A 72,089-nucleotide genomic window follows, 5' to 3' on the forward strand; every position below is an offset into this window, starting at 1 on the left:
CATACAAACGGGTCAACTTACCCAAAGAGTCGGTGTTATTTACAGGCAGAAAATGGGCGCTCTTCGTTAACCGGTCCACGATCACCCAAACAGAATTCTTCCCACTAGGCGTTCTCGGCAAACCCACCACGAAGTCCATCGTGATGTCATCCCACTTCCACTCAGGAATAGGGAGGGGTTGGAGCATGCCTGCAGGTCTCTGATGCTCGGCCTTTACCTGACGACACGTGTGACATTTCTCCACATATAAGGCAACGTCCTTCTTCATTCCATCCCACCAGTAATTTTTCTTCAAGTCTCGATACATCTTTGTACTGCCGGGATGAACTGAATACGGGGCCGCATGAGCTTCCGCCATGATCCGTTCTTTGAAATCTGAGTCCTTTGGGACCACTCTGCGATCTCGGAACCGAAGTATCCCATCACTATCCATGCTATAGTGCAACGGCCCTCGAGATTTTCGGACTCTTTTCCTGATGTTCAGCAGCTTCGGATCCTTTCTTTGGAGAGCTTTCAATTCTTCAAAATCTGTTACCCGAATATCAAGAACTGAAGACAAAATCTCTACTTGCTGCGAACTCTCTATAAGGAGCCTTCTCATCCCATAAAGTAACGAATCCAATTCTGACGACTCTGCTTCATCTTCCAAATGAGACTTCCAGCTCAAAGCATCAGCAACTATATTAGCCTTCCCCGGGTGGTACTTGATCTCACACTGATAGTCACTGATTAACTCCAGCCAACGCCTCTGCCTCATATTCAGATTTTTCTGGAAAAACAAATGCTTCAAACTCTTATGGTCGGTAAATACCTCGCAAGCTTCCCCATACAAGAAATGCTGCCAGATCTTGAGTGCAAAAACAATCGCAGCCAATTCTAGATCATGCGTCGGATAATTCTTTTCATGGTCCTTAAGCTGACGAGATGCATAGGCTACAACCCGTCCTTCCTGCATAAGGACACAACTCAAACCAAACTTAGACGCATCACTGAAGACCACAAATGGCTTATGCGGTTCTGGGAGTGCTAACACTGGTGCCGTTGTCAACCTGTTCTTCAATTCCTGGAAGCTTCTCTCACATTTCTCTGACCACACAAATTCTGTATTCTTCCGAGTCAAAGCTGTGAGAGGTCCGGATAGGCGAGCAAAACCCTCTACAAATCTTCGGTAGTAACCGGCGAGCCCCAAGAAACTCCTGATCTCGCGTACTGTAGTTGGGCGTGGCCATGACAAAATGGCTTCTACCTTACTAGGATCAACTGCCACTCCGCCCCGGGAAATTACATGCCCAAGAAATTTAACTTCCAACCAGAACTCACACTTGCTGAGCTTGGCGTATAGCTGGTGTTCTCTCAATCTCTCTAGTACCAGGCTAAGATGATACACATGCTCTTCAACATCTCGGGAATAAATCAGTATATCATCAATAAATACTACCACAAAGGAATCCAGGTAAGGTTGAAACACCCTATTCATCAAATCCATGAACGCTGCAGGGGCATTAGCTAACCCAAACGGCATCACCTTAAATTCATAATGCCCATACCTCGACCTGAAAGCAGTTTTAGGCACATCCTGGTCTCTGATTCTCAGCTGGTAGTATCCCGACCTCAGATCAATCTTAGAGAACATGGCTGCTCCTTGAAGTTGGTCAAACAAATCATCAATCCGCGGGAGAGGGTATTTATTTTTGATGGTCACCTTGTTCAATTCCCGATAGTCAATGCACATACGGAGGGTTCCATCTTTCTTCTTAACAAATAAAACTGGTGCACCCCACGGCGACGTACTAGGCTGAATAAATCCCTTCTCTACCAGTTCTTGCAACTGAGTCTTCAACTCTTTCAATTCAGCCGGTGCCATGCGATAAGGAGCTTTATGCACAGGAGCCGCTCCAGGTTCCAAATCTATGACAAACTCCATCTCCCGAACAGGGGGTAGTCCGGGCAAGTCATCCACAAACACATCGGGGAACTCTTCCACAACTGGAATGTCTGCCAAAGACTTCTTCTCAGACGGCGTGGACACCATCTGCACCAAGAATGCATCCGCTCCCCATGCAATCTCTCGTCTTGCCTGAATCGCCGATATAATTATCGGTTTCTCTTTTAACCTACTCCCCACAAATTCCAGACAATCACAATCTGGAAGCTGAAAGCTAATTATCCGACTTCTGCAATTAATACTCGCAGAATATCGGTATAGCCAATCCATTCCGAGGATAATATCAAAACCCAACAGCTTGAACACTACCAAATCAGCATCCAAGAATCTTCCCTCAAAATTTAACGGGCATCCCAAAGCAACCTTGGAACACCACACCATCTCGCCATCGGGTAGAGCCACTACCATGGCCTTCGGCAACGGTTCCGTGACCAAATTACACACCCGAGCAAACGTGGAAGACACAAACGATCGAGAAGCACCGGAATCAAACAAAGTACAAGTATAAAACTCATACAAACGGACTCTTCCTGAACCAAACACACAACCCATGAAATCCAAAAAAAACAACGAAGAAACCAAATGCACCAAAAATTAAATCCAACTTAAACATTAAATTGATCCATACCTGTGATTACTCTAGCATCATGGGTCGCTGGTGCCTCATCATCCACCTCTCCGGGTGTGACAGCATAAACCCGGGCTTGCACTGCTTGTCTCGGGTTGGTTCTTCCACCGTGTCTACCTCCACGGCTTCCTTGAACTCTAACGGGGCAATCCCGAGCAATATGTCCCACTTGGCCGCACCGATAACACTGGGGTCCACTACTCGTCCGACACTCGCCCTCATGAGCTCTATTACAAACTCCACAAACAGGCATACGTCCTCCCATGCGAACACTTGAGGATGTTTGAGATCGGGTTCCAGTCCGCTGAACAAACTTCTGAGGCGAACCCGAGCTGCTTCCTTCACCAGAAAAACTCCGCCTTTTTTGCCCTGAAGGGGAGCCCATACTCAGATTATTTTCCCTCTCTATAAGGGTGGCCACATCCACTAACTCCTGAAAAGTGGATATCCGATGGCTGACCACCATACGGCGTATGTCATGACGCAGCCCCTCCTGGAAACGATCTGCTCGCATCTCCTCAGTGGCGACAAGATGAGGAGCAAACCGCTCAAGTTCTATGAATCTCCGGGCGTACAACTCCACTGTCGCGCCCCCTTGGACCAGATTGGAGAACTCTCTTGCCTTTTGCTTCCTTATCGATGCGGGAAAGAAGCGGTCATTGAACTCCTTCTTGAAACGCTGCCAGGTCACTGCAGCGAAAGATCCCAGTTCAGATTCCAACAGCACCCTCTTGGTATCCCACCAATCAGAAGCAGTGCCTTGCAAGAGGTAACTGGCGTAAAGTACTTGCTGTGCCTTAGTGCACCCACACACCTCAAAAGTCTTCTCCAGATCCTTGATCCATTTTCCAGCCTGAATTGGATCCTCATTTCCAGTGAAGTGTGGAGTCCGATGCGCTAGGAAGCGCTCATAGGTGCATCCGGCTTGCACCATGCTGTTGGACCCTCCTGGATACATCCAAGGCCCTCCCTGATATGGCCAAGGACCTCCTGGTTGTGGCCAATACCCTCCTTGTTGCGGACAAGGTTCTCCTGACGGTGGATAAGGCCCTCCTGATGGTGGACAAGGCCCTCCTGATGGTGGCCAAGGACCCCCTTGTGGTGGCCAAGGTCCTTGTGGTGGCCAAGGCCCTGCCTGTTGGGACCTCGCACTCTGTTGCATAAACTCCGTCATCTGCCGAATTGCTTCGGCTATGGAGTCATCTCTGGAGGTATTTTCTTGCGGTTCCTGAGTATTTTTCCTTGGTCTCCCTGGTCTCCCCATACTCCTGTCACAACACTACTCTTGACCCTCCTTTAAGAAAACAAATAAAACCATCATAAAACCAACAAAAACAAAAAAACAGCACTACACAGCAAGAAACAAAAGAAACCAGCATGCCAAAACATAACTAAATAAATAAAAACAAACAAACAAGCTCACACAAATAAAACAAATAAAACAACTATACTTAACATAATTTTCAAAACACAACTTAAAAAAACATTCTGGTACTACCTACGGGACATGTGGTTTTACCCAGAGCCAAACCGCTCTGATACCACCTGTGACGCCCCCAAAATCCCCACGCCCGAACACGGGGAAATTGAGACGTCAGGATGGTGACAACCCGGGTCACCATCCCATCGACGGGTGCCGAGTGTGTGCAAGGCAACAGATGTGTACAGAGAAACACGCAGCGGATAACGAAAGTCATAACTAAGTACCAGAATTTTTCTTAACGTAATACAAGCTGTTTAAAACGTACATAGATAAATATTACAAAACACAAATACAGTTTTGAACAAATAAAAAGATAGCATCAGCAACCCGGCGGAGCCGCATCCTCGGGCTCAGCCTCCTCCTCTTCGTCCTCTAACTCTGCACCAAAAGCTACGGAACCACGAATGGTACCGCAGGTAAGTAAAACCCAAACACTACCAGATAAAAACACATAAAACTCAAACAAGATGCATGAACCATGCCCAATGCCCAAAGCCCAAAAACACAAGTTTTCCACACACGCCAAAAACCCTTTTGGCCCAAAAACACATCCTTTCCGAAAAACACGCCAAAAGTCACATTTGGCCGCCAAAAGTCCATTTGGCCCAATATCTCGCCAGAAGTCCATCTGGCCCACGCCAAAAGTCCCATTTGGCCTCATAAACCATTATCCAATTTTTACCATATGCACCATGACCTCCCCCAGGGGTCATCCGCACACCCTGGCTCCAGTGTCACACCGTAGAGTACCACCACGCATGTGACACCTAACGAGCGATGCCCAGTTCCGCGCCCCGCGCGTGCGTAGCCAAGCATCCTCTAGCCTTCGCCAGCGAAGGGCCACGGAGTCGGTGAGTAGGGCGATGCCCGGTTCCGCGCCCGGCGCGTTGTTAGCCAAGCATCCCCTAGCCCCGCTCCCGTCATCTCTCTCGACAACTCAGGGGACATCACTCAGTTTATTCCGCTCCCGAGTGACCAGAGGAGCTCCACCGAGATAATAACCCATCCCGGCTTGGGCTCGTGATACACACGCACCCGTAATACACTTACGCCAATACACAGGCTTTTCACACATGAACAAAAACACACGTGCATGTACCATGAAATGCCATATCAATGCATAATAAAATAACCAACCAACATAAATCAATTAAACAGACAACTCCGTCCTCCATCCATCCGACCCCCGAAACTCCTCGGACTCAGTCCGGAATTAACAACCAACAACAGTAAATAATTGAATGAGCAATATATATTAAAATCTGAAAATAGGGTTTGGAAAATACTTACAGCGCTATACGGCAATTTTAGAAAACAAGCGGCGTTGCAAACGGCGAAAAAACAGCAACGTCACAGTGAAAATTCACTGTGGCCGTGGGTTTGAAAAACCCACTTTTGAACGGGGACAAACTAGGACACGAGATTGATAGGGAATGGCCAGAAATGGCCTGATTACCCAAAACGGAAACTAAGCTCGTAGGAGTTGTTCCAGTGGTCGTTGGAGGCCGGAAATGGGTGGGTTAGGACGGCAAGGAGTCGGTGATGAAGTGGTGAAGAAATGGTGGCCGGAGGTGGAGCGACGGCGGCGGATCGGAGCAAAATCCGTGCGCCCTTCTTGGAGCTTTTCCGGCCAAACGGTCGGCCGGTTGGGGGTGGGTTTTGGAGGGGTGGTGCACCGGAGGGAGAGGAAGAGAATGGAACCGGTGGGAGGCCGAACGGTGGCCGGACGGCGGCGGTAGAGTAGAGAGAAGGTGACGCCGGCGTGAGGGAGAGGGAGGAGAGAGAGAGAGAGCACGGGGGGGGTTCGGTCGAGCGGGAGAGGAAAAGAAAGAAAAAAAAGAAAAAGAAGAAAAAAAAAGAAAAAGAAAGGAAAAAGAAAAGAAGGGAAAAAGAAAAAGAAAAAAGAGGAAAAGGAAAAAGATGTGAAAAGAGATGAGGTCCAATCCTCACTCCGGGAAAACGAAACAAACCGCCGAAAAAGATTAAAACCACAAAACAACTTAAAGAAATAAAACACAACATCAAATAAATTAAATTAAATTAAAACCCAATTTTTAAAACGCAAATAAATTAAAATAAAATAACTGATATATTAAATAAAATAAAAATAATTATTTCAGCGAAAATACACTTAAAAGCGGGTCATCACATCCATCTTCCTGGTAGGCCTCTACATTCGGAGTGTCATATTGATCTCCACTATTATCGTAATCTGCACTCGTTCCTACTTCATATATATTTCGAGGGACAAATGTTTGTATAACTCGCCAAGTTATCTCTCCACTATCTTCATCAGCACTTTTCATTTGATCAATCAAGTAATAGATTTGAGTAGCTTGACAAGCCAATATGAATGGATCATCTTCGTACCATTTAGATGCAGTATTGACAATCGTAAAATGATTATCCCTAGATATCGAAACCCGACCACCACCTAGATCCCACCAATCACATTTAAAGACATATGTTATAGACCCACCCAGATATTTCAATCCGATGATATCACGAATGACACCATAATAATCAATATCATTTGTTCCATGACTTCCCTTGACCAACACACCACAGTTTTGAGTCTTTCTACTTCGTTCACAGTCCAGAGTATGGAATCTATAACGTCGAACCGTGCATGCAATGCATACAATTCAAAAGAGACTAATCTGGGATCACGAGCACGTTGTTCCAAAATCTAACAATTGAAATAATGTTATATATTAAATATTACCTAGAGTTAAAACTTTCATAATCTAAGATATTATATAGAGTTTAGTTCATACACGTTGTTCAAACCATCCAGAAAATTCTTCCTTGTGTCTTGCCACTATATTCTCTACGCCTTCCGTCTTAAGTTTGTCCATGTGCTCACTGTATATGAGTGCAAAATCATATTATTTTACGTAACAAAAGTTATAGTTAACCTCCTTGAAACTAGAATTATTTTAACCTTTTACAACGACATACCTGAGATAGTGATCAATCTCCCGACAATTATTTAGCACGTACCACCGAACTTTACCCAACTCTATATTAAGTAAATCGTAACCCGTTTGTGCACCCAAGGGTCGTACATTCTGAGAAAACATTGATAGCTCACAAGGAGGCAGAGCAGCAAGATCAGCATTTCATTCTTGATGATTAAATCGTGTCTCAACACCACGAAAATATAAAGAGCAAAATGTTAACCATTTATCGTGTATATAGGCCTCTGCTATTGAACCCTCAGCTCTGGCTTTATTCCTAACAGTGTGCTTCAGTCAACCCAAATATATTTCAATTGGATACATACAACAGAACTGTACCAGTCCACCCAACATTATCTCCCGAGGTAAATGTATTGCTAAATGGATCATGACATCAAAAAATGATGGTGGAAAGATCTGCTTAAATCTACATAGTATAGTAGCAATGTCTTCTTCCAGTTTCCGCAGCATATCTCGATTTACTACCCGAGCACACAAATCCTTAAGAAACATACACAGTTCGGTTATGGCGACACGTATGGCAGATGTTAGCTTCCCACGAATTCCCACTGGTAATAACTTCTGCAAAAATACGTGACAGTCATGACTTTTCAATCCACCAATTTTCCAGTCATCAGGGCTTACGCATCTACTAATATTTGAAGCATAACCATCTAACAGCTTCACACCTTGCAATCATTTGCAAAAGTCCATCCTCTCCTCCCTTGTTATTGTAAATACAATTATGTTTAATTTACATTCTCTCAAAATCTTTCATCGTCTTAATTGTATCTTTCGTCTTTTTATTAATGCTCATCAATGTACCCTGTATATTATCACAAATATTTTTCTCTATGTACAGTACATCCAAACTATGTCGCAACATGCAAGACGATCAATACGGCAAGTCAAAAAAAAAAAATACTACGCTTTGTCCAATTCAATTATGCTACGCCTTGTTTTCTCTTGTTCTTTCCCTGACCTTTGCCAAAATTGTTCGCTGCCACATGTACCAATTGTTCCAGTATCTCTTCTCTAGACAACTCATTTGGCACAATTCTATCCTCTACTTGCCCATCAAACTTAGCGAATTCTGTTCTCCATGCATGATTTGTTGGTAGATAACGTCGATGACCCATGAAACACAACTTTTGAGAATATTTTAACCACTCACTAGTAGTTTCTTTATTATACATCGAACACACTAACTTCTCTTTAGTACAATAGCCGGAAAGATTTCCATATGCCAGAAAGTCATTTATCGTTCACATTATTGCAACATGCATCTAAAAAGTTGTCGACATGGATGCATCATAGGTTCTAATTCCTGTTTCCCATAATTGTTTCAGCTCTTCAATCAACGGCTACATATATACGTCAATGTCATTCCCAGCTGATCTCAGGCCAGGGATAAGTAAAGTTAACAAAAAGTTGGGCGCCTTCATGCACCTCCATGGTGGAAGATTGTACAGAATCAACACTACAGGCCAAGTGCTATAACTTGTACTCATATTTCCAAAAGGGTTGAATCTATCGGATGTGAGTCCCAGGCACAAGTTCTGAGCTTCTATCCCAAACTCTGGATACTAATTATCGAAAGATTGCCACGCAAGTGAGTCAGCTGGGTGCCTCATAAATCCGTCATTATTAACTCTTTTCTCTTTGTGCCACTTCATATCGTAAGCTATTTTCTTACACATATAATCTTTTCAACCTAGGTCTCAATGGGAAATATCGCAAGACTTCAACCGGCACGCTTTTCTTACCCTTCCACCTCAACTCTCCGCATACAGGACATACTTGTTTCTCCTCGTTCTCCTTCCAAAATAAAACACAATCATTCTTACATGCATGTATGGACTTATACTCAAACCCTAATCCCTTTCTCAATTGTTTCACTTCATAAAAGTTCTTCGGCAATGTAGACCCTTTGGGAAGCACTTCGTTAAATAAGTCTAATACAATGTTTATTGCTTTGGTTGACATCCCACACAATGACTTAATGTGAAACAACTGCACAATAAACGATATTTTGGAATGTTCTATATAGCCTAGATAAAGCTCATCCAACCGATGGAATGATCCTGAAAATTTTGCATCTTCCCACATTGCAGGAAAATTTTCAAAATCATTCCATCGGCCACTTGAGTCATTGTTGTCAACCTCATCCATAAACATCCCAGCTCCAATGTCACTCAACATTTCCTCCATCTCATCTCGCTCATGATCATCATCCACGTGCCGCAAATAATTGGGATGACCGAATAATCCATCCGTTGATTTGCATACGGCTCACCATGCAGTACCCATCAAGTATACCCCAAATCCATACCGTTCACAAATATATGACTTTTAGCTTTATCCAACCCCATCGCACACAAATTTTTACAACCTCGACATGGACACTTAATGTAACCCCGACTATCAGCAGAGGCCCTTGTAAAATCAATGAAGGTTCTTACTCCACGCGCATAGGGTATGTAATTCTTTTTAAATCTATTTGATTGAGCTGAATTATTGCATTTTTAATGCTTTTGGAACCAATATATATTAATTCTTTCCTTACTTTATCATTGGTTTTATATGGAAAAATGAATAAATCAAAATTGTAATTTTAATTGATTAAAAGCATGAATTTCTGCTTTAATTTTATCAACTGTTGATTACTATGGATTATTACAAAAAGCTACCGCTTGAGTGAATTCAGGCAAATTCAAACGCTTGACTTCCACTCGACAGTGGGCTCGAGCGGGTGTGCGGAAAAGGAGATCGCTCGAGCGGAGGCATTTGGCCGCTTGAGCGAGGTCAGGCAGAGTGGAACGCTCGATGTTCACTCGACCCTCCGCTCGAGCGAATTTAGGCAGAGTCGAACGCTCAATGTTCGCTCGACACTCCGCTTGAGTGAATATCGCATTTTACAGATTAGTGTTTATTCCGCCGTCAGAGTATATAAATGATTTTTTACATCTTATGGCCGACTTTTGGCCTAGAAAACTCTGTTTTGATTAGAGAAACACTTAGAATTTATTTTTCCTTTGATTTTCGTTCAGATTCGGAGAGGAGGACTCATACAATTGATCATTCACACAGCTACACAATTTCTACTGGATCATTCACGCACACTGCAGCAGATTGAAGAACTCCTTGAGGGGTCCAATTGCCACTGCAGCTCAGCCTCCTCCACTGCTTCAAATCTTCATCTCCATTCAATTGGCTTGATCTTTTCAATTCCCTACTTGCTATTTCATTTCAGTTTTAAGTTTCTGAATTATTTTGGAGAATTTTGATTTAAACGTTTGAGTAATTTATTTGTTATTCATTTAATTCATGTTATTTATTTTTATCATTTCGTTAAGATTTCATTTTAATAGTGATTACAATTACGGTGGTTTAATTTGAGAATTTGTGATTTGAATACAATGATGAACCCTAGAACAATGATTTTGGGGCTTTTCAATTTTCAATGCATGTTTTGTCAATTACTTTCTAATTTAGTTTAATTCTTAATTTAGTTTTATTAATTTCTAAGTTTAATCTATTAGTCCTTTACATTCCAATCCGACAATCAAAATCTAAAAACATGAATCTAGTCTATGACTAGTACCCTTTTCCATCCATTGCATATACCATCATTTTATTTTCTCTTTATGAAGTTTTTCACCTTTTTCAATGAGTTTGATTTTTAAGTAACTTTCCCTGAGGAGACGATCTAGGAATTTATTCCTAATTATTACACAATATCCTCCTGCACTTGAGATAGCTTTAGTGCTACTCATTTTTGAGTGAGTCAAGTTTTTGGTGCCATTGCCAGGGAAAGTATTTTAACTTAAATTTAAACTCGTTATTTTTGTTATGTTCTTTAAACTGATGTTTCATGTCATGGGTGAGGGACAGTTCAAATAGTTGCTTAGAGTCACATCGAGTGTTGAGAGTAGTATACACAGTTTGGAGATAGATAGCTCTTCTGTCTTTTCTATTAGTGAGTCAGGTGAGGAAATTGAAATTGAACCAGAAAACATGGCTGCACCTGCACCACACACTCTTAAGGATTATTTGCAACCCACTCGCACCACTACACCTTCATGCATAGTTTTACCTGAAAATGCATCTAATTTCTCTATTAAGCATGGCATGATGTCAGTGATACCTCAGTTCCACGGGTTGGATTCTGAGAGTCCTTACAGCACTTGATAAATTTTGAGTTGGCTTGCACTACTTTTATCACTAGGGCTGTTACTGATGAATTCATTAGACTTCGTTTATTTCCTTTCTCTTTAAAGGATAAAGCGAAGATTTGGTTTAATTCTTTGAGGCCTAATTCTATTTCTAGTTGGTCTGATATGCAGCGTGAATTCTTACAAAAATTTTTTCCTTTTCAGAGAACTCAGTTTTTGCAAGAGCAAATCAGCCAGTTCAATCAGAGACCTGATGAGACATTTCAGGCTAGTTGGGAAAAATTTAAAGATTTGGTGAACATTTGTCCACATCATGGTTTTGAATCTTGGAGGTTGGTGAGCTATTTTTACACTGGTCTCACTCCAAAATGCAAGCAGTTTGTTCAGATAATGTGCAATGGGGAGTTCTTTAGCAAGGAACCTAATGAAGCACTATTATTTTTTGACTACCTTGCTGAGAGCGCACAACAGTGGAACACTCGTACTGATCGAGTTCCATTAGCAGCACAGCCACTGAGGGCTATTTCTGGGGGGGTAGATATGAGCTTAAAGAAGACATTGATGTTCAAACCCGAATAGTTGCATTGACTAGAAGACTAGAGGTAATGGAAATGGAAAAAGTGAAGGCTGTGAAAGTAGTAGAGGCATGTTCTATATGTGCTGATTCAAACTATAAGACCCAAGACTGCACGATTATGCCAGTATTTCAAGAAGGTGGGTCTGAGCAGATGCAATCAGCTAACTGGGTTAATAGAGCACAGAATCAGCCTTTCTCCAACACATATAATCTGGGGTGGAGGAATCACCCAAATTTCTCATGGAGAAATGATCAGCCTGGTCGGTCCCCACCACCTCAGCAGCAGCCATTTAATCAGGGTGCTCCTCAGCACCAGTATCCGCCATATTAGAATCCTCAGAGCTATCCTTATGTAGCTCCTCCTGGATTTCAGCCTCATGTAACTGCACAGAGTTCTTAGCCTTCATCATCTGCAAAGAAGACTCTAGATGACAGTATGGCTCAGATGGCCAATACACTTCAGCAATTCATGCAGATTCAGGCCACCACAAATAATCAGAACACTCAGGCCATAAATGAGTTGCGAGGCACTATTAATAAGATGAGCACAACCTTGAGCACCCTAGAGAAAGGGAAATTTCCAGCACAACCTCAGCCTAATCCTCAAGTATACAGGCAGCAACAACAGCAAGTGCATAATGTCTCAGGGGATGTTATTGAGACAGCGAAGGCAGTTCTTACTTTGAGAAGTGGGAAGGAAGTTCCCCAACCAAAGATGCCTATAGACACACAGGTAGTTGGTCCTACACCTAAAGATGTAACAGAGACTGATAAAGTTGAGAAAGAATCAGAGATAGTGAGACCAGAGCTGAAGAAGCCTGTGAGTGTAGATGTTGAGACTAGTAAGGGATACCAACCTGTGGTTCCCTATCCTCAGAGATTGGCAGCTGGCCAAAAGAACAAGTATCACACGGAGATTCAAGATATTTTCAAGCAAGTGAAGATCAATATTCCACTCTTGGATGTCATACAACAAGTGCCTTCATATGCAAAATTTTTGAAGGACTTGTGCACAGTGAAGAGGAAGCTGAATGTGAAGAAGAAATCTTTCCTAACGGAGCAAGTTAGTGCATTGATATTGAGCGAGACTCCTCATAAGTTTGGAGATTCTGGCTCTCCCAACATTTTCATTATGATTGGTGAATCACGCATTGGGAGAGCTTTACTTGATTTGGGGAGTAGTGTGAACTTGCTACCATTCTCAGTATATAAGCAGTTGGGATTGGGTGAGCTGAAAAAGACCTCCATCATGCTACAGCTGGCTGACAGATCAGTTAAGGTACCGAGGGGTATTGTAGAGGACGTGTTGGTCCGGGTGGACAAATTCTATTACCCAGTGGATTTTGTGGTTCTTAACATGCAGCAGCCGGTCTCCACTATTTACCAAGCTCCTGTCATCCTAGGAAGACCATTTCTAGCTACATCAAATGCATTGATCAATTGCAAAAGTGGATTTTTGAAGCTTACCTTTGGGAACATGGTACTTGAGTTGAACGTTTTCAACGCTTGCAAGATGCTAGCACATTTTGATGACAGAAGTGATTTGAATGCTGTGGAAAGTTTGACACTAACAGATTTTATTTGCTCAACTTCTCCCTTATCTGATGATGATTATATTTTTCAGACACCTGAATTTTTACTTGATGAGAAAATTGATCATATCAATGAAGATGACTTTGATTTTTTTGATTGTTTTGCAGATTCTTCTTTACCACTTGAAGTACAATTTGCGGGAGCAAGATGGAAACCCCAGTTTGAAGCTCTACCACCACCAGACATGCTTAAATCTTCAGAGGAAGAAGTTCCCCAGTTGGAGCTGAAACCACTTCCTCAAGATTTAAAGTATGTGTTTCTTGGTCCTGAAGAAGGCACTTTTCTAGTGGTGATTTCCTCAAAGCTAAATTAGAAGGATGAAACCCAGTTGATTGAAGTATTAAGGAAGTATCGAGGCGCAATTGGTTGGACAATAGCTGACATCAAAGGCATTGATGCCGTTGTATGTATCCATAGAATCCATCTTGAAGATGATGCTAGATCGGTTCATGATGCTCAACATAGGCTCCATCCTACCATGAAGGAAGTTGTGAAAGAGGAGGTGCTTAAGCTACTCGCAGTGGGTATCATTTATCCCATCTCAGACAGTAAGTGGGTAAGTCCAACTCAAGTGGTACCAAAAAAATCTGGTTTGACTGTCATAAAAAATGATAAAAATGAGTTGATTCCAACTAGAATGCTTACTGGCTGGAGAATGTGCATTGACTATAGAAAACTTAATTCAGCCAGTAGGAAGGATCATTTTTCTTTACCATTCTTGGATCAAATTTTGGAAAGAGTATCTGGTAATGCATATTATTGTTTCTTGGATGGCTACTCTGGTTATTATCAAATTGCTGTAGCGCTTGAGGATCAGGAGAAAACCACTTTCACCTGTCCTTTTGGCACTTTTGCTTTTACTAGAATGCCTTTTGGTTTGTGTAATGCTCCAGCTACTTTTCAGTGATGCATGATGAGTATTTTTTCTGACATGATTGATGATATTTGTGAAATATTCATTGACGATTTTTCTGTTTTTGGAAAATCCTTTGAGAGTTGTTTGCATAATTTGGCACGTATTCTCCGGAGATGTGAGGAAGAAAATCTTTTACTTAATTGTGAGAAATGCCAATTTATGGTTACTCAGGGCATTGTATTGGGGCATATTGTTTCTTTTGAGGGTATAAAGGTTAACAAGGCAAAAATTGAATTAATATCTAAACTTCCTATCCCTAGGCCAGTTAGGGATATTCGTTCTTTTCTTGGTCATGCTGGCTTTTATAGGCGGTTTATTAAAGGGTTTAGTTCTATTGCAAAACCATTGTGCACTCTTTTACAAAATGATATTAAATTTGTTTGGACTGCTGAGTGCCAAAAAGCTTTTGATACTCTGAAAAAGTCGCTTACCACTGCCCCTATTGTGCAACCTCCGCAGTGGGACCTTCCCTTTGAGATTATGATAGATGCTAGTGACTATGCCTTAGGAGCTGTTTTGGGGCAGCGGGTGGATAATAGGCCATTTGTGATTTATTATGCTAGTAGAACCTTGAATGATGCCCAGAAAAATTATACCACTACTGAAAAATAATTGCTTGCAGTGGTTTTTGCACTTGATAAATTTTGGACTTATATTCTTGGTTCTCCTGTTACTATTTTCACTGACCACTCTGCTCTTAAGTATTTGTTGGCTAAGAAAGATACAAAACCACACTTGATTCGCTGGATTCTATTACCTCAAGAGTTCAACATCAACATTAAGGATAAGAAAGGAGTTGAAAACGTGGTAGCTGACCACCTCTCTAGATTGTCATCATCTCCTTCTTCAAATGTCAACCTTCCTCTTGATGATAGTTTCCCGGATGAGCAGCTGTTTGTAGTTGATAAAGCTCCCTGGTATGCTGACATAGTCAATTATCTGGTGACTGAGCTAATGCCTTCTAAATGGTCCACCCAAGATAAGCGTCGGTTTCTCTCTGAGGTACGACACTTTTATTTTGATGATCCATATCTTTTTAAATATTGTTCGGACCAATTGATTCGAAGATGCATTCCTGATGATGAGTTTTCTTCGGTTTTGAGATTTTGTCATATGGGTGCATGTGGTGGTCATTTTTCAGCAAAGAAAACAGTTTCAAAAATTTTGCAAAGCGGTTTTTACTGGCCTTCCATGTTTAAAGATGCTTATAATTTTTGCAAGGCTTGTGAGCCTTGTCAAAAATCACAAGCCTTGCAAAAATTGAGATCCATTAGCAAAAGAGACATGATGCCTCATTCCCTAATTCTTACTTTAGAAATTTTTGATTGTTGGGGAATAGACTTCATGGGACCTTTTCCAGTTTCTTTTGGAAACACATATATTTTATTGGCTGTGGATTATGTTTCAAAATGGGTGGAGGCCATTGCTTGTAAAACAAATGACCATCATGTTGTCCTGAAATTTTTGCAATCTTTGTTTGCTCGTTTTGGCATGCCAAAAGTTATTATAAGTGATGGGGGTTCTCATTTTTGCAATAAACCATTTTCTACACTTGTGAAGAAATATGGTATCACACACAGAGTTTCTACCCCTTATCAGCTTCAAACAAATGGACAAGCTGAATTGACAAACAGAGAGATAAAAATTATTTTAGAGAAAACCATCAAGCCTAATAGGAAAGATTGGTCGGTTAAAATTTTTGATGCTTTGTGGGCTTATAGGATAGCTTTTAAAACAAATCTAGGGATGTCTCCTTAACGATTAGTTTATGGTAAAGCTTGTCATGTACCTGTTGATATTTAGCATCGAGGTCTTTGGGCCATAAAACATGTTAACATGTCACTTGATGAAGCTTCAGGGTTGAGAAAATTGTAGATCAATGAATTGGATGAATCTCGTCAGAATGCTTATGACAACGCTCAGCTTGCAAAGGAACGCATGAAAATTTTGCATGATCAGAAAATTCATCCAAAGCAATTCACACTTGGCCATGAAGTCCTCTTTTACAATTCTCGCTTGAACATTTTTCCTGGAAAGTTGAAATCCCGATGGAGTGGGCCGTACATTGTAAAGACCGTTCATCCTCATGGTGCAGTAGACATTGTCAATCCAAAGAATGGTAATAGCTTCACTGTCAATGGACAACGTCTAAAGTCATTTCTGAAGGTCTTTGATCCACATGAAGAGATCTTGCTTGTGCAATACCCCAGGGACGTGTTTTGATTCACTTCTCATTCTTTACAGTTTTCTTTACTTGCTTTGTTTTTATTTGTTCTTTTGCTTTGATTTTATATTTCATGTTGTTTGTTTGTTTTGCTTATTTTTTCTGTGCACTTTGTTTTCTTTCGTTCGACTCATTGAGGACTATGTCTCTCACTAGTTGGGGGTAGCAAGTGTGCACAGTTTAAATATATATATATAAAATAAAAAAATAAGATTTGTGAAATTTGAGCATCTTGGTGGAGTAATTGAGTGGGATCATTTGTGAAGATTTATTTTCAAGCTTAAACATAGAGCATGATTTTTGATGCATCATATTTTGTTGATATGTGGCTTGAAACACCGGGATGTTATGCTTATTAAGATGAAACTTGATAAAATTTTTGTAGAACGAAAGGCAAATTTTGAAGGACATTTTGCACATGCTTACGCTTGTAGTGTTCCTTATTTACCATTCATTGATTTAACACTGGAGAAGTAAACTGCAGGACTACCAAGCCATGCCAAAAAGAAAAAAAAAAGAAAAAAGGATTTGAAAAGAAAAGAAGAAAAGAAAAAAAAAAGGAATAAATGCAACTTAGTGAACTTTCCTAAGTAAAAAGGGCTAGAAACAATTACCCAATATTTTAGGGGTTGAGTATCCAACCTTTAAAAACAAAGCTGGCGTGAAAACTGCTAGACCCTTGGGCTTTGAGGTAGTTAGAATCAGCAATGATTCATCTTAAGGTTGAAAAATCCTATGGCAAATCATGGCTAGTAATGAGGAACACACAACCGGTTTAGCTCCACACACACATTTGAGTTCTGAGACATTTGCCTTAATTCTATGTGAAAGATTGTTGAGATAGTCTTGGTGGCCGGGTATAACCCTTGGGGGTTGAGTAGTAACGTGTCACTTTTGTGAGAATTCAGAATTGTATTTGATTGTTTTTGTTTGAATTTCGATCTTTATGCAATATTCATCTCAATTATTTTTCACTATTTTGCTCTAGGATTAGCAAAATGCTAGTTGGGGGGTGTGATTGAGCTGAATTATTGCATTTTTAATACTTTTGGAACCAATATATATTAATTCTTTCATTACTTTATCATTGGTTTTATATGAAAAAATGAATAAATCAAAGTTGTAATTTTAATTGATTAAAAGCATAAATTTCTACTTTAATTTTATCAACTGTTGATTACTATGGATTATGGTACATATCGCTCGAGGTGCGGCTTTTTGCCGCTTGAGCGAATTCAGGCAGATTCAAACGCTCGAGTTCTGCTCGACAGTGAGCTCGAGCAGGTGTGCGGTAAAGGAGATCGCTCGAGCGGAGGCATTTGGCTGCTCAAGCGAAGTCATGCAGAGTGGAACGCTCGATGTTCACTCGACCCTCCACTCGAGCGAATTTAGGCAGAGTCGAATGCTCGATATTCGTTTGACACTCCGCTCGAGCGAATATCGCATTTTACAGATTAGTGTTTATTCCACCGTCAGAGTATATAAATGATTTTTTACATCTTATGGCCGACTTTTGGCCTGGAAAACTCTGTTTTGATTAGAGAAACACTTAGAATTTATTTTTCCTTTGATTTTCGTTCAGATTCGGAGAGGAGGATTCATACAATCGATCATTCACACAGCTACACAATTTCCACTGGATCATTCACTCACACTGCAGCAGATTGAAGAACTCCTTGAGGGGTCCAATTGCCACTGCAGCTCAGCCTCCTCCACTGCTTCAAATCTTCATCTCCATTCAATTGGCTTGATCTTTTCAATTCCCTACTTGCTATTTCGTTTCAGTTTTAAGTTTCTAAATTATTTTGGAGAATTTTGATTTAGACGTTTGAGTAATTTATTTGTTATTCATTTAATTCATGTTATTTATTTTTATCGTTTCGTTAAGTTTTCATTTTAATAGTGATTACAATTACGGTGGTTTAATTTGAGAATTTGTGATTTGAATACAATGATGAACCCTAGAACAATGATTGTGGGGCTTTTCAATTTTCAGTGCATGTTTTGTCAATTACTTTCTAATTTAGTTTAATTCTTAATTTAGTTTTATTAATTTCTGAGTTTAATCTATTAGTCCTTTACATTCTAATCCGACAATCAAAATCTAAAAACATGAATATAATCTATGACTAGTACCCTTTTCCATCCATTGCACATACCATCATTTTATTTTCTCTTTGTGAAGTTTTTCACATTTTTCAACGAGTTTGATTTTTAAGTAACTTTCCCTGAGGAGACGATCTAGGAATTTATTCCTAATTATTACACGACATCCTCCTGCACTTGGGATAGCTTTAGTGTTACTCATTTTTGAGTGAGTCACTATTGCCTAGACGCATCCAACTTTTATCCATTTCTAAAAACATTTAATTATTGGTAACACGTAGTATACTATAATACACATGCATGTCATGCTCCAATTCAAACTACTATTTCTCAAGGTAGTTGGTCCTATCCCATTCGAGATTATATTATCCATATTGTACAAGTTCCGCCACTCTACTACTTCCCACATCAGTAGAAATTTCGGCAACATTTTCCCATAGTTCTCCAAGTATACATGTTCACATAGAGGGATTGTGTGATGACCCGTTTTTGAGTGTATTTTCGCTGAAATAGTTGTTTTTATTTTAATTAATATATTAGTTATTTATTTTAATTTGTTTGTGTTTTAAAATTAGTTTTTAATTTATTTGATGTTGTGTTTTATTTCTTTTAGTTGTTTTGTGGTTTTAATCTTTTTCGGCGTTTAGTTTAGTTTTCCCGGAATGAGGATTAGATCTCCTCTTTTCCCTACATCTCTTTTCCTTTATCCTTTCTTTTTCTTTTTCCTTCTTCTTTTCTTTTTTCCTTTCTTTTTTCTTTTTTCTTTTTTTTCTTTTTTCTCTCTTCTCTCTCCCCGATCGTCCCCCCCCGGCCTCTCTCTCTCCTCCCTCTCCCTCAGGCCGAACCCCTTCTCTCTACCGGCCCACCGCCGTCCAGCCACCACTCGACCCACCACCGGTTCCAAAAGTTTCCCCTCCCTCCGGCGCACCACCCCACCCAAGCTCACCCCCAACCGGCCGGCCATTTGGCCGGAAAAAGCCCAACAAAGCCGCACGGTTTTGGCTCCGATCCGCCGCCGTCGCTCCACCTCCGGCCACCATTTCTTCACCACTTCATCACCGGTCCCTTGCCGTCCTAACCCACCCATTTCCGGCCTCCAACGACCACCGGAGCAGCTCCTACGAGCTTGCTTTCCGATTTGGGTATTTCGGCCATTTTCCGGCGATTCCGCCGCCACCCACGGCCGTTCATCACTTCCAATAGCTTCACAACCATCCCTAGACCATTCCCTATCAATTTCGTGTCCTAGTTTGTCCCCGTTCAAAAGTGGGTTTTTCACAACCCACGGCCACAGTGAATTTTCACTGTGACGTTGCTGTTTTTCCGCCGTTTGCAACGCCGGGTGTTTTCTAAAATTACCGTATAGCGCTGTAAGTATTTTCCAAACCCTATTTTCAGATTTTAATATATATTGCTCATTCAATTATTTACTGTTGTTAGTTGTTGATTCCGGACTGAGTCCGAGGAGTTTCGGGGGTCGGATGGATGGAGGACGGAGTTGCCTGTTTATTTGATTTATGATTGTTGGATTATTTTATTATGCATTGTTATGGCATTACATGGTGCATGCACGTGTGTTTGTGGAATTGTGTGAAAAGCCTGTGTGATGGCGTGAGTGGTTTTACGGGTGCGTGTGTATCACGAGCCCAAGCCGGGATGGGTTATTATCTCGGTGGAGCTCCTCTGGTCACTCGGGAGCGGAATAAACTGAGTGATGTCCCCTGAGTTGTCGCTAGACGACGGGAGCGGGGGCTAGGGGTTGCTTGGCTACGAACGCGCCGGGCGCGGAACCGGGCATCGCCCTACGCACCGACTCCGTGGCCCTTTGCTGGTGAGGGCTAGAGGATGCTTGGCTACGAACGTGCGGGGCACGGAACTGGGCATCGCTCGTTAGGTGTCACATGCGTGGTGGTACTCTGCGGTGTGGCACTGGAGCCAGGGTGTGCGGATGACCCCTAGGGGAGGTCATGGTGCACGCGGTTAAAATTGGATAATGGTTTGAGAGGCCAAATGGGTTTTTGGCGTGTGTGGAAAACGGGTGTTTTATGGGCTTTGTGCATTGGGCATGTTTCATGCATCTTGTTTGAGTTTTATGTGTTTTTATCTGGTAGTGTTTGGGTTTTACTTACCTGCGGTACCATTTTGGTTCCGTAGCTTTTGGTGCAGAGTTAGAGGACGAAAAGGAGGAGGCTGAGCCCGAGGATGCGGCTCCGCCGGGTTGCTGATGCTGTGTTTTTTATTTGTATAAAACTGTATTTGTGTTTTGTAATAGTTTATCTATGTACGTTTTAAACAGCTTGCATTACGTTAAGAAAAAAATTCTGGTACTTAGTTATGACTTTCGTTATCCGCTGCGTGTTCTTTCGTGCACATTTGTTGCCTTTGCACACACTCGGCACCCGTCGATAAGATGGTGACCGGGGTTGTCACCATCCGGACGTCTCGATTTCCCCGTGTTCGGGCGTGGGGATTTGGGGACGTCACAGATTGTGAGCCTTTGAACAGTATACCCGGAGAACAAGAAAGGAAGATACCGAAACAAATACTAAACGTGTTCAGTAGGAATAACAAGAATGTACAATACAAATAATATAATCTCAAACTGTCCACACTGAACAATTTAGGAATTAGTGTACACCTAAATGTACACTAATTTCCAAATGGGTCTAAGGTTATTTATACAATGTCATACAATATCTTACAAAAAACTATACAAACAAATATTCACATGTGTTATATTGTTAAATAAAAGGTTAGATAGAAGAATATACTCACACACTACCTTTCTTGTAAAGAATGGTTGAGAATTACCTTAAAGAACATGTCTAACAAGAATGTCCAATTACTTAACTGTCAGAAATTAACCGACCTTGACAACTCAAGTAACTTGACAGACATTTCTTCAAGATAATTCTGAACCATTCTCTACAAGACGGGAAGCTTGTGAGCATATTTACAATATCTCTCTCTAGTTTAATAAAATAACATAACTATTTGCTCACTATAGAGCATTTCGTGTAAAAACTATATATTTTTGTTAATATAATTAGGGATTGATAACGCTTAAATTTTAATTGTTATTATATAATAATTATTATAATTAATACTTATTTATTTCTTATTTAATATAATCCACCAATATTATATTATAATTACTATTAGGGATTGATACTAATATAATATACTATATATTATTAGTAATTTTAATTGTTATTATTTGTAAATTATATTTTTAGTTGTTATTTTTTTTATAAATAACAATATTATTAATTGTTATTATACAATTTAGATACTTATTTATTGATAATTTTGTAAATTTTAATTGTTACTATATAATTATTATTATAATTGACACTTAGTATATATTATTTTTTATATAAGTTATTGTATAATTTCCATATTATTATTTGTAAATAATATTATAACTTATAATAACTGTTATTATTCAAATATAATAAATATATTACATATAGTCCTCCCATTATATAATATCTACTATGCACAACAAATAATCACATTTTATATATACTATAATATATATATATATTCTTTAATCACAACATATTACACAAATAAACACGTAAATTCACAAATAATATGCTTCAAAAAAACATATTAATTTTAAAAATAAACATGCAAATAACAACAATTTTTCATTTTAATTCATGGAACACCACAATCCATATCACAAATAAAATTCACAATAAAATGTAAAAATAGAGTTTAGTATATATACCTTGTGCTCACAATATCCTCCTATTACAGATCACAAGTTTTCAATAAGCCACAACAAACAATCCTTTAAAAAATTCACAATACTAGCTAGTTAAATACATATAAAAAAACATTGACAAATATCATGTAAATTGTAAATACATTTATAGAAAAATATTTTACCTTACTTTCCTTTGGGAGAAAAAAAATATACACAAAATCTCTCCCCCTAACTCAATCTAACCCTCTCTCACTCTAACTCTCTCTCACTCTAACACTCTATCTAACCCTCTCTCACTCTAACCCTTACTCTTGTTCCTCTCTCTCTCTAAAACTCTTTCTCCCTCTCTCTCTTTCATGCACGAGATGAAAGCAGAATGAATATGCTTTCCCGTGTGTGAAAGTTTTATATCCTGCTTGTAATACATTAAACGTTCAGACATTCATTAATTTACGTTTGAACGTTTAATTCTCCCGCTAACGTAAATAATTTAACATTCGAACACTAAGTTATCCCGCCCAAATTTTCTACAATACGTTCGAATATATAATTATCCCGCCCACGGAATTAATATCACATTCGAACGTAAGCACAAAACGTTCGAACGTTTTAGTGTTACAAAGATTAAGCGGGAAAAATCCTGCTTATTTTTTTTAACACGTTCGAACGTATTGGAGAAAAAAATAATATTTTTATATATGATATTATATAACTTCATGTAAACTTCATATATACTATATATTATATGAAAAAATAATCAATATTAATAGTATATCATCTATTATAGTATATATATAGTTGAAATATTTATTATATAATATAATATATAATATTATATATATATATATTATAGTAGTAGACTATAATAACTATAATTTACAATATAGTTTATTATACTATACATAATAATATACTATACTATATAGTATATATATTATATAATATATAATATATATTATTATAGTAGTCTAATATAATATACTACTATAGTCTATATATAGTATATATACTATAGTATATATATATATTTGAAAAACTGATCTCATTAATCATGGTAATACAATCAACACTACACTCTATGACACAACAAGCATAGAGAGAAGAAAACACAACAACTCTGAAGCCACAACGGACTTAATACATTGAGGACACATTTCAATGTCATAGACATCTTCAGACTCTTCAAAAGCAGGCTTTGCTAGCTGGTGGGCAGCCTTATTTGCTTCCCTCTTGACATGAGAAGCTATCCACTTGATGCTTGAGTTTAGTACTTGCCTTGCATCCTCAACCAGGCAGCCTCCCAGGCTCCAGTCCACATCCTTGCTTAACAACAGGTTCACTACATGCTTAGAGTCACCCTCAAGACAGACATGTTCCAAACTAAGTTCCTTGCAAAAAACTGCAGCCACAAGTAGACCATAAGCTTCAGCATCCGATGAACAGCCTTTGAGAGACCTCTGGGGACAGAGAGTACCTATAATTCGTCCTTGGGAGTCTCTGACCACTGCACCTATGACAATATGCCCCTCCTTTTCTCTAACTGCTGCATCCCAATTAAGTTTAAACCAGTTCTTCTCAGGTTTCTTCCACCTCTAGATGACTACTGGAGCTCTCTCATGGACTCCTCCTGATGATGTGAAAGATTCTCTGTAAGCATTGACCTCCTCTACTACCTTCTGGAACACTCTTGTGGGGTGCAAGAAACCTTTTCCATGGAGGACTTCATTTCTCCTGATCTAGATTCCTTTCAAGATGACAACACATTGTTCCAGCCCAGTAGTACCTAAAGACTCTGCAAGGAGTGACCACACATCAAAGATGAGATCACTCTGTCATGCCATCTTTTGGATCTTCTTGCTGCTTTGGTTCCAAACATCCTGTGTAGTAGAACAACTCCACAAGGAATGGCTCGAAGTCTCAGGTGCTTGTTTACAAATAAAACACAAGCCATCACCCACAATCTTCCTTCTCTTTAGGTTTGCCATGGTTGGTAATGCTTCACTACACGCTCTCCACACAAACATCTTGACACTTGGCGGGATTCTCATCTTCCAAATGCTCTTCCAAACTTGCTTGTCCCGAGCTCTACTTGATGGCTCTCCTTCCAATTCATCCTCCAACTGTTGATGGAAATGGTATCCACTCTTCACTGAGTACTGTCCATTAGTAGTATACGGCCATACCATCTTGTCTTCTCTCCCTCCTATGCTTATTGGAATGACTTTGATTGCTTCAACCTCCCTTGCTGAGAATAGCTGTTGTAGGAGTGGGTCCTTCCAGGTTTTTAATTGTGCATCAATGAGATCACTTACCTGTTCACACCAGCACTCAGCTGGTCGATGTGATACTATCTGGTAGGCAGGGAGGGAAGGGACCCAACTATCATTCCATATGTGCACCTTGCTTCCATTCCCTACCCTCCACATGAGGCCTTTTTTCAGAATTTCCAAACCTGCATGGATTCCCCTCCATGCAAAAGATGGTCTTGACCCCAAATGTGCTTCCAACAGATTAGTCTTACTAAAATACTTTTGCTTGAGTACCCTTGCAGCTAGAGATGTTGGATTTGAGAGTAAAGCTAAATTGAAACTCCTGAAATCTTTAAAACCAAGCCCTCCACTCTCTTTGCTATGACTAATCTGCTTCCACTTGACCCATTGAATCTTTGAGGTTTCCTCATTGTAGCCCCACCAGAACTTCCTGAGTAGTTGATTTAGCTTTCTTGTTATTGAGCTTGGAAGCAGAAAAATCCCCATGGAATAGGTAGGAATGGCTTGCAATACTGCTTTGAGAAGGACTTCTTTACTTGCTGCAGATAGGAACTTAGCTTTCCAATTAGTAACACGAGCCCATGTTCTGTCCACAAGGTTATGGAATTCTGCAACTTTTCTTCTGCCCACAAGTGCAGGTAAGCCCATGTACCTTTCAAAATTGCTAAAGAGTTGACCCCTACCAGCTTCAGAACTTGGTCCTTAACACCTTGTTTGGTATTCTTGCTAAAGAAAATACTAGACTTTTCTTTATTGAGCACCTGGCCTGAGGCTTTCTCATAAGTTGTAAGGATGTTAAGCACAGTAAGGAGCTCTTGAGGGGTAGACTGACAGAAAAGAAGGCTATCATCCGTGAAAAATGGATGGTGGACTGAGATAGGGCCTCTTCCTATTGGTGCAGGTGTTATCAGGCCAGAATATTCTGAATTATTCAATAAGGCAATGAGAGCTTCAGCACGCATAATGAAGATGTAAGGGGACACGGGATCACCTTGTCTAAGGCCTCTAGAGGGTCTAAACTTCCTTTATGCTTCCCCATTAACCAGGATCGAGTATGAAACTGAGTTGAGGCAGGATTGGATGAGATTAATCCAGTGAAAGGGGAATTCCATCTTTACCATGACTGCTTTGACAAAACTCCACTCTACTCTATCATATGCCTTACTCATGTCTAGTTTTAAGTCCATACACCCTTTGTTCCCTAACATCCTTGACTTCATAGAGTATAAAGCTTCATACGCAACTAGAACATTATCTGATATGAGTCTATTAGGCACAAATGCACTTTGATTCAAGGAGATGAGTCTAGGCAGTATTCCTTTCAACCTATTGGCAATGGTTTTAGAAACAATCTTGTAGACAACATTACAAAGGCTAATTGGTCTGTATTCACCAACTTTCTTAGGACTTGCAACTTTTGGAATGAGTGCTATATAAGTGTCATTAACTTCCTGAAGAGACCCATCATGATTGAGGACCTGCAAAGCAAACTGACAGACTTCATTACCCACCACCTCCCAATGTTTCTAAAAAAAATGGGCAGGGAACCCATCAGGACCTGGAGAACCTAGAGGGTTCATTTGAAAAGCTGATTCTCTTACCTCTTCCTTGGTGAAAGGATTTTTGAGCCACTGTTTCATCTCATCACTCATTTTAGATTTCATTACCCCCAAATACTCTTCAAAACCAGATGGGCTAGATGTACTAAAGAGGGAAGAAAAGTAACATGTGAATACCTCCCCTACTTCCTCCTGCTCAGCAACTGTCCTCCTTTGAGGGTCCTACACACTTTTGATAGTGTTTGTCCTTCTTCTTTGAGATGCATGTAGGTGAAAATAGCGTGTGTTTCTATCCCCAAACTGTAACCAGTGCTGCTTGCCTCTCTGACGCCACTTTAGCTCCTATAGTGTTTGTCCTTCTTCTTTGAGATGCATGTAGGTGAAAATAGCGTGTGTTTCTATCCCCAAACTGTAACCAGTGCTGCTTGCCTCTCTGACGCCACTTTAGCTCCTCAGCAGCCATTGAATTTTCTACTTTTTTCTGTAATTGAATCATGGAAGGGATATGTGATCCAGTACCAGTTTGTTGGATGTGTCTAATTTGGTCTAAAGCTTGTTTGGTGGCCTTGTGGTTGGCTAGCTTATTTCCTTGCTGCCACTTCTGTAGACCCTTTTGGCATGACTCTAGCTTATGTCTCATAATACCAGCACCATTCCCACCAAAGTTAAGGCTCTTCCATCCCTCTGCAACAACTCTTTGGCATTCTTCACTTAAATACCAGGCTGCTTCATACCTAAAGCAATACCCCTTCCTCTTCCTACCACTGCTTGGCTTCTGTTTTGTAACATGTAATGGGGAGTGATCTAACTTTACTGCTGCTAGTACACTATAGGTTGCATTACTGAACATCAGGTTCCACTCTTTGTTTGCCATTGCTCTGTCTATGCATTCTTTTGTGAAATCCCTCCCACTTCTGTTGTTTGACCAAGTAAATTGAGGACCCTAAGAGTGGATGTCACTAAGATCACATGTTTCTACTGCTTTTCTGAAATCTTCTATCTGGTTGTAAGGTCTTCTAGCTCCACCTTCCTTTTCCTTTTGGTCTAATATTTCATTAAAGTCTCCAGCACAAAGCCAGGCAGTAGGAGGGGAAGGTTTTAGCATTTCAAGTAGAGTCCAGCTGCTCTTCCTTTTTGCAGTTATAGGATGTCCATAAAAGCCCGTGAATTGCCATGTATGGCCTGATTCTACCTCATTTACCAACGCACTTATGTGCCATTTTGTGTAACTAATGACACTGACTTGCCATTCCTCCTTCCACAGAAGAGCAATTCCTTCACTTAGGTTAACACTATTGACTGCAAAACACCCATCCATCTTCAACAGCAGCCTCACTTCCTCAAGTTTTTGTTTCCTGCTCTTTGTTTCCATCAAGAAAACTAAGAGTGGGCTCTTTTCCTTAGTAAGATTCCTAAGGATTCTAACTGACCGAGGGTTCCCAAGCCCTCAGCAGTTCCACGTTAAGAAACTCATGGATTATGGCAAGGCTGGGTACCAGCCACTGCCATTGGTTGATTGTTTTCAATTTGTTCCACCATTCTCCTTTGTTTCTTCCTCTCATGTTCTTGCTCATCAATGTGTCTTTTGAGACTGCCTCTAGTACAAATCTTTATGGGATTATTAGAGATTTCTGTTAAGGCTTTCCTATTGTTCTGGTAAGTGCTGGTAGCCCTCTCTCTTGCAAAGCCTTTTCCATTTCCTACCCATAGTGCTCTCATCCTTCCTGATAGATTCCTTACATCAACCAGCATTATGTTTGATAGCACCTAGTCCCTTCCAAATGCCTAGTTCTGTTTAAACTCCCTTAGGTTTTGTATCTTTTTTCTGTGTTGCTTGCTACTCTGTTGTTTTAATTTTTACTACACCATGTTGAAAATTACTTTTGTCAGGGTCCAAATCCATACCTTTTGCTTGTGTATGGGCTTGGTCTTTAGAATCAGCTTCCAGGCTAGCTGTCTCCTACAGGTACGACCCTAGCTGCACGATTGGGACTGGACTTGCAAGTCTCTCTTCACTGGGAAAGTCAAATTTAATAGCTGTAAAGTCCACATTGGTTGACTGTATCCTTACTTCCTTCTGTGTCTTACCTACTCAAGGGTCATGTTCCAACTTTCCCGCTTCTGTCAAGTCAAGCATGTCCGAATCCTGTTCATGCATAGCCTTCTGGTTTCCCAACTTGGGTTCTCCCCTTGTGCCTGTTCCACTCCCTTCTTGTTGCCTTTGGTGGTGGCTGCCACCATGAGAGCCACCATACTTGCGACTATCGAAGATGTTGGAATGCATTGGTTGAGCTCTAAGCCAAGAGCCAAACTGTTGTGGATGACTCTCTCCTTCATGTTGCTCATACCTCTGTCTCATGTAGTTTTTTCCTCTATGGTAGAGAATCCCACATTGGAAACAAAAACTTTGTAGCCTCTCGTATTTGAATGAAATCCAATGTTGTTGGTTATTAACCATCATCCATTTACCTCTCAGCAATGGTTTGTGAAGATCTATAGCCACTCTAACCCTCATGCATCGACCTCATGCACGCCCATCTGACTCAGTTTCCAGTCTAATAACATGACCGATAGATGCCGCTAACTCAGTGCCGATATCTTCTGTCATTGTTGCTAGTGGTAGGTTGTGCATTTGTACCCAAAAGGGCTCAGAGCGAAGATTAAGGTTGTTAATGGACACTGAGCCATCCAGCTCTTGCAGCGTTAACAGGCTACGATCAAAGAACCAGGGTCTCCCACTTAACACCTTATCTTTGTCCTTCAGATATTGGAACTCAATCAAGAAGCACTGGTCTCCTAGTTCCTTGTATCTTACCCAACCCACCAACCGCCATATTTGGGACATGGTAGTTCTGAAAGCCTCACTGTTGACACTCTTCTCCGTTAGAGCTCTCCCAACTATGCAATGTTTCCCTTTCACATCTCCCTGTTCGATCCCCTCCTGCTTAACATGGAAGCAGGCGCTTTCTTCAGTTGAGAGATTTAACCTCTCCCAAAGTTTTCCTAAATCCTCCTCCTCCATTTCTACAGTTACTGCTTGACAAATGAAACTAAACTCACAAGATGTGAGATCAAAACCTCCACGGGAATTCAAGGAAGGTACTGAAGCCTTACTCTGTCTCTAGAGAGTAGAGAAGACTCGTGGCCACTCCTCTTGAAATCTATGTCGCCCCTTTTAATATCTTAATTCCATACTATAGTATATATAGTTATTATACTATAGTAGTATATATACTATATATACTAGATTATATATTATATATATAATATATTATAGTTATTATATATTAATACTACTATAGTAGTATATAGTAGTATTAATATATATATATATATAGAATATACTACTATATATAATATATATATATTTTTAAATAAGTCCTACATACATTCCCTTATCCGCAGTCCTCGAGGACTCTTTTGACGTGTCCCTTGTCCACATTATTTTATGTTCAAGATAAAATGCCCTAGCAAAACCCCTTGCTAGGGCATTTTCCAACAAAATTGCTTGTTTTGATCTTGCTATTCAGGTTCCGCCAAAGTCCTTTGGTGCTCTACATGTACACCCACTGCACCACCTTTGTCCATCGGCGTCGAAATGGTTGTCACTGATCATCTCCTTGACCACAGTTAGCCAGTAAGCAACCATTTTGAGTTCACTTTTATAGTGCTCTCATTACATCTCTCATGCTCCCCAAATCAAACCTCTGTAGCCACACCACCCACCACGACATCATCGTAGGTCCTTTTCATTTCCTCTAACGCTCTGCCTTTCATCACAGCACTGTTCCTCTCAAGATTAAAGCTATACTCGTGCACCACCCACCATGACACCATCTTAAACCGACAATGCCTGCAGCTACTAGGTAACCAATTACAGCTTTAACCCTTTATTTCTCTCGTATATCCAAAGTACAATCTCTTTCCCTTTATCAAGTTTATGTACCCTATGCCTCTAATGTGATGGTTTGGGTTGAAATGTGAGATGATTATGTTGGTGAATATGGGGTGCTTGAATCTGCGGCTTGCAACACAGAGGGTTTCGAGGGTTTACTATTCCTTATTTGTGGGTTATTCATGCCCAAAAGAAACAACCATGACTCTAGCTCACTTTACTATACCCTTGGATTTGGGTAGTGTTTTGGTTAAATTGAGAGTTTTTAATTGAGTCATGTTAATTATTCTATGTCTCGTGTATATATGTCAACCAACTTAATTAGATATGTTAATGTGTCAGTAATTGTATTCGATGCAAATATAGGTTCCATATACCTTGGCAGATAATATTATTTTGAGATGAGATTATGCCTTATTGTGGGATTGATGTGAAGATATTAATTTTTTCACTTTGAACACATCTATTTTTGGTGTACAAGTTGATGGGAAAAGGGGAAGGCAACACATCTTCAAGGATTACCAATATTGCTGCATCCACTCAAGTATTATTATACTATCCGAAAGTCATGTTATCGGTTTGAAATAATTTTTTTTATAATTAATTAGTCGATATTATTTTATGAAATATCAAAACCATTATATCTAAATTGGTCAACATATAGCTATATACATGGTTACCATGGAAGTATGTTGTAACACCCTGCCCCTCAACGATTTGTTAAGGTAAAGAAACTGAAATGGCACTAATCTTAATCGTACATTCTTTGCATTAGGTGTAAAAGATTTTGTATCTTTTATAAAGCAAAATTGAGTACTTCATTAAAAAAAATAAATAAAAATAAAAAATCTCAAAACTAACATTGTTAAGAGGTACTTGGTAAAATAGTAAAATGTTTTGTATTACAATTTCATTAAAGATGAAATAATGAAATAGAAATTTCTTGCTAGCACTTTTAGCTTCGATGTCATTGTCATTCCCTGGAACAATTCTTGCTTGCTGCATCCTTATAGGACTCCTCAATAGGGTGGAAAAATATAAAAATAACTAAAATAAGTCGAATACCCAGTAAAACCATATTATGCAATAAACATAATATAAACATATGGTTTTAGTTAACATTAATATTCCTAAGAAATATAACCTTTAAGCATATATAAAATGTTTACCTAAGATTATTTAGTGAAAAACATTCATTTCCTCAACTTCAAAACATTAATCATTCATTACCTGAAGCCCATCCTTTAATGGCTATTACACATTGTTAATCTATGCGTATCAGGGATAGTGACATTCATGATCAATAGTTCTTCTCATAATTAGTTGATAAGAACCGGATCTCAGGATTAGGTCACCACTTGGTGCATCGCCAGTGATGCATTTTGACGTTGTTATTCATCCCAGGGACAATCTCATGGTACCATTCTTGTCCTCATAATCATATGGCCCATTCATTATCCTCATCCAACACATACAGTTATACCATTTCATTTTTTTTTTCTTTATTTTTAACCTTACTTTACCTAGTCTTTCATCCCATAAAAATATATAGTCATACTAAACAATATTCAGTCACAGCATCATTCATGCAAATTCTAAAATCACTAACAATTACTTTCATAGTAATTAGGATTCTTGAAACAAGACCATCAACGAAGGCTCATACATACATACTCATATATTTCTTTGTAAACATTTACTATATATATACACAGTTGTAAAGAAGATATTACATTTTACCATAAACTGATGTGTATAAGAACATGATCATAGTCACTTACGTTGATCCTGGTATAAATTACACTAATAGTGCATGCCTCCAAGATTACAACGGAATCTATAATAGTTAGGTAGTACCATAAGCATTCTCAATTATCATACGTTATGTGTAATGTGTTTCATGTGGGTCTTAGGATACCTAAGTTCCTTGGTCATTACACTTTCCTAACCTAGCTCACATTGCTCGTTTAATAATCTTACCTCTTATTCGTCCAAGTATTTCCTAGCCTAGCTCTTGCACCTTTTCATCTTGTTTCACCCTCTTCTTGACATTAAACCCTAGATCTCAATATATGTCTAAGGGTCTATATGCAAAGGGAAAAATATATAAATCTGATAACAAAACTTACAATGATAGTACGAGTGGTCACGAGGTAAAGATACAAATAACTTTCTTCCCCTATTTCCCTTATTCTGTGTCTGAATGTTGATTAGCAACTCTTAACTACACAATTGTGGTGGCTCAATACTGTAGGGGTACGTCATGACAACTCTTGTCCTTCTCTGTTTTTGGTTAACAAAATAGAAAATGCATAACATGATCTCTGTGTGTTAAGCATGATTGATGTGTGGTATTGTGACATAGAGGATTTTATTAGTCCATGGATGATGTACGGACAAGGTCTTAGCAGGGTATGAACATGACAACTTCACAATAAACACAACTCTCATACTTTGCAACATTCCTCTTCTTGCAAGGTTGAGCTGAGATTTCCATATAAAATCTCAACAACACAATGATGAGAGGGAAGGGAGAAGAAGAATGTGAACAATTGAAAACTGTGAGAACTAGTTTGTGAAAGAGACAGAAAGGTATTTGTAGGATGGTAAGTTAGCTGGATATGCAAGCTGATTTGGTTGAAATGCATGGATGTGAGAGCTCCAAAAGCTATCATAACTAACTAGGATACATTCAACACAGATACTGTTTGTGGCACATTATGCAAAAATTACTAGAGAGGTTGGGTTCCCATTCTAAATACAATTGTGGTTTTAAAAAGTATATTGCAAAAATGTGTTTATAATTGTTAGACTTCTAACAAGTTTGAGATGTCTTGGAATGTATTTTGAATTTGCACGATCACATATTTCTTCAAAATTTATATAGTGAGTGAATGTTTTGAGTTCTTGTACATCTAAAATATATATTCTGGACTGAGATGAGCATAACTCATAGGAGTGAGAGCATAAATGCATTTTTTGATGGTTTTGCGTATTTAAGGACTATGTTAAAAGAATTTCTTGATCAATTTGACAACGCACTATGGAAGAGAGTAGAAAATGAGATGGCAGCAGACTTCCACTCATTCAATTGCACAATCCCATGTATATTCCATTTATCCATGGAGAAGAAATTTTAGGAATTGTATATTAATTCTAAGTTTAATGAAGTACAATTTGAAGTAACAAAGATTATCTATTGTTATTGTATTCTTCTCAAAATGGATGTGGCTATTTCAACATATTAAGTTAATGATCAATTGCGAGTCGATGAGTACATCAAATGACTTACATATCAAGTATACTTCAATGAAGATGAGTGCAAGATGAAATACATGTGCGGATTATTTGAGATGGGAGGAATCTTATATAGATACATTCTTGCAATTTTCTCAACCAAAGATGTCAGATCGTTGCCTTTAATGTACATTATGAATCATTATAGGTGGAGGAAGGACATTAAATGTAGATATGCTCTCACTTGAAGTAGTTACGATAATTTAAGTGGTAAACTAGTTGGTAGATACTCTAATTTGATAAAGATATGCTATGAAGTTGCCATAAAAGCACATCAAGCGAAAATAATTACGTAGATATGGTATGAATTTGATTTAGACTAAAACAAATCTCCATCCCACACATGAAAATGCTAGTAGCGGTATTGATGTTAGACTGAAAGTTCAAATAAAGTACTTAGTTTTTCATGGTTAGAGGCAAAGGGAGACCCCATCGAAGATTTGGGTACCTACAATAGATATAGAAGGTTGTGTAGACAAACCATAAATACACAATCTGATGACAATAGAAAGTGAAAATGTAATTGATTTGTTTATCATACAATTTAGACAAACGTTTTTTTTTTCAAATACATTTATATGGTTTATGTTTTCAAATATAGGCAACCCAACTTACCGAAGATGTTTTGAACATGAGTGATGCTGTAGTAACAACAGATGAAGTATGGTATTCCACAGGGACAAAGGGTTATCAAAGCGTGTAAGAAATTTGTGAGTAACAAATGAATCGAGTATGAGAGATGAAAATAAAATTAAAATGCAATGCAAAAAGATAATCGAAATTGACATTAGAGTTTCTAAAAAAAAGAACAAATTAACGAACACTTGGGTTGGGTTTGGGACTCTCTTTATTTTGGATTCTAGATAATTTTCTCGATTAACAACCCAATCAAGGCATTGATAATCGGAAGATAAAAAGGTTAAGCTCAAGTTTTGCAATATTTTCCTAAGGGATTCTCTACTTTACTAGTCAAACACACATTAATAAACAACTGAGAGAGGCCTTGATAGTTTTCAAGCTTTTGTTGTGCCTTACGTCAACAACAAAACAAGAGCAAGAGCAAGAGCCACAATCCATTTTCAATTCAAATCCGACTAGTAATATAGAGTGATCATCATTTATCGACAAAATATTGCACTATACTAGAATCCAAAATAAATTAAATCTCATTCCACAACCCAAGCTTCAAAAATTAGCTACACATAATAATTCTAACAACAAAGATTAATCTAAGTAAAGCCATAACAAAAACTGAAAAGAAATAAAAATAAATAAATAAAACCACAAGCTCCACGCCGACTCGACTAAGAACTTAGGAAAGAAAACTGGGCAACTAAAAAAATAATAAAACTGAAAATGAGTCCTCTGAAATAACAACTGAAAAACATACAACGTAAAGTAAAAAAAATGAAACCAGCGCCGCAAGGCCACCGACTCCCCTGCGTCTCTAAAGGAACGAAAATGTGAAAAAAAGAAAACAGCCAAAAGAACAATGAAACCCGAGAGGAAGAGAGGGCCTTTCGTCCGTCTGAAATCTTAAACTAAAGACTAGTAGAATAATAAAAACGAGAGAGTTCTGAAATGAAAAAAAAAAAAGAAACTAAAACAGAAAATTCCCAAAAGATGAAAACGAAAAAGTAAGTAAATTAAATGCTGAACTGAACTGCAGGAAAATAAAAATAATAACTACTCCTACTGCCTAACGAAAGCAACCCAGCAATAAAACTCAAAAGCCAAAAATAATGAAACCGAGAGAGAGAGAGTTCCGTCTCCAATGAAAAATGAAAAAAAAAAATTTCTCCAAGACAATAAACCAGCTGCTTCTCTTAAACGAGAAGAAAAGAAAGAAAACTGAAACTCCAAGCTCTTGCTGCCCCCAAACCGAAAGCAAGAAAAAAATGAATGAAGGTAAAAGTCAAGAAAAACAGCCGCCCAAGTCTTGCCCCCTGCTGCTGCCAAACGAAGACTCCCAGCCCTATAAAACAAGTTGAGAAGTAAAGAGTCAAAGATCTCCTGCTGCTGCTTTCGGTCCAGCTATCCTTCATCTGCTGCTGCACGTTCAGTCATCCGAAAAAAGAAGGAAGAATGATTCTTTGCTGATCAATGTGATTTGTTCCAGCATGCAGAGTGTGAGCTGTCATTGACCTTCCATGTGCAGAAACAAGAAAAGCTTGCCTTCCAGCAACATGTTTTCTGCATTGGTGTGCTGCTGGTCCACGTTTGAGGCTGCTGTCTGCTATGTCAAAAACTTGTCTGCATGTGTGATGTTGTGGTCCGAATGATGCTGCATGTGTGCTGTCCATGTGGGTTTGTTGCTGCATGTTCATCTACTTGGAAAAGAAGAACAAATCTGCTGTCCTGCATGTCTGCATGTGCTGGTTTGTTGCATGTTTGCATTTTCTGCATGTGTGCTGTGTGAGTCCACTGCATGGTCCGAATGTGTGCATGTGCATTGTGAGTCCATTGCATATGTGTGTCCGAATGATCTTCTTTTTGCTGCTTGGTGTAGTAGCTGCTGCACATGTAATTTTTCTGCAAGTGCTGTGTGAGTATTAGTGCTGTCCGAATGATGCTTTGCTGCTTTTAGCATGTGTGAGTTTCCAGCGTGTGTGACTGTCCTTGCTGCATGAAGATCCCATCATCCCGTAGCAAAAATCCGAATTTGCCCTTTTCTTCCATGCGTGACTGCTCCTTTCGGCCTTTGTTTGTATCTTGTCAAGAATGCACCTTTTATGATAATATTTCTCTATACTCAACAGGGTGTCAGCAGCTCATACTTTCTAAAAAATAATTGCCCTGCAGTGTATAAACATGATATGAGAAGAGTAAAATTGAAATATTTATTTTGACATGAAACAATTGAATTATAACTCTTTTTAAGCACAAAAAATATTAGAATTTATCAATTGACTCAAGTATCATAATCTACTACATAATTAAGTACTTAAATCATTTTTGATTAAACAATTTATTCACTTAAGTAACTTAATCATGCATTTTTAGCGCTTCATCACACCTCCCAACTAGCTTTTTGCTAGACTCTAGCAAATAAAGTGAATGAATTCATGCGAAGGTGAGATTTCCAATTACAATTTCAAAAGAAGTTCGAGAATCACATGCCATGAAACAGACTTGTTGAGTTTAGGAACACTGGAGATAGATTAATCTAAATTTTGTATCAACTAAGAGATTTATACACAATTTAGTTAATCAACCAAGGGAATTATATGTAACAAAGTTTGCTTTCTTTCAAGTGTATAGAAATGGGGTTAGAATTCCAAGATCGACTACCAAGAGACATTAACAGTTTCAATCACAACAACTAATCTGAGAAAACCACATGGTCTTACTCTAATTCAAAGCCATTGTAGTGGCGGCTTTCACGCTATTACACTTTGAAAGGCGCCTACTTTGTTTTGTAAGGGCCCCGATAATAGGCAGCCTTTCCCACTACACAAATGTAATTTTTGTTTTTTTATGTTTTTAGATTTCTTAGTGGGGAATCGGACCTATGAATGTGCGCCTATCCACACTTTCACAAGTTAGCCCTTACCACTAATCTACCTAAAGGATTTTTTTTTTTATTTTTTTTATTTTTTATTTTTTGGATCCCTGGCTTGTCCCTTTTCTCATTTAATTCATTTCAGATCTCTTCCTAAGCCATTAGGATATGGTTCATTAGAGTCTCAAATAATTGAAGTGTAAATCAACCAACAATGACTCAATGTAGTCTTTCTAGGCCTTCTAGGTATGTGTTGTGTGTGTTTTAGCAAAACTTTTAACTTCTTTCCCTTGGTTTAACAACTAAATAAAATGGATAAATCTCTCTTTTGACATATACTCTTATTTGCACTACATTCCACATGTTCCATGACCTCAACAAATCTTTTTTCTTTTTTTTTTTTTTCTTTTTTTTTTTAAGTGGACCAAAATATGTCTAGGACCAAAATATGTCTAAGGCATGCAAATAGAGAAATAAATTCTCTTCCATCCCCCAACTAGATTGTAGCATTGTCCTCAATGGTGCAAGAGAAACGAAAGAATTTACACAAAGAGAGCAGTTAAGGGGCAAAACAACTAAAAGAAGAATCGAAAATTCAAAGAAAAACTGAAGGAAAGAGGAAAAGGAAGTACCTGGATAGCTTTGAAAGGAATGCAGCCAAAATAAAAATAAAAACTGAAGAACAAAAGAAAACAATGAAAAGAGATGGATAGATCAAGAACCATCAATTAGGATCAAGCAAATGTAGAGTAGATTCCTCAGGTGCAAAGTTAGAAATAAAAGGTTTGAGCCTTTGACCATTAACCTTAAAAATGTTACCATTGAGAGGATTCATTATCTCTATAGCACCATGAGGAAAAACAGTTTGTACCACATAAGGCCCACTCCATCGAGACCTTAACTTACCAGGGAACAAGTGTAACCGAGAGTTGTACAATAACACTTTTTGATTAGGCTCAAAAGTCTTACTTTGGATGTGTTTGTCATGGAAGTTCTTTATTCTTTCTTTGGACAACTTAGAGTTGTTGTAGGCATCCTTCCTCAACTCATCCAACTCAAACAACTGCAATTTTCTCACACAACCAGCTTTATCAATGTTAAAATTGCATTGCTTAATGGCCCAATACGCTCTATGTTCCAACTCTACAGGCAAATGGCAAGCCTTACCATACACTAGTTTATATGGAGACATGCCCAAAATGGTTTTAAAGGCTGTTCTATAAGCCCACAAGGCATCAGACAATCTCAAAGACCAATCCTTCCTGTTTGGGTTAACTGCTTTTTCAAGAATATTTTTAATCTCCCTATTTGCTAGTTCAGCTTGTCCATTGGTTTGAGGATGATAGGGAGTAGAGATTTTATGATGGATACCATACTTCTTCATTAAGGTCGAGAAATGCTTGTTACAAAAGTGGGTGCCATTATCACTGATTATGGCTTTAAGCATGCAAAACCTTGCAAAAATGTTTTCTTTTAAAAATTTTAAAACAACTTGATGATCATTAGATTTGCAAGGGACTGCCTCAACCCACTTAGAAACATAGTCAACAGCAAGCAAAATGTATAAATAGCCATAAGAAGAAGGAAATGGTCCCATAAAATCTATCCCCCAACAATCAAAAATTTCAATCACTAGTATGGGTTGCATAGGCATCATATTTCTCCTAGTGATTCCTCCTAATTTCTGACAAGGTTCACAAATTTTACAAAAACTAAAGGCATCCTTGAACATGGTTGGCCAATAAAATCCGCTTTGAAGAATTTTGGCCACTGTTTTGTGGGCTGAAAAATGCCCACCACAAGCTTCCGTATGGCAAAAATTTAAGACACCAGAAATTTCATCATTGGGCACACACTTCCTAATGATTTGATCTGAACAATACTTGAAAAGGTAAGGATCATCATAGAAGAACGATCTCACCTCATGCATGAATTTCTGTATATCTTGAGCGCTCCAATGAGGTGGTGTTTGTCCTGTCACCAAGAAATTTACTATATCAGCAAACCAAGGCAAATTTTCAACTAACATAAGATGTTCATCAGGAAAAGAATCAAGAACAGGTGTCGGTTGTTCAGTTTCAGCAACTGTGAGCCTAGACAAATGGTCGGCTACCACATTCTCTACTCCTTTCTTGTCTTTGATAATAATATTGAACTCCTGGAGTAAAAGTATCCATCTAATCAACCTTGGTTTTGCATCTTTCTTTGCCAATAAATACTTGAGAGCTGCATGGTTAGTAAAGATGACTATAGGAGAACCAAGAATATATGCACGAAACTTCTCTAAGGCAAATACCACAGCAAGTAATTCTTTTTCAGTAGTAGAATAATTTTTTTGAGCAAAATTCAAAGTTTTACTTGCATAGTAAATGACATAAGGAAGTTTGTTCCTACACTGTCCAAGAACAGCTCCTATAGCAAAATCACTTGCATCACACATGATTTCAAAAGAAAGTGACCAATCAGGAGGTTGAAGAATAGGAGCAGTGGTTAGCAAAGTTTTAAGCCGACAAAAAGCTTCTTGACACTCGGGTGTCCAATCAAATTTTACATCATTCATCAATAGCTTACATAGAGGCTTAGAAGTAGAGTTAAAGTCTTTGATAAATCTCCTATAAAAACCCGTATGCCCAAGAAAAGATCTAATGTATTTTATTGACTTAGGTGTAGGAAGTTTAGAAATCAACTCAATTTTTGCTCTATCTACTTCAAGTCCTCTAGATGAAACAATATGTCCTAGAACAATGCCCTGTTGTACCATGAAATGACACTTCTCCCAATTAAGTAGCAATTTCTTCTCTTCACACCTGGCCAAAACAACTTGTAAATTGGTTAAACAACTCTCAAATGAATCACCAAATACAGAAAAATCATCCATAAACACTTCTAGGGTGTTCTCAATCATGTCACTAAAAATGCTAAGCATGCATTTTTGAAAAGTTGCTGGTGCATTGCATAAACCAAAAGGCATTCTCCTAAAAGCAAAAGTACCAAAAGGACAAGTAAAGGTGGTCTTTTCTTGATCCTCTGGTGCTATTTCTAATTGATAGTAACCGGAGAATCCATCTAAGAAGCAATAAAAAGCATGTCCAGCAACTTTTTCTAACACTTGATCAAGAAAAGGCAAAGGAAAATGATCTTTCCTACTGGCGGCATTCAACTTCCTATAATCTATACACATGCGCCAACTAGTAGGAATTCTGGTGGGAATCGATTCATTTTGCTCATTTTTAACAATGGTAAGCCCAGATTTTTTTGGAACTACATGAATAGGACTTACCCACTTGCTATCCGAGATGGGGTAAATGATACCCACATCAAGCAATTTCAACACCTCACTTTTAACCACTTCCTTCATTGTGGGATTCAACCTTCTTTGCATTTCCCTAGAAGGCTTTGCTTCATCTTCTAAATAAATCCTATGGGTACACTCCAAGGGACTTATACCTTTTATATCAGCCATTGTCCACCCAATAGACTTTTTATGCTTCTTAAGGAACCCTAGCAATTTATCTTCTTGTTCACTAGTTAAGTGAGAAGAAATTACCACAGGGAAGGTGCTTTGTGGTCCTAAGAAAGCATACTTCAACTCCAATGGAAGAGGTTTGAAGTCCAAAGTTGGGGATTGCTCCTCTGAAGGCTTGAGGGTTGATGTCAATGGTGGAAGTTGCTCAAATTTTGGCCTCCATGGTGGTGTAACTTGCTGACCTATTGAGGAAACAAAAGATGAATCATTAACATTATCAAATATTTTCAAATCTTCTTCAAATTCCTCTAAAGAATCAATAAGTTGAAAGTAATGTGTAGAATTTTCATCAATGAAATTTTCCAGCAAATTCACTTCATGAACTTCTTCAACTTCTTGCGGTTGCCTGCAAAGATTAAAAATATTTAGTTCCAAGGTCATATTTCCAAAACTCAACTTTAAAACTCCACTTCTACAATTTATGAGTGCATTAGAAGTAGCCAAGAAGGGTCTTCCTAAGATAACAGGTACTTGGAAGGTAGAATGAGTAGTCAATTGCATGTCGAGTATGACGAAGTCTACCGGATAGTAGAATTTGTCTACTTGAACCAAAACATCTTCCACAACACCCCTAGGAATCTTAATAGACCTATCAGCCAACTACAATGTGATAGAAGTAGATTTCAACTCACCCAATCCAAGCTGTACATAAACATTATAAGGCAATAAGTTCACACTTGAACCTAAGTCTAATAATGCTTGGCCTATTTTTGAGCTCCCTATCATACAAGCTATGGTAGGGGATCTTGGGTCCTTGTATTTGGGAGGAGTGTTGGTTTGAATAATAGCACTAACCTGCTCAATAAGAAAAGCTTTCTTTTGCACATTCAATTTTCTTTTTACGGTGCATAAATCCTTTAAAAATTTAGCATAGGTAGGAATCTGTTGAATAGCATCTAACAATGGTATATTAATCCTAACTTGCTTAAAAATTTCAAGAATTTCAGCGTGATGCTTATCTTTATGCAAAGGGGCTAACCTTTGAGGAAAAGGTGCAAGTGTAGTGCTTGGGACACTTTCAGATTCCAAAGGATCATGTGCCTCATTTTCAGAAGGAGGTTTAGAAGTGTTACCATTCTTTTCTACCTCTTGAGCTGGAATGCCAATCACCTTACCACTTCTCAAGGTTGTAATAGCCTTGACTTGCTTGACATTTGAATCTCCTGCCATACTTTGAAATTGCTGGTTTTGGCCTTGGGGATTAGGCTGAGATTGTGCAGGGAACTTCCCTTTCTCTTGAGCACTCATGGTTGTAGTCAACCTTGTGACTGACCCACGAATCTCAGCAATGGCTTGTGAATTTTGACTGTTGATAGCAGCTTGGCTTTGCATGAATTGTTGAAAATTGGTGGACAGCTGCTGGAAGTTGGTGGATAAGTGCTGGAAATTGTCTTCAAGGTTCTTTTTCTGGGCTGGCACCATGTGGTTGGCATATTGAGATGGGCCTGGACCTCCTGGGGTAGTGTAGGGTGCAAATTGTGAAGGACCAGCTATGTTAGGTGCAGGTAAAGCAGCTTGATCACCTCTCCAACTGAAATTAGGGTGATTTCTCCATCCTGAATTGTAGGTGTTGGAATAAGGACCTGAAACGATTTAGCAACCATATTTACAGCATTAGATTGATCCAAGAGAACTTCTTTAAAGGCAGGAATAGTCGGGCAATCATTAGTTGAATGCCCTTGGTCCTCACAAATATTACAGCTCAAGGTAATCTGAGGTACAGCTTGTACTTCATTCACTTTCTTCAGTTCTATGGTTTCTAATTTCTTAGAAATCATAGCCAACCTAGCATTCAAATCATCTACTTCTCTCAGATTATATTTCCCACCCCCTGAAATTGTCCTTGAACTTTCCGACCTATCATGAACATCAGATGTATCCCATGATTGTGCATTTTCAGCTAGATAATCAAAATATTCAAAAGCTTCATCAGGTTCTTTGTTAAAAAACGCTCCATTACACATGGTCTCCACAAATTGTCTCATCTTTGGTTGCAACCCCTCATAAAAAAAACTAATGACCCTCCAATTCTCATATCCATGATGAGGACATGCATTTAAAAGGTCTTTGAATCGTTCCCAACAATGATAAAATGTTTCCACATCCTTTTGGCCAAAATTCATGATCTGTCTTTTCAAGGCATTGGTTTTATGCATGGGAAAAAATTTCTTTAAAAATTCAGTTTGCATTTCTTGCCAAGTCCCAATGGATCTTGGTCTTAAAGAATTCAACCATGTCTTAGCGTTGTCTTTTAAGGAAAATGGAAACAGTTTCAATCTTATGATCTCATCAGTGCATGTTCTATCCACGAATGTGGAATACACTTCTTCAAACTCTTTGATATGCAAATAGGGGTTTTCAGATTCTATACCATGAAAGTGTGGTAACAATGGAATCATCCCGGGTTTGAAATTAAAAGCATTTGCATTAATAGGTAAAATGATGCAAGAATGTGTGCTAGTCCTAACAGGCTGAAGATATTCTCTAAGAGTCCTGTTTGGATTCTCCACTTCCCTATCATGATGCTCATTTTCAGCCATGATGCTATCAGTGTCTGATGATGATTCAACAGAAGATGATGCAGAGCTAAAAGATGTCAATGATTCTGTCCGAAACAATCGAGATGTATGGTCTCTAGTCCAACCAGTCATACAAACAAGAGTAGATAATCAAAGACAATGAAAAATAAACAAAAAGAAGGAAAAAAAGATTAGATGTCACCCAGGCTGTGAAAAGGTTCACAGCTCCACAAACGTCCTCTCAGCAGTAGAGGAATGCTCTAATAAGCACCAGTTGTCCCCGGCAACGGTGCCAAAAACTTGACTCGGTCTCGAATGCACTTCCAAGTGTAGAAGTGTCAAGTTGTATCAAGGATAAGTCCAGGATCGTATTCCACAGGGACAAAGGGTTATCAAAGCGTATAAGAAATTTGTGAGTAACAAATGAATCGAGTATGAGAGATGAAAATAAAATTAAAATGCAATGCAAAAAGATAATCAAAATTGAAATTAGAGTTTCTAAAAAAAAAAACAAATTAACGAACACTTGGGTTGGGTTTGGGACTCTCTTTATTTTGGATTCTAGATAATTTTCTCGATTAACAACCCAATCAAGGCATTGATAATCGGAAGATAAAAAGGTTAAGCTCAAGTTTTGCAATATTTTCCTAAGGGATTCTCTACTTTACTAGTCAAACACACATTAATAAACAACTGAGAGAGGCCTTGATAGTTTTCAAGCTTTTGTTGTGCCTTACGTCAACAACAAAACAAGAGCAAGAACCACAATCTATTTTCAATTCAAATCCAACTAGTAATATAGAGTGATCATCATTTATCGACAAAATATTGCACTATACTAGAATCCAAAATAAATTAAATCTCATTCCACAACCCAAGCTTCAAAAATTAGCTACACATAATAATTCTAACAACAAAGATTAATCTAAGTAAAGCCATAACAAAAACTGAAAAGAAATAAAAATAAATAAATAAAACCACAAGCTCCACGCCGACTCGACTAAGAACTTAGGAAAGAAAACTGGGCAACTAAAAAAAATAATAAAACTGAAAATGAGTCCTCTGAAATAACAACTAAAAAACATACAACGTAAAGCAAAAAAAATGAAACCAGCGCCGCAAGGCCACCGACTCCCCTGCATCTCTAAAGGAACGAAAATGTGAAAAAAAGAAAACAGCCAAAAGAACAATGAAACCCGAGAGGAAGAGAGGGCCTTCCGTCTGTCTGAAATCTTAAACTAAAGACTAGTAGAATAATAAAAACGAGAGAGTTTTGAAATGAAAAAAAAAAAGAAACTAAAACAGAAAATTCCCAAAAGATGAAAATGAAAAAGTAAGTAAATTAAATGCTGAACTGAACTGCAGGAAAATAAAAATAAGAACTACTCCTACTGCCTAACGAAAGCAACCCAGCAATAAAACTCAAAAGCCAAAAATAATGAAACCGAGAGAGAGAGTTCCGTCTCCAACGAAAAATGCAAAAAAAAAAATGTCTCCAAGACAATAAACCAGCTGCTTCTCTTAAACGAGAAGAAAAGAAAGAAAACTGAAACTCCAAGCTCCTGCTGCCCCCAAACCGAAAGCAAGAAAAAAATGAATGAAGGTAAAAGTCAAGAAAAACAGCCGCCCAAGTCTTGCCCCCTGCTGCTGCCAAACGAAGACTCCCAGCCGTATAAAACAAGTTGAGAAGTAAAGAGTCAAAGATCTCCTGCTGCTACTTTCGGTCCAGCTATCCTTCATCTGCTGTTGCACGTTCAGTCATCCGAAAAAAGAAGGAAGAATGATTCTTTACTGATCAACGTGATTTGTTCCAGCATGCAGAGTGTGAGCTGTCATTGACCTTCCATGTGCAGAAACAAGAAAAGCTTGCCTTCCATCAACATGTTTTCTGCATTGGTGTGCTGCTGGTCCACGTTTGAGGCTGCTGTCTGCTGTGTCAAAAACTTGTCTGCATGTGTGATGTTGTGGTCTGAATGATGCTGCATGTGTGCTGTCCATGTGGGTTTGTTGCTGCACGTTCATCTACTCGGAAAAGAAGAACAAATCTGCTGTCCTGCATGTGTGAGCTGATGTCCGCTGCATGTCTGCATGTGCTGGTTTGTTGCATGTTTGCATTTTCTGCATGTGTGCTGTGTGAGTCCACTGCATGGTCTGAATGTGTGCATGTGCATTGTGAGTCCACTGCATATGTGTGTCCGAATGGTCTTCTTTTTGCTGCTTGGTGTAGTAGCTGCTGCACATGTGATTTTTCTACAAGTGTTGTGTGAGTATTAGTGCTGTCTGAATGATGCTCTGCTGCTTTTAGCATGTGTGAGCTTCCAGCATGTGTGAGTGTCCTTGCTGCATGAAGATCCCATCATCCCGTAGCAAAAATTCGAATTTGCCCTTTTCTTCCATGCGTGACTGCTCCTTTCGGCCTTTGTTTGTATCTTGTCAAGAATGCACCTTTTATGATAATATTTCTCTATACTCAATAGGGTGTCAGCAGCTCATATATGTTTTTCTTTCTAAAAAATAATTGCCCTGCAGCGATAAATATGATATGAGAAGAGTAAAATTGAAATATTTATTTTGACATGAAACAATTGAATTATAACTCTTTTTAAGCACAAAAAATATTAGAATTTATCAATGGACTCAAGTATCATAATCTACTACATAATTAAGTACTTAAATCATTTTTGGTTAAACAATTTATTCACTTAAGTAACTTAATCATGCAGTTTTAGCGCTTCATCAATGTTAGACTGAAAGTTCAAATAAAGTACTTAGTTTTTCATAGTTAGAGGCAAAGGGAGACCCCATCCAAGATTTGGGTACCTACAATAGATATAGAAGGTTGTGTAGACAAACCATAAATACACAATCTGATGACACTAGAAAGTGAAAATGTAATTGATTTGTTTATCATACAATTTAGACAAATGTTTTTTTTTTTCAAATACATTTATATGGTTTATGTTTTCAAATATAGGCAACCCAACTTACCGAAGATGTTTTGAACATGAGTGATGCTGTAGTAACAACAGATGAAGTATGGTTGCTTGGCATACAACAAAGTGTTATTATATAGGTTTTTTTTTTTTTCCCCTAAAGTTTCTTTGCTTATTAATGCCTATTTTTAGTCATGATTTTTACATATTTTTAGAATTACTTGTAGGTGGACTTTCAACATCATAGCACTCTCAAGAATTTATGAATGCATTTGGATTATGGTTGTGTTTTTTATTGAGAATTTTTTATTAACTTTCATGGGGTTCTGTATTGTGTACTCTACTTTATTTTGTAACTGTATAAGAATGAGATTCTTATATCCTATCAAAAGGAGCTTCTACTCAATGTATTTTGTAACTCAATGAAATTCTTGTATGCAATTGTACTAAATATGTTATGGAACATTATTGAGAAATATGCAAATGGAGTTTTTTGCACAAACGTATTTACAGGTTGGGCACATTGTTACTGCATGTTACAGGATGAATAATTCAACATTATCGGATAAATATTACACTTGAAAACATAAAAAGTTTGGTATATAGTTAGGCTACATTGAAAACGTAACAAGACTCTTTTTTACACGATATATATTACATGTCACAAATCTAATTCATAGTTAGGCCACATTTAAAACACCATCAAACTTAACAAAGTTGATAAAGCTATTAATAACATAAAGACAAGTCCTTAACATATACCTAATCTTCAATTGATCTTGATCCTAGTAAACAACATGAGATTAGAATCAAAAGTCCTCAATACATGCACAGTAGCATGCATGCATCGCTAATAACAGGGCCGGCTCAATATGTTGTAGAGCATATGGCAGAAATTTTGAGTGAGCCTGTTTTCATTTTAAAACAATGAAATAAAATAAAATAATTTTAAATTTAATTTTTATATTACTTTTTTATTTAAAAATAATTCCTATCCTTTTGCAAAGTAAATTACTGATTAGAATTTTATATCACATTTTCAACTAATAATCGACTTAATCTTTGTTAGAAAATTATTGGTTTAGAGAGGATTTGATCTAATTTAATTTTACAAGACCTGCTTTAAACTCTTAGAGCTGGTTTGAATTCAGAGATGAGATGAGATGGTTTTATATGAAAGATAAAATTTGAATAAAATATTTTTAGAATATTATTATTATTTTTAGATTTGAAAAAGTTGAACTGAGATTTCAAAAAGTTGAATTGTTTATTATATTTTATGCAGAAATTTGAAAAATTTGTAATGATGAGATAATGTGAGATGAAATGCTTTTCAAATCTAAAAGAGATCTTAGAAGCAATTATAATCATTATTTTCAATAAAGTTCTATAAACAATATACGCATTTGAGAAAGTTTTGGCCCTTGCCTCTTCAAAGGATAATACAAAAGCTTTTTATGAACACTTGAAAATTAGATTTTGCTATTTATAATTTTCACACTATATATTAAACTAATAATGACAACGGAGAAGTGTATTTTTATAAGGAGAGGATGAGAGATAATTATTACGTGGAGATGTTTTTAAAACTAGTAATGACATAATAACTATTTGATACTTTTGATATTTTCTCATTGAGTTAATTTATTTTTTTTAATTAGGTCTTTTTTTCTTTTTAATTAATTTTACTTAGAATTTTTTTGGGGCCCTTTTCCACTAGGGGCCTTAGGCAATTGCCTAAGTTGCCTAATGGAAGAGCCAGCCCTCGCTAATAACTTGCCTTTCGAGATCATCTCGATTATTAAGAAGGCTCAACACTCTCTTTTGGGTTTCCTCCACTTTTTGGATCTTTTCCCTTGCAATTTTTGGTACTTCCCCTTTTTTTTAAGTTTTTCCTCTCCCTTTTGGAGAGTTTTTTTTTTTTTTTTAGCAAGTTTTTCTCATGTTCTTCTTCAATGTTTGCCCATATAAAGTAGTTGCAATATGGCATTCTTTCTAGCCAACAATTTGTTAAAAACATAGAAAATAAAATTACATCAACAATGTTTATATTTTTTGCTATCACAAGCACACTCGCAAAAATCTTACAACACAAGGCTAAATATAATAAATAATTCTTATTGCAGTCCATGGATGAGGACTTCTTTGCAGGCCCAAATGAAATTGAAGCGTTTCGCTTAAGTGAAAGCTGAGAGAGAACAACATATGAGAAGAAGCCAAATGATTTGCATGGAGAAGGTAGAGAGAGAACCAATGCACAACCTCTTGCGCATCGCCACTGCGCTGTCTCCACTGGGCATCACCACTGTGCCATCTCCATTGGGCATTGCCATTGCGCTGTCGCAACTGTGCATCGCAACTGATTGAAAAATATTTCTTCTTCTTTCTCCTTGTACTCGTCCCATGACTAGCAGCATCAGAGCAATCCTTTTTCATACTTATCGTTGATCTCTTATTGTTGATTTTTAATTTCTTATTGGCAAAGTGTTTTCCGAGATTGGGGCTGAGTTCGATAACACCAGAGTCATAAAACGTCAGTGTTGCTTTTGGGAAGTTCTAAAACATTGACTTTCTCTGCTTTTACCTTTTGAATTTGAATTTGTTTTATTTTTGAAGGAGAAGGTGAACTTGGTTTGTTTGGTTGCAAGCAATGGAAAATAATGAGGTCTTGTTATGTTTGATTATAGAATTTCTTGGTTTAAGCAACTGAAGTGTTTATGAATTTTGCTTGTGGTGCTTGCAGGTTAATTGAGACTGCTGACAATTTATGATTCTTTCGACTGTTAGTTGGAAATTTGAAGGCTTTCTATCTATTGGTTTTCAAGCAGTGTTGCAGGTGCAAGAAAATTTTTCTTTTTTCAAGCAATGTTGTTTTTCAAGTTTCTATCTATTAGTTTTCTGGGATATACTAAATTCAATAGAAAGAGCTGTAATTTTTACTTTTTGTGTAGGATATTTGTTGGTATATTTATACTTGGTCATAACTGATTCATAGTTAAAAACTGTAATCAGTTGTGAAATATGATGGGAAATTACAGTTTTTAATAAAGATTCGTAGCATTGGGTATGCATAGATGGGAAGAAATATTGGTCTACCTGTGGCAGCATGTTGGCCAAGGAAGTCGTCGTGCTTTCTGTCGATGGTGGCTAAGGAGGTCGTCGGCAGTGGAGTATGTGACTCCATCAATGGTGGAGGAGATTGGGTCGGGGGCCACAATAGAGGAAAAAATCAATTTCTCTGGGTTTAGGTAGATTGGAAAGAGGGATAATTTAGTCAATTTAATGATAAAATTGGAGACAATTCAGTCAATTTAGCCTTAGGACTGCAAATGAGTAATCTAAAGTGGACTGTATGTAGAATGACCCAAATATAATATACACAAGCTCGTCCAACCCAACTATGAAAGTTCAAATCAGACCCAACAATGAGCTCAAAATCTTATATGTGAATGGTTACTTACACCAACAAAATCCTTCATCTAAGCACACTCGTAAAAATCTTATGGCACAAAGTTTGAATGCAAAGAAAAATTATGCCCAATAAGTCTTACAAATCTAAAAGGATATAAGAGCAAAAAGTCAGCATTATACGAGTAGAAATCAACATTATAGCACAAAATTAACAATCAACAATCTATAAAATAAAATTAAAAAAAAAAAAAACAACAACAACAACCTTATGGCACAAAAAAAAAAAAAATCAACAATCTTATGGCACATTATGCAAAAGAGGTTATGCAAGTTTCCATATACAAAATTGGCATTTGTCGCCTGCTGCACCACTGTTTGACATACCACCTTGTGCTACAACATAGTCTGTTGCAAGACCCAACATTTGCACAAGCTACGTCACATGTTGGTGGCTTAAATAAAGGGACCAAGGCTTGAAGGGGCAAGGGAGAGGGGTGCGAGCCAGGGCAATGGAGAGGGGTGCTAGTTAGGGTAATGGAGGGAGCGCGGGATAGGGTTAAGGGCTACTCAATATGCACCACTTTACACATACCCAAATTGGAATCCGTATATATCGTTTTACGCACACTTAAATTCGAACAAATCGATCCACTCAAAGCCTCGTTTAATGAAACGAACCATTTCATTATATCATGTGGCTACATAAGGTGTGCATCAGACCTTCATGTTTGGGGACTGCATTTAGAATTTTCCATTTTAAATTGGATGCTTTGTCAATGTTAGTTAATTCTATGATAGAAAGTACTAATCCGATACTTTACTAATTATCATTTAGAAACAACTTAATTCATTGATGTCATATATAAAACATACACTGAAAATGTTTTAAAGAATACAAGATGTCTAGTTAAAATGCTACCTAGTAAAAAGTAAAAATAAAAAATTAATATTAAAATTAAACTAAAAGTAGAAATGAACTAACTAAAAATCAAGTAAATATCTAGTTGTTTGTGGGCTACCCTTGGTCGTAGCCTCAATTACTGTAAAATTTGAAATTCAAATTCTAGCTCCTCCTATATTTGGTGAGATATTAAAGGATTTTAGAGGATAAAGCTAAATAAAGTTTTAAGGTGTGCATATTCGGTATACTGATTTTGAGAAAAAATGGAGTCCACCATTAAAAAAGTAATTTTTTATGTGAATCCTATATTACTCATTTTTTTTTTTTTAAAGGAGTGAGTTAGACTTATACATGACCCTAAGACTATAATTTCATTTCTAAGTTTCGAAGAATTCTCGTTCAAACTCTATCATCACAATATAGTACTTGTGATAGACTTTTATTGAAAAAGTTTTAAGAATCTGAGACATTAGTGTAAATATGAAGTTTATGCATGATAGTACACAATTAGAGACATTTTTATTTTTTTTAAGAAAGTCAAGGATGTCTTAGATTTCGTCTAGGATGATGCAAACGTGAATGGTGAGAAAGTGGTAAAAAATAAATAAATAAATAAATAAAGAGAGACGAGTACATATATATATATATAATTGAAAGAGTAATGATACACAAACATTTTTCACAATACTTTTCACAACACATGATATAAAATCATGAGGGTATTTCTATAAAGTGGTCACTACAAAAAAATCATTTTTTAGGACGAAATTGCTTTGGGACGAATTAGAAATCGTCCCAAAAAGTGAGATTTTGGAATGAAATTTGAATTTCGTTCCAAAATAACGACGGAATGCCAGACCGTTCGAAAGCGCTCGAACGTTATTCTTAGGGATGAAATTTTTTGTCCCAAATAAGTTAACCGTTCGACCGTTAATGATTAACCATTCGAACGTTTAATTGTTACCGTTTGAACGTAATATTGGCGCGATAGGCAAAATTATTTTGAAGGAAAATTGACAAACCGTTCGAACGGTAAATTATAAACGTTCGAATGATGCATATTCACCATTCAAACATTATTTGAAGCAGTCGAACAGTGACCAGGGTTTTAATTTTTTAAGTTTTTTGCCAAATTATATTTAGATTAACTAGTAATTATAAAAAAATTGGTTAATTAAATAATATGAATAATCTAAATTAAGAATTATTTTAAAAAATATAAAACAATACTATTTCGTACTTAAATACTAAATTTACAAAACAAAAAATGTTGTCCATACAAAAAACAGTAAAAAAATAAATAAAATATATCATGAAGTAATTAAGACCCCAGTAAGTTAATACTGTTCGAACGTATTAACTATTATAATATATTAAATGCAATATATTTAATGCACTTATATATTATTAAACACTATATATTATATTTATAATTTTTTATATATATAGTATATATTATATTATATTTAATTAAAATATATTATACTATTGAATATTATATAGTATATAGTATAAGTTATATTATATAGTATAATTAATATAATATAGACTACTATATACATGAAACTATGTTCATGTATTTATATAACATATATATTATATGTGATATTAACTAATATATATATTTAATAGTATATGTATTACATGACTTGTTTAGTATATTTTTCATATTATATTACAGTTATAGGCTAATTAGATGACACTCTCTATTCTAGCACTATAAATGACACTATATATGCTCAATTTTAGTTTTTGTATCATTATAATACACTCTAATTGCTAGTAGTATAGATGACACTATATAATAGTAGATATCATATTATTAAATAATATTATAATAATAATATAATATAATAAACACTATATATATATATGCATGTGATACATATAACCCTATGCTATGATACCATATATATGTTATATATAATAGGTTAATATATGTACTTGACTATAATACTAGATGTAATATGATATTTTATACTATATATGTTACTAAACTATATAATATATGTTTGATTATATATTATACAGTTATATTACTATGTCTCTAAACTATAGTATATTTACAAGTTATTATATTTAAAGGTATAGTACAAAAAAAATACAATAAGCAATATTTTAATTTGACGTTTGAACGGTTTAAAATAATCCTTCAAACGTATAAGAAAATGTTCGAATGGAAATTTTCACGTTTGAACGTGAAAATTAGTGGGGGAAAATTTTCCCGCTAATCTATTTGACGTTCGAACGTTCATTAAATAACCGTTCGAACGTCAATGTTCTACATTTGCACAACAGAACCTCACAATCTCGCACTCGTTCCAGTCGACTTCCAGTCGCTCCCACGCTCATTTTCTTCCAACCAACGTCATTATTCTTCAATCCAGCCCTCAAATATTACTAACTTCTATCAATCTCTTATATTTTCGGATTAAGATGTTGTTTTTACCGTTTGGTGAAGAGTATTTAAGTTTTGGGCATTGGGTACGGGTGGATTTTCCGGTTTATCTTTCCAAATCAGGTATTCTCCTTAAATATATTCTCATTTTAGTTTTTATATAAGTGTTTTCGTTTGTTATAATGAGTTCGTCATATAGTTTGCTGTCTTTTGATGTAATTTGGACTGTAAATGTTGAGGTTGAAGACGACTGTAATTTGGAATTAATCCGTTCGAACGGTATTTGTGTGTCGTTCGAACGTATATCCTTAGATCGAACGGTGACTAGCACCGTTTGAACGTTATGTTGGTCAGTGTTAAAATAATTAACACTTTAAACGCAGGAATTGAATTAAAAATTAATTATTTATAATCTACATTTAATAATACTTAAATACTTAAAAGATTAAAGTAATCAAATGAGAATGAATTAAATTACAAATCATCTAAGATTTAATAATACTTAATTATTTAATAGTTGAATTATTCAACTATAGGTTAATACAAATAGTTTTGTTTTAATAACACAAAAATACTTAATCTTTGAATTAATAAAATGAATTTTAAATAAAATACAAATAATCTAGATTTAATAATACTTAAAAGTTAAAAAAAATCAAATAAATTTGAATTAAAATATAAATTCCAAATTATAATTGATAAAATGAATGTTAATTACAATACAAATAGTTATAATTATTAACTAGAATGTTAATTAAAATACAAATAGTTATAATTATTAACTAGATGTTAATTAAAATACAAATAGTTAGAATTAATAAAATATTTTGAAAGATATAAAACAACTATCTAATTATTTAATAATATAAATACTTAATTAATATATCTTGCATTGTTTGTTTGATACATGTTAAATATTGGCATATCTTATATTGCTTGTTCATCAAAATTAGCCTTAGACCAGTTCGGGAGTTATCAATCCGCCTTAATTGAAAGATTGATAACTCTTGAATTCTCCAGAGTAGACAGTTTGGAATTGTAAGATCATTCTCGCAAACTATCGATCTATATCTGTCATACGTCCAGCATTAAGATTTTGGCAGATTTATCCCTTGTTCTCCGGATATGCAGTTTCGGTGATGTTGTATCGACGATTAACAAGTCGGTGCACACAACCAGATGAGCATATTTGGAGAACTATGGGGAAATGCTGCCGAAATTTTGTTGGACGTGACAGATTATAGAGATTAGGTTTGCGACTATGATCTTACAATTCCGAATGGGATAGGACCAATTACCCGGTGAAAGGTGGCATACTCATTGCTTTTTACATGATTGTGGTTAGTACATGTTTGTTAGCTTGGCTTGCATCGCATGTGGGTGCTCTTATATGAACTTATGCACCTTTGACAACAAGTTCATGGAAGAAAGTCCCCCAAGATGTTAAGAACCTTATCAAGAAGCGTTGTTTGGTAATGTTTAATAAATGAAATTTAATTGGTAAATGATTTTATTTTACTTTAAAGTTAGAATATTATAAATGATAATATCTTTGTCTAAATTTTTTTCTGTAAGGATGATTTCGAATTAAATTTTGGTCGGAGAGAGGAGCGTAAAACTGTGGAAGAGCTTATGAGTAATGCATTCCACAAGTATAAGGGGAGGTGTCATGAGCATTATAATAAGTTTGAGAATAGTGAAGAAGCACGCCAACATCCTTTTCAAGATGTGCAACCTTCTGATTGGGAAAAACTTTGTGACATGTTTGAGAATCCATCATATAAGGTATAATTAATTTAATTATTTTAGTCGTCCTATTTTTAATTTCGCTTTCTAATATTTTCAATTCTTATGTAGGAGCGAAGTTCTATAAACAAAACAAATAGATCAAAATTGAAGATTACTCATCATGCAGGCTCAAGATCTTTCCACCGCTTCTCTAAGAAATTGGTATTGCTATTTTTTTATTTGTATATAGTTAACTGAATATATGAATCATAATGACTTTATATCTTAACAAATTTTTATTATAGCAAGATTCAGATGCCAATTATGATCTGATAAAATTATATGTTGTATCACATACTAATCGTAATGGAGAGTAGAGTCATTCTGATGCCCGTGAAAATTATGTAAGTATTATAATTTGTTTTAAATAAATATATTTGAATATTTATGATGATATTAACTCTTTATCTTATGTGTAGGATAAAATGGTTGCCCTGCGTGCTGAATCTGCGTCAAATCAAATTTCTCAAATAATGATGTTGAGATTTTTACACAAGTTCTAGGTGAACGTTCAGGATATTTGAGGGGTTTGGGTCGCTGTGTAAAACCTTCTCCCTCTTCTTCTTCTTCTGGGTCTGCCTCTATAGCGCAAGAGAGTGCAAATCACAGAATTGGTTGCAAAACAACAAGAGTTAGAGGCTCAATTGGTGAGACAAGGAGACATGGAGATGCGCCTCAAACAACATGAAGAAGAACAAGCAGTGTTCAGGAGAGATATGCAACTCCAAATGCAACAGCTTATGTAACAGTACAGGCCTCCGACCAACTGATGGTTTTTTACGTCTAGCTTATGACATTATCTAATTATGTATGAACAATGCTAGTCTCATGGTTATTTATTTCTTCGCACTTATTATAAAACTTTTGTGAGTAATTAAACAGTTCCTAATTTATGTTTTTCAAATATTATGGATGTCTATTTAGTTTTTTTATAATTATTAGTTTTAATAAAAATAATATCCGTTCGAACGACCGTATCACGTTCGAACATTAATGGGTAGACCGTTCAAACGATAATGTACCGTTCAAACATTAATGACCAAACCATTTGAACGATACCAGATGCTCAAAAAAACGTTCAAACGCAGGTCATTACCATAGCATTCGAACATTGATCAGCACCATTCGATCTCTTCTACCATTCGATCTGTTCCTTTAACGTTCGAACGTAATTCTATTGATCGTTTGAACGTATCTTGATAACCGTTCAAAAGATACATTAATGTTCGATCGGTAACTGAGAAGCATTCGAACGCCATTCTGAAACGAATTTTAACGTTGACAAAAAATGTCATCGTTCGAACGGTATCGAATGGTCAATTTCAAAATCATTCCAAAAGATATATTTTGGAACGAAATTGTGATTTTCGTCCTAATATATCTTCTGGGACAGTGATGTTGGGACGACCTTGGGATGAAATTTTTTCGTCCTAAAAAATCTTTCAGAACGAAATCTATATATTTTGGGACGAAAATTTTCGTCCCAAAAAATATTTTTTGTTGTAGTGGGTGTTATTTTTATATGGTATTTTACAATATTATCCCTTATTTTAAAACATGATTGTGAAATATGTTGTAAAAAGTATCGTGTGTTTATCAATTTTCCTATGAGAATTTGGACTTGTGAGCTGATCACGTATGAATTCTTTTTCTGTGTCTTTGCTTTCTCTTTCCTTTTCTTTATTATTATTATTATTATTATTATTATTATTATTATTATTATTATTATTATTATTATCTTTTGGGGCCTGGTCCTCCTCCCTAACTTTTACATTATATTTCTTCAACAAAAAAAAAATCATTATACTACTAATAATTGATCATAATATATATATATATGGAATATCCTATTTTTGATTTCTCTGTTTTTTTTTTTATCTCCCCTCTCTCATCGATCCTCTTTTGATCTCCTTTTGTCCGCAAATCATTTTCCGTCAATCAGTTAAAGTTCAGAGGCAAAAAGCAAAAATTTCCACTTGGTCGTTCATGGTCATCTAAAGCTCTGCAAAGGGCACTTGTCATGCACGCAGCAACAAATAATTTGGACGAAATGTGCCAAAAACGATTAAAAAAATCGAAATGAGTGATCGTTAGGGTTTACAGGTTTGGACTCGAGTTGGATATATTCAATTAAAGTAGTTTATGGATACTCATCATGTAATTGAGGATTTGGTTAGATTTCATGTGTGAAAATATTACTAAATAATTCAAGAAATGCATATAAAAAGCAAGACATGGGTTCATCTAAAGTAGTTTTTATGAGATTTGTCACGATCATGTTGATGGGAATTAACAAGATGATCATATTAGATATACAATATCATTTACAAAGGCAGGAATATTCCATGCGCGTACGGATGACATTTGAGTATCTTTATTTTCCATTATTCTACAAGATCGAACTAAAGATTTAGGTTTAAGGAATTGAGACTGCGACAATAATATTGTAAAACGTGTATGTAAGTTTATCAGAGTACTGTGGTTTTGCCCTCACAGGACAACTCGATCGGGAAGGGGGGAAAAAAGTAGAGAAAAACAGTAGCTAGTTGGGTAGGTTAGTACAATATCGCAAGCACTTAAAAAAAGTGGTTAAGATTTATTTATTTCAAGTGGTTATCCCTTCCTATGTCACTTTCAAACGTCGTAATCAAGGAAGAGGCCACTTCGATTTGCACCCTCAGTACAAGAAAGCAATGGACCCACGCACGTACGGTATATATATATATAAAGACTGCTCCTTTGATGGTATTATATATATATATATATATCGACTCGATGATATGCGTGGAGTCTAGCTCAAAGATTCAAACAAAAGAGTTAAGTGAAATGTCCCTTATCACTGAATGATCCAAATCTCCATAATTGTACTATGCGATATATGGCAGGAGAAAAAATAAAACCTTCAAAAACTGAAAGGTACCCCAAATGCAGTATCTTAAGCACAGTATTTTCGAGGTCTGCATGTTAATTTGTTCTACTATTCTAGTACTGTTGATCTCATTCATGTTGAGATGGCTAGATTCTTCTATACTGCAAAGATCATTGAGCAGTGAGAAGTAATGCTCAAGAAATTTTCCTTCATTTGTTGGTCTTTTGGCTTCTTTATCGTTAAATATATAGCCTAGGCTATATATATAAAGATTATAGGCCTATAATCTTTATTTTTTCTTGGCGATCTAACAAATGAACCCAAAAGCTAGCAGTTGTAGTACTAATTATAGATATCCGAAAGATGTGGAAAAAGAATCCAAAAGTACTGTTTTTGGATATATATCACAACGGAACTCAACAGTACTACTAGAGAAAGGATTACTGTCTTTTTCAATGGATTCAAGTGTGGCAGGATCTTTTAAGTGTACGTACTGTAAGGAAGATAATTAACTTGAGTAATTTCTGTAGCTGTATCTTCGACGTTATTATATCAATCATTGAACGACATCGATTTTTATTACAAATGAAAATATGAGAAATGATCATGTTTCGTATGATTCCTTCTTTTCTTAAAAAAGATAAAAAAAGAAAAAAAAGAAAAGAAAATTGTGGTTACAACTTCTTTAATTTTGACTTTTTATTAACCCTATTAATAAATCAGTCGTCGAAACGATGATCGTGCTGCATCTCGACATGAATTAATGGAATATTAACTGCACCAACAGTAGTTATAACGGTATCCGGGAGTACGTACGCTTTCCCAGACAAAGACTGTTACAGAGAGAGGTGAAAAAAAATCTCTTATGAGCTTTAGCAGTTTCGAGAGAAAGAAAGCGATGGTATACTGATTGGCCCAGTTCTTCTGAATTTTGCAGACTCATGACAGTACTGAATCACATGCGCAGCTCCAATCCGACCTGTCTCTGCAATTAATAATTTATTGTCTTATTTACGCTACAATTAATGTCTACGATCGACAATGGATCGAGCTCTTTTATGGATAAGTATATAGCCATGAACGTAGAAGTTCATGGAAAGCTCTTGGTCCGAGAGCTAACTTCTGACCACCGGCTGTTTTCATCCGGAGATCTGCCAGACCTGGTCTAAAAAATTTAAATATTAGCATAAAGAATGACATTTTTTTATGGAAAATATGAGTAATAAAATTTGTATGGTTTATATTGATAAGATATGGCAAACAATATTGGTTCAAAAGTTCATAAAATAATCTACTTTGCTCTCCGGTTTTCTACCGATGATTGTTCTTGCAAATTAAGCTGCAGTTTCGAGAGAATGAACCGCAAACGAAAGCTCTGGTTGCTTTCAGATACTCAGATCACTTCTCGAGGCTTAAATTATATACCCCATAACGTACAATATTGTCATAAAACTAGGAATATTTGGAGGATCATTATATTAGCTAAAGTTGTACTTGATTTTAGCCATGAAGTAAATTTGGAGGAATATTTGGAGGATCATTATACATACCACATGTGCTTGATTTTAGCCATGAAGTAAATTAAAAAAAAAAAAAAAAAAAAAAAGCCCCTAGTCGTTACGTATAGCTCATGATGAACAAAAAATGGAGAAAGAAAAGATCGATCAAGTCAAATTATGGACCCTTCACATGATGGAAGCAGCTTGGGATAGATGATAATTATCAACTACAGCTGGACCACGTGATTTTAAGGTGTCAGTATCCTGTTGTCTTTTTAGGAATAAAGAATATTATTCAAATATTATCAATAACATGCATGCATGCATGCATGTCTTGTGCAGTTCTTTGATTGCAGATAATGGTGAAGTTATGCATGCATGGCTTATATGTACAGTAGTACCATGACAGCACCCCCCTTGCCTGCTTTCAACTGAGTGCTTGATTACAAGTTCGAGTTCAGCATCAATAAGATTGCTTTGCAAGATAGTCTAGTACGTACTACCTCCATCCTTTTAAGATTGTGACATTTTTGTCAAGTTTTGTATCGAGGTTGTTTCCAGGAAGGTCGTACTTCTCTGGAACCAGACAAAGAGGTACTCATAAATGGTACTGCCCTGCACAATTGGAGGACCCACGTACGCACAGGTACGTAATGTGCTAGCTCGTCAGGATATTAATATAGGAGAGAAAGTTATACATGTTTATTATGTGGCGTGCCATTTGATTCCTTTGGGGAGTACTGAAAACTGAAAATTTCACACCTCAGAAGTCGGGGTAAAAAGAGTGCAGATCAGCCTAGCGCGATTTATGGAACAACATATAATAATTGTGGAACCCAATTAATGATCCTTTTAATTAGTACTACACACATGGAATTAATTTCAGAGAAAACGAAGATTGAAGATGCATATGAATGCTATATATATATATCATCCAATTAGAATCTTCCTCTATACTGTTCCATGTCACATTTTTCTTGTTTCTTCCTTGTTACGTTGGAGCCTTTTGCGTCAAAGCAATTAACAGATGGAGAGATTTCTATGAATGGGACCTGAGGTCCTGAACTGTGACCACAAAGAATCAATACGCGCGCCAAACCAGTCATATCTAAAGTTGAAATTTATGAACTATACAGCCAAAAAGAAATTGTTGTATGATCGCTTTTTAAATTCCCGATGCTGGCTCTATTTCTTCATATATATATATATACACATATTTATGTATAATATTATATGACAACGTGGAGTACTGCATGATCTCAGTACTCAATAAATTATAAAAAAAAGTTACTCCGGGTGTAAATTGAGGAACAAAATAAGGAAAATTATGAAACAAGATGTATACAAAAGATAGAATGATATCAGCAATTTCATTCCACTCTTCTCTTTTATATACACACATGTTGATGCATTTTTCCGATAGAGTCGGAACCCAACAATATGGTTGAATGACCCACCATGATGGATTGAAAATTGATACAGTGCTAAGATGCTCATCTATGAATCAAACGATATATATATAAAGCATATAAACTATAAATAATGAGTAAGAAATACATAGATTTACGTAGTTCAGCATAAAAATCTACGTTCATGATTCGTTTAGGGGCAAAATTCACTATATTGAGTATTTTACAATCTCTCATGCCTCTCATAACTCTCACTATTATGGAGGAAAATAGAGTTTTAAAGAGGTTGAAGAAAAGGCCTCACTTTCTAAGGGAGTCTCTTGAAATGGTAAAAGTTTTTCCTTGTAGAGATATCCGCTCCTCCATGCCCATATTGGTCTCTTTCTTTAATAGAGGTTTCATTCCTTCTTTGGAGTACCTGAATCTTACTTGCCTTATATCACTTTCATGGGTTAACTCCTTTCAACTTCGGTAATGTGTTTCCAATGGGCTGGACCCTCTTTCATTTAATATCCAATAGTTACCCTTAATTCTTAAAGTTGATTTGTCCAATAAGAAAGTGTTGAAAATTTTCAATATAAGAGTCAATCATGGTAGAGGTAGTCTACAAAAACTATTGAAAAATGAAGTCTAGGGACTTGCCCTTGATTTTCTATTGTTGTACAATGCAACAAATATCTCTGAGTTCGAACCTTGAGGGGACTTATAAATTTCTTGTAAAGGCCTTAATTAAAGGATAGGCCTGTAAATTCCTTGTAAAGGTCTCTAAGGATGGGCCTGTAAGATATTTCTTCGTGCGGGCGTATAATTGATATTCGTGTGTGATAGTTTATTGTTTGTGACCTAAGAGCATGGAAAGCGCGTTTTCCATATTGTTGATCGTTTTTGTTTTTATTGGTGCAAAAAAATTTATTGCCCCTTGAGGTGATTTAATGTTGGTGTTGTTGTTTAGCTATAAAATTTGAGTTTGTTTGCTATAACCCATGCTAAGTGGTCGAGGAGCCCACTAAATCCCTAGGACCATCTTAGGCAGTTGTTGAGCTTGTTGACTCGTTCTCGATGACACCCTACACGAGGTAGTTATAAAGCAGGGGGGCTAGTTCCTAGAGGTTACCCACTAGCGATGGTTGTAGCGAGAGGTCTGCTTGATCGTTATGGTTACCCACCCCCCGAATCTCAACCTACATGTCACTAGATTTGGTTGTTGTGGCAGGAGGCTTGTCCCACAATCATGGTCGCCAAAGCTTAGCTTGCATGTTGCTAGGCTTGATTGTTTGGGTGTGCGATGGTCGCCGAGGCCTTTTTTTATTATTACACACCGAAGCTTAGCCTACACTTTCCTAAACTTGGCTCTCTTGGTGTGCAATTGTCACGAAGGCGTGTGTTAGCCTTGGTCGCCGAAGCTTAGATTGCATGTTGCTAAGCTTGGCTGTTTGGGTGCATAATGGTTGTCAAGGCGTGTGTCAGCCTTGGTCTCCAAAACTTAGCCTACATGTTGCTAGGCTTAGTTGTTAGGGTGCACAATAGTCGCCAAGGAGTGTGTTAGCCTTGGTTGTGGAAGCTTAACCTATACTAGAGGCATGGCTCTCTGGTGCATGATGGTGGTCAAGGCATGTGTTAGCTTTGTACGCCGAAGCTCAACAGTTATTGCAACAAGAGATGTGCTCGACCATTGTCACTACGGGAGGTCTGCTCAACCTTTAATGCTGTAGGAGGTTTACTCTACAGTTATTGCTATGGGAGGTATGCTTGATAATCATTGTTGTGGAAGGTCTGCTTGACTACTATGTTAAGGTGCAAGTGTTAGCTCCGGCCTCTTATTTTGTTGGAGCTTGAGTGCTTGATGCTAAGGTGGCCCATCTGTTCTAGACCAAGTGTCCTAGTTATCGTGATAATTCAATCTCTGGAGTGTCCAAGCGTGTTTCAGAGATGACCTGTTGTTGGGATTTTCCACTCTCTCTTGTTTTGTTAGTGTACGACAAGGGCTAGAGTTGCCCACGTGAGGCTTAAGAGCGGCCTGGCCTTAGTGATCATGAAGACCCGAAGCACTTAAGTAAGCGCTTTAGAGCAATTTCTCCTAGTGAAGATAGGTAGCTGAGGTCTCCTAGCAGGGCTCGAGGGTGACCCCATAGCTAGTGGCACTACAACAAATTGAGGTTTTTCCTGCGAGGGCATTTGGTGGAAATATGTGGGGGATATGTGGGAAAAATTCTTTTCTCACCAATTCCGTTCGTGAGACGTTGGTGGCATATAATTCATGAGCAATAACCTTTTCGCATGATAGAACTAACTCGTGGGAAAAAACTATCTTTTGTCACGACAGGAATGAGTGGAAAAAACTCTTTAAGTCCGTGGCAAATTGACTTGCAATCTATACCTTTGTGGTGAGAGGAACCTTAGTTGCCACCAGAGCTATAGTCCCAAAAAGTGATTTTGCCATGACTTCAACCGTCACTTGTTTAGTGGTATAAAGGTTTTAGCCACTCACTTGATCGTGAGTCAAGAGGTTTTGGGAGGAGATGATCTCGTGATAAATATTTTTTAGTTACCAGCGTACTTGTCAAAAAAACCCAGTAAGTTACCACCACTGCCATTGCAAATATGTATTCTCCGTGAGAACATTTCATCGCTAATAAGTATTTCCCTACAAATGTGACAGTGGCTAAAGTTCTGGAAGCCATGCACTGCTTTCGTGACAAATAGTAGTAGCTAATCTTTTGGTGGGGTGGCTGACCTTGTTATTTCCATGAGGAACATAAGTTGGAAAAAGTGACACCCAGGTGGGAACAAACATTTTTCCACCAAAAATTTCGGTGAGATGCTGGTGGCATATAATTCATGAGCAAAATTAGTTTACCACAAAACGTGCATTTGGTGGGTAAAATGTATGTTTTTGCCATGAAATGTTCTTGCGGGAATACATATTTCATATCCATATATTACTCCGTTTAGCACCATCCGGTTGCGGTGACAATAGACTCTATGGTCATATAATTTTGTGGTGGCTATTAGTGAATCCGATATACATTGTCTTGTGGATAAAATTCCTGTCGCCAGCAGTTGTTTGGTGGGAAAAATATGATATCCACTTGTCCAATAATTAAGCACGTGCCATTTTGCCATGAACCCCTTCGCACATCCATTTGGTTGGTCTAATTTTTTCCCCACCATTCCATTTTGTGGGCAATACATTTTGTTCCACGACATCTAAAAATTATATACCTATTTTTTACAACAGCTGCATCCTTTATAGAATGTCACCTTACTTCACATTGTATAAACCAATTATCATTGGTTTATACAATATTTCACCTCATGACAACTAGTTTATATTTATACCTGTTAAATCAGTAATAGATTCCAACTTTTAGTGCATCCAAATATCTGCTGAAAACCATAACCTCAAAAAAAACCCCACCTAGATCTGATACCAATGCTCTATAATAACCTCCATAGCAAAACAGATAACCATACCATCTGTTACATAAATCTACCAACATCCATTGAAATAGCATTTATACACCAACCATCAATAGTTATATATTAAACTGCTAGTTACATGCCCCTTAACGTTTTGAAGTGTGCAACTCAATAGCAAGTACATATAGCAGGTTTGACTCTCTTTCCCTCTCCAAGGTGCATCTATGAGAACATGCATAACTTCCATATAGACAGCTTACTAAATGTTGGTATGATGTTGCTGACAGCCCCCTCCAGACCAATCTGATTTCCTGATTAACACAAAGCAAGATGCTAAATGTTAACTTAACCTTACAAAAAAACAAACATTTAAAATAAGATTATACTTCACATATATATGACATGACATGGGGTGGGCATGTACACAACTAATCATTAAGAATACACTTGGTAAATTTTTAATTAGTCATACTCTAGCCCCTATTGCAGTTAGAGGATAATGCGGGAAATATTGGACCTATGCTCAGCTTGTGTATGGAAAAAGCCTTTATTCATATACTGGCACACAATTTCCCATCATTGAATTAATTGTATACACCTACCATTAGAACTTAGCTATTGTGTTCCTGCAGTTGCATTTACATCAAGATTTCATAGCTATAGCCTCAGCCATTCAGGTTCAATAATTAATACATGCCATATATATCCCATGTACTGAAGAGCCCAATTGCTATATGGATCTATCATCTGTTGGCTGAAAACAGTTTTCCAATATTTATACTAATAACACCATCTTCCATTCTACCAATGAAGATATGAGATTATAATGAAAAAAGATATACTCTCCTATCGTGTACAGAAAATCACATCATGACCCACAATCTGGATAACAACTTAATTAAACAAATCTTTTGAGGATTATCTCCCTTTGCTGAATATTTTGACCAAATCTACTATATGCACCTCCGTCTCTTGACATGCAAAAATCACAGACAGAAATGATTTTAAAATTTCCAACCAATATACTTATGCACTAAGCATAACATATTTGACCAAACAGATTTTATATATAATATCCACTTTTTAAAACTGACCAAAATGATTATGATAGTCCATTGAAGTGGGTTTCCTTATAGCTCCAAATTAGTTGAAAAAGCCAGGGTTTCCGTATCTTCTAACTACTTAGGGCTAATATATATCTAGAGCATATAAACTAACCCAATTGGTGTCTGACTTAATATTAAGGGCTAATATGCGTTTAGGTTATTTCGACATCAATGTGTGAATCAGTAGCAATGCTTGTCATTTTATGGAAATGTGGGCACATAGACAAATTACAGCTTTGAGAACTATTTACCTATTATACTGAAAACGTCCGATTTAATGGTCTGACCCCTGCATCTACTTTCTGTTAATCCATATGGCTGAAAGCTGGACAGTATTCTCCTAACCTGCAATTTTGAAAACAGTTAAATCAGCCTCTGCAATTGGATTTTTATATGCCAACTATTGAAACCAAATCTACATATCTCAATTAAAAATACATCCACTAAATCTGATGAAGTTACTTACCCTTTCAAAACAACAACATAGCTGAATCTCAAAAATTTAACCCTTCCACATTACTTTTCCAGCACTGGTTACTATATATGCACCCTAACTATAATACTAAAGTACCAAAAAACTATGATAGGGACATTGGTAGTTGGCCATTGGGTTGTTACATATGTTATAAACATTCCACAAAAAATCCTGTTAGCCACAAAATTGTCCCACCACAAAATATTTATATCACTTCATGTGAGATGCCTAAGCATCTCGCTGAGTCTCTCCATGAGACTCACTACCATTGATATTCCCATCAGTGCTCCTATAGCTCATTAAGAGCTTCTCATGCTCTGAAAAATTCCTCCTCAACTCCGCAATGTCACCCATCATAGCGTCTAGCTTGTTTTTGTACATTTCCGCATCACTTTTGTGACGTTGATTCTTCTCCGCTAGACGGATAAATGCCCTGCTGTTCTTCATTGAAGGAGTGGGTTCTGGAATCACCATGTGCCCCAGCCTGACTGAGTACCCAGATCTGTACCCCAAGACTTCTTTGAAGATTTGTTTCAGCAGCTTCTTCGACATCATCCTCCGTATCCTTTTCAGCTAACCTCTCCATCATTACATTCTGAAAATGTTATCAAAGGAAAAGCATGCTCCCTGTTAAACACATTTTCAGCCTGTAAAAACATATAAGATTTAATTTAGGAACACTTACGTAATTGTGTTCGGTTGCTGCGTTGATGAATTTACCCTTCCGTGTTGAAAAATGTGTTTCCTTATAAAATTCTACCATATTTTGCGCGCTCTCCCGCTGAAACAGACAATTAACAGTTAAATCTTTCCCACCCTATACGCATAATCTGAATTATATTATACCATATGGTTATCACAAACCTTCTCTTCTAGTATCCGTATAAACGATTTTCTCCCACCGGTATGTTTCACTTTCAGTTTTTGCCTATTTGAACTATTCCTTCTTGACTTCTCCTGCATGAGTTTCCAATTTTTTAATGCCCCGTAATAAATTATAAGTACAATGTATTAGTTAAACTTATGCAATAACAAATAAAATAGTTCAACCTGCTTTGATGGGAGGTGCCTAATACTTGCAAACAGCTATAATACTATACCATTTTAGCTTACATTTTTTATGTGGTAAATAAAAAATCTGAAACAATCATTTGGGCAAGGAAATACCTTGAATGTTGCACTTGCCCACCGTTCACATAGCTTTTCCCATACAGCTTTCTCCACCTTCTCCGTCCCACCACGTAGAGCCTCTTCATGTGACTCATATTTTAAATACACCTTGTGTAATGCATAATGATATGCATTATACTTGTCGGCCAAATGTGTCTCAACCATCTCACGATGGTTGTCTCTACTCCAATCGAGAACAAAATCTGCCTGCAATATAATTCATCCCACTTTGTTACATGAAGAAATGCCAAACATGTGCATAACTTATATAAGTTGTTGTAGTAAACATTCGATGTATAATGTGCAACTAAATCCAGAGTCCTACCCTAACACGGTCAATCAGTTCTTGCTTTTCAGCTTCGGGTACACAACTCCAACTAGCATGCCTCATGTCAGCATGTACTTTAATCATCTCCGTTAGGCAGCCAGTGAATATTGCAGCATTCTCGCAAGATGGCCCTCGATGCCCATCTTGTATAACCAGTGGTATTTTCTCCACTTTTCTCATTCTTTCAAATAGCGTGTCCTTCGCTGGCCCTCGACCTCTTTTCTTACTATGTGGATCTACATCAATACATCAATTGATATATGTAAATTCAAAAAGGTAATAAAATGAACCAAGATTATATTCTGCCTATGACCATTGTACATCAATTGAGTAGAACTCAGTAACTGTTATAGCTTTGAATTGTCAGATGACATAATGTTGTGGCTCCTCTCCAACCTGGTTACCACCCAAAACCTCTTGTGGGACCAAGGCTCCTACATCCTGAGTTGAATCATTTGACTCAGGCTCATCCCGCAACACGGTTCATGGAGGCAACGCTGCTTGTACTGGACTGCTGTTCAACGCAACCCTACCATGTCTAACTCGACCCCCCCCGAAACTTGATACTTCTCACCATCCTTGATATTTATGAGGAGCAAGATGTAAATACACTACAGAAATATTTTCAGTATTATACAATTTATAGCTAAAGTCAGGTACTGAAATACATTTGAGTTGTATTTCTGTAGTTATGCAATAGAGTTGCATAAATCAGTGCTACGTGGAGATTCTGTAAGAATAACATAGATTTTTCTGAGCTAGTGCATGCCTTGGTTAGTCTTTACTTTCATATGAAATTAACGACGACATATAGTAATATTGTTGTATAACAATATTAGTCAAGACCAGCATGACTCTACTCTTTAACATAGTAATATTGCTTCTTAAATATTACTAGGGAGTAGATTTGCATGCTTATTTTGGCTGGATGTATTCCACAAAATAACCCCTCAAAGCTGGTCATTAAATAGACTATAAATCAGAGTATATATCATTTCCCACAAAAGATAGAGAGTGCATAACTTACAGAATAGTATGTAGAAGGAGGATAATATCACTTCTAACCCCTGGTTTGTCCAACCACTACAACATTAGCTTAAAAAACACCCATTGTGTACTATTTCAGCTTTTGTATGTGAAAAAAATAACATGCTTGAACGAGGACTTCAACAATGCTGGTGATGTATAGTGCTTGCATATTTTTTCCCTCAGCTTACCTTAATGTAATCATTATTTATGTATGAAAATGTTACCTCCAACATTCTGCCTAAGCCTAAGAAGAAGAAAAAACCATGCTTTACAAGAATCCAATGTTGGGAAAGTGATTTGCGAAGCTAAACAAAGAACAAGTGCACGATAACTCCCTAAAACTCTTCGGATGGAGAAGCACAAAAATAATTACTTTCTTTTTATTGTGTACCTGGTTTAAGGTTCTGGCTTGCCTGGCAGCTGTAAAGATGATAGATAAGCAGCTTGTTGTGAAGCAATATAGAGGAAATGGCCAGCAGCTAGACAGTAAGTTCAGGTGAACCCGTAGATGCAAGAAGTGCTCGATAAGCTCTCAACTTTTTTTTCAACTAGAAAGATGCATGTTCAGAACTGAGGCAACGAAGACAGGTTTAATCTAATTCAAACTTCTCCAGCTTGTGATTCACTGCCACAAGCTGCCCAACTGTCAATCCCTTATCATTCCTACTTGCAGTTCAGCCTTGCTGTGGACCCCATCCCTGGCGCCATTTCCCACCTAAAATCCATCACAAATTTCCTATCCCGCCCTTTAATCTGTGATCTCCCGCTCTGTACTCTGTGTTAATTTATCTATGTCCACCACTATCTTTGCAATTTTTTTTTAACTTATTAATCTGTGTGGATCCCACCATGGATCTGGTGGCACATTAATTTACGTGCAGTAGCATATATGCTGAATTATTTATACATGCAAGTATAATGGTTAATAGACTCATGGTTGTGCACTGAATTCATTGAAATGTCAAACACGTGATACTAGATTTTCCAATCTAGTTGTCCAGGTAGCTAGGTGATCAATTATTATGCATTGAAAAACCCCAATTCTTTGTTATATTTAATTCTGCACTAGTTAAACTTAAGGATACTGCATGTCTGATTTTTTGTAGCAATCATGGGGGTTATTAATGCCATGCAAAAAACCCTCTCTGACTATGGAGTGTAACAAATGTCGATAGACACTCTCAACGTCCTTGCATATATATGCTGACATTGTTATACAAATAACAATATAGGTATATACTTTTTTTTAATGAATTCACCTAATTTCCCTCCTCACTAAATATACTTTAAATTAACATGTATATATATAGCTAGGTGATCAAAAATTACTCACTGAATTACACCAATGCACTGTTATCATTATTTGTACTGGGGTACTTTGGTATTAAATTATTTCCCCAGCTCTTGAGCTATGCTTTCAATGGGTATATCATATACCTCACTATTGATTTCTACTTGTATGGCATCAAAGTACTGGGGTACTTTGATTTCATCTTATATTACCAAATGTAGGTTGTGCATGCAATTTTAGCAATCTAAATCCATGTAGAAGTACAAACCTGAACTACAATAGCAATCCTATATCTTTCAGTTACACAAATTGACTTAATTGTTCAAAATGTTCTGAATTCTATATCAACTTCATTAAATAGACTTTTCTAAGTCAACTTTAGCCATTGCCGTGCAAATTGTTACATCCTGATTATCCCAAGCCACTTTCACTGCAACAAACGCTTTCCATCGACATTTGATGTAGGTGGGCCAACCACAACATATCCTTGAAAGTGCATATGCTGAAATCTGCACAAAATATGGAACTCCCATCTATGAGTAACTCTTAACTTATATTTCTAAGTTAACAAATTAACCTATCAGCTTATTAACTATAATTTGCCATAACATGGTTAACCAATCTTCATACCCATGGAATTCGTATCATTCTATAGGCACATAGGTACCATTTGCCTATTAACCAAATGGTACTTAGTTTGGAAACAGTTTCCAAACTTTAATTTACTAGGTACGACAACTATCCACAATGGAACTCATTGTGTGGCAAAAATTCAAAACTTTAACACTTTGCATTATAATATCCATACCTACCCTTGGTCATTATACTAAGCTCAAAATACTATCACACCATTCCCATCCCATAATTATACTGACCATGCATTTGGACCTTCAACCTCAAGATATAGTCGTAATTTCCAAACAGCAACCCCAAACTTACTCCCTAAAGTTAATTATGGGAGTTAATGGCCATTGGAAACCAATGAGAAAGGGAATGGCCTTAGTTTGTAATAAACTAACTTAATTGGAACATAGTTAGCAAACAACATTTTTAGGCTGTTTTCCAAAAACCATGTATCCCAACAAGTTTGGAAACCCAATTAGTAATTAACTATGTAAATGTATAGTGACGATCTAAATGGAAAATGTAGGGAGCACATGACATCCAAGAACATACCATACGCAATCGGATGCTTGATTCCCATTGATCTTCTATACTCCCGTCATGCATTGGTTGCGCATAACACACATACATGTAGTCAGCTAGTATATTACCTTAACTACTCACCTGTAGTTTGTTTACTACAGGTGAGCATGTGTTGTTTATGTTGCATATAGGTTCACTGCCACCAACTACTTGACATGCAATAATGCTATAATTGGTATGATGTTACTCTTGGTAAACATACTTGACATGCAATATTAGACTTACGAGAAATTTGGTACTTGGCAACATGAATGAATAAACTCACTACAATCAAATCTTACTGCAATCATCATCATCCTCCCTAGTCAGAGGATGGTCGGACTCGTTGTCCAAGTTGTCAGTGGCACTTATGTCCTCCATCCCCATTTCATCATCAAGTGGGTCAGCCTCATTAAAGACATCATCGTCAACTGGTTGGGACGGGTCTTGACGTTGTACCATTGTTGCATCAACTTGCAAATGCTCTTGATCGAGTCGGTTCAATGGATCGGGCATGGATTCATCCACATTCAGAATAGGGGGAACGTTGTCCAGATTATTACGATCTTCATCTTCTGAGTCACCCCAAGTTGACTCACCATCATCATGCGCATCCCCAACAGCATCCACTGCACGAAGGTTGTAAACATTTCTACTTGTTACCTTATGGACGACCTGCCAACTTCCACCCAAAATTGGATCGGCCAAATAAAATACTTGACTTGCTTGGCACGCAAGGGCAAAAGGCTCATCTTTATACCATTGCCTAGCAGTATTGACCAACGTTAGGTGGTCCCTAACCCGTATCCCCCTTCTCGGGTCGCCAACGTCATACCAAGTGCATTGAAATATATAAACCTTACGCCAACCCATGTAGCGTATTTCTATAATATCATGCAACACACCGTAGAAGTCAACAGGGGATCCCCGATGCTCGCCATGAACCACAACCCCACTGTTTTGAGTGCGGCGATGCCTTTCGGGCTCTTTTGTATGGAATCGCACACCATTCATTATGCATCCGTTATAAGATGTGACCCAAGGATCTGGACCACATGCTAATGCATATATGTCCTCGGTTACCTCTGTTGGCCTAACTGCACGCAGCTCTTGAATCTACCATGCAATATTAGAATAAGTGGTTACTAATACTACATATAGTAAAATTTACCTTATATTATACTATATGTGACCGGAAGGTTTCGTATCTTACCCGTGCCCTGAACCATGATGGAAACTGACTCTGGTGCCTATGATCGATGTTATCAGGGTTCTCTTCTTGCATCTTGTTATAGTGCTCCCTGTCAATACAAGTATTTTGTTAGCAGGTTTGACAAACATTACTGTTCATAACCTAAAGTATTGACCAGTAGGATGATGGACTTACTCAATGTATTGCTCAACCTCCGTGCAATTATTAAGAACATACCATCGGGCCTTGACCATTAGTATGTCGGATAATTTGTGGGAGTGCCCTGTCCCCAATGGTCGAACTTTTTGTGAGAAAACTGATAAACTTGCCCTATTCCCCTCCTCTGTGGAACCAATACCTACATCACTATTGCGTTCCTCTCGATTATACTTAGTTTCTATATCATGGAGGTACATAGAGCAAAATGTAAGGCACTCGAGATGCACATATGCCTCAGCAATTGAGCCTTCAGGCCGGGCTCTGTTGCGGACGTACCGCTTGAACTTTCCTAGATACCTCTCAAAAGGATACATCCATCTGTATTGCACGGGTCCTGCAAGTAGAGCCTCCTCTGGCAGGTGAATAGAAAGGTGTACCATGATATCAAAAAAAGCTGGAGGGAATATCATTTCTAGTTTGCAGAGAATGATGGGAATATTAGCATGAAGACGATGCAACACTGGTAAGTTCAAACTTCGAGAACATAATTCTTTGAAGAACCAACTCAACTCTAGTAAGGCTTGACGCACATCGGCCCGTAAGAACCCAACTATCACGACCGGCAATAGTGCTTGC

General features: G+C 37.3%; 1 protein-coding gene and 1 non-coding gene across 2 annotated transcripts; one reads left to right on the forward strand and one right to left on the reverse strand.

Moving 5' to 3' along the window:
- Window positions 1–26,440: 26,440 nt before the first annotated feature.
- Window positions 26,441–27,025, reverse strand: LOC122316148. Its single transcript, XM_043132682.1, has one exon. The coding sequence runs from the start codon at window positions 27,023–27,025 to the stop codon at window positions 26,441–26,443; it is 585 nt and encodes a 194-aa protein (XP_042988616.1).
- Window positions 27,026–42,405: 15,380 nt separating this feature from the next.
- On the forward strand, window positions 42,406–42,513 carry LOC122317634. Its single transcript, XR_006244559.1, has one exon. It is a non-coding gene; the product is annotated as a small nucleolar RNA R71 (small nucleolar RNA).
- The last annotated feature ends 29,576 nt before the right edge of the window (window positions 42,514–72,089 follow it).

The sequence above is a fragment of the Carya illinoinensis genome, chromosome 7 (genome assembly GCF_018687715.1).
Source record: "Carya illinoinensis cultivar Pawnee chromosome 7, C.illinoinensisPawnee_v1, whole genome shotgun sequence".
NCBI lineage: Eukaryota > Viridiplantae > Streptophyta > Magnoliopsida > Fagales > Juglandaceae > Carya > Carya illinoinensis.

What these genes read in the sequence shown, in the direction of transcription:
- LOC122316148 (XM_043132682.1), bottom strand. Translation starts at nt 27,025, where the DNA reads ATGGCAAACAAAGAGTGGAACCTGATGTTCAGTAATGCAACCTATAGT.